Raw genomic sequence first — 72,089 nt, 5'->3', positions numbered from 1 at the left:
GGGTGCAGCATGCTGTGTGCCAAAAAGAAGCCAGGAGCCATGGACTACACTATTAATTAGAAGGGGAAATTATTATTCAGCAAGCAGGTAATATTACTCATATCTTTGACCGCTAGGCCTGATTGTGGTGAATAACAGAGGGAAGTTCAGGCCGACTTTAACACAAAGGAGTATGATTGTTCAAAACTGACGTACACAAACAGGTGACGTTACTTTACAAAGCTTTAAACCAGAGGCGGTGATTTGCCTATTCCGTTGATACTGAAAGACCTGTCATCTTGTTTTGCAGTTGACTGATCTACATGATCACAGTAGTGTGCACATTTTTTCTTGATTAAATTTCTTCACCGAGGTGATAGTACCGTTGCATTCACTTAGATTTGGTTTTAAAGATAAGAAATAATACTACTGCTGCCAAAAACGGAGTAGCACAATCATTAAAGATGCCCTTCAGGCACTTTTAATTTGTGCAAAATAACAGTATGTTATTAACTAGAAAAACTGACAACGACTGTTAATTGTTTGACTGGCTGAAGTAAAGAAAAAAAAAAAATATTAAGGTTGATATGTTTTGACACTCATTTGGATCACTGCATCTTTTTATGTGATATACTAACCATCAATATGAGTGCAATTTTAGAGCTTAAGCACTGGCTTCACCTTCAGGTGGTGCTTAAAAACTGGTGTGCCCATAATGTGACATCCATTATGATCACCACATGCTTGAGTGGATTTAAGTATGCAGCTATTGTTGCTACATGTTTTATTTTCCATCGTGTTACACGCATACAATGCTGAGACGTGACAAACATCCTGAAATATCACCTGTCATGGTAGGTTGAAGGTGAGCTGAACAATGCCATTATTATCCACACTTGAAAGGCCTCATGTGTGTCTGCACATGCTGACACTACAAGTGCAAATTACTCCTCTGTAGTAAGTGTCATGTTGGCAAACATGTCTTATACTGAAAAGTTCCTTTTATCACTCACAAAATGGTGCCTTGACACCTTTGATTGTATCGCAAACAAACTGGGGGATGAGTCAGACACGTCTGTTCTAGAGAGCTGAAATGTGACAGTGCTTTTCCCATGCACTGCAGGGCTAATGAAAGATATGATGTAACAGTGACTGGATAACCTCTAATCTAGTCGGAGGGGATCTTATTATAATGCATTGCTCCTCTCACCTTTGAAAAACAGTTCCGGGCAGACTTAATTAATCGCTGTATATACGGAAACATACATACATACATACATTAAGGCCGTTCAAAGTGTCTTCGGCTGTTTGTCAGGCAAGAGGTTTATTTTTACAGACATGGTTTTTCACACCTTCAATCTCATTTGTGATATTCATGCTGTTACCTGCAAAGTTTTATGACTGACCCGCAAAGCAGGCAACTGACCCAAGGTCCCAGTGTCTTGTGGTGGTGTGTTTCAAATGCAGATGACTTCAGTCATGTTCAACACTCAATTACATCAACGAAAATGACAAGGGCTTTAAGCTAGGCTCTGAATATTCGCCCTGTTCTATGGAGGACTAAACACTAATTTATTACTGAACAGTAGTTTGGCAAGCCGAAAAACTGTTAACATGCTACTGTTTAGTTTTTGTCCATCTACAAGCCTGAGCCTTGTAGACTTTGTGATGACCCTAAACAAGATGTACCATATGAATCCATCTCAGCATATATTATGTCACTTCTCTGATCATGCAACTCTTCATACATTTCTATATATCTTACATCGTAATGGTTGGTATTAGGGATGCACCGATTAATCGGCCAGTGATCGGAATCGGCCTATTTTCACGTGATCATGAGATCATCATCACATGTAGCAAAGTGTAGGGCCGGGCGGTATACCGGTTCACACTGAATACTGTTTTTTTTCCGTTATGATATGAATTTTTAATATACGGCCGTACCGGTGTATTTGATTACACAACATCCGCGCACCCGCAGCGCTGTGGCGGTGCTGCTTTGCGAGTGAGCGCTCTGCATGTAAACGTTGCATTAATGTTTATATATTTGTTTCAATCACTGAACGAAGCCTGTCATATTTGGGACAAGAGTCAGGACCTTCAATCACTTGCACAAAACTTTTGATCAGCACTCAGCATTTGTTTGTTTGTCATTTAAACCTGTGTGCGCAGAGAGCGTGAGGCATTGTTGGCACGGGGCGGGAGAGAGAGAGAGACACACACACACACACAGAGAGAGAGAGAGGTCATTTACTTATTTGTGTGTAGGTTTCTATGTTGTGAAATATGTTTAAACTTAAATAAACTACACATACAGGTAGTGATTCGTTTTTGTATTTTTAGTTGGATATTGGATGTGAACAACATGGTTCCATAACACTGCACTTTTAAGATGTGTGTGAATATTCCACAGCATTATTTAGTTCTATTTTATAGTGGTAATCTGTTCAAAAAGTCACTCTTTAAGTTATTATGTTCCATGGTAGCATGTTCAAATGTATCATGACAATTGTTTTTGTATTTTTATATATACTTCTATTTTATAGTGATTCGTTTTGTATTTTTAGTTGGATATTGGATGTGAACTGATTGTATTTCTATGTTAAAATGTTCTATTAAAGAGACAAGATGCAAAAATATATATCTTTCTGTATGCTGAAAAGTGGTTTAAAAAATTGAAATCGGAATCGGCTAAAATCGGTATCGGCAGGTCAAACTTCTTGAAAAATCGGAAATCGGAATCGGCCCCAAAAAATGGCAATCTGTGCATCCCTAGTTGGTATGAAACAAGCCTACTTAAAGCTCCAGTGCGTAACTTCTGTTGCGAGAAGCACTGCTAGCACCGCTAGCTTCCTCATCTTAAGCCATAACTGTCAGCCTGGAGCTCTCTTTGATAGTGCATGAACATGTCTTGTGCTGAAGTGTTAAGGGCAAGAGGGAGTCGGTGACTGATGTGGGGGAGAAGCAACGCCCCCCAACTGTCAGGTAGTGATTGATGTTCAAAGAATGGTCCAAAAACCCATGACTAGCTTGCCTCGCAGCCACGTTCCCCCTTCATGAAAGTGATATTTAGAGAGATATTAAAACACCTATATTTGAAGGTCCCTTGATATTACAATTTCAATTACGGTCCAACCTGTTTATATTGTGACATTTGTAAAAATAAAAAAATTATTACAAATTTGGTCATGATTCGTTGACTTGTTCAACATATTTGCAAGTTCCAAGATAAAGATAATTATAAGGAAAACCAACAGTGTAGCACACATAGGGCCTGATTTACTAAGATTCCAAATAGCGAGCGCTAAATTGCTTGCGCGAGCAGAAAGACTGCGCCCGCTACTGGATTACGTTTTGCAGGTGAACTACTAAGATTGCGGCCGCAATTGACTACAGGCGCAGAAGTGGTTAAGACCGCCCTATTTAAATGAGGGTTTTGCGCGAGTCAAGCGTTGTCCACATGGAGAAAGAGCAGACTCAACGGAAGCGCAGAATTAAGTTTGAAGCCACTGAACAGAAAGTGACGTTCAGCGATGAGCTGATAACTGAGATCGAGGGATATGACGTCCTTGTTCCCCGGGTCCATAGGACCTTTTTATATTATTATTATTTTAATCCTGCGTTGGTATTTTGGACAGCTTCATCATTACCTGACGTATCAAACAAAGAAAACTATGGACAATGGATGTTGCTGTAAAAAAAAAAAAAGAAGGTGCTGCGCTCTCCTCCTGACTCACCTGCAGCTCACTGACAGCTGACAAGGAGCGAGTTCTGCTGTTTCTATCAAGATTACACATAGGTCTAATTTCAATGGATGAGTCACTTTTTTGTCAATAAGTAAATAAATAAATAAAGCGGATCATCAAAACAGCTTTTTAGTCCCAGTCCATCCCTGGTTTCATCTGTGTTCATTCAGTCAGGCTGAGTTTCCATTACGCGTGCCAACAGCCTTTGATCTGACGTCAGAGGCGACGGGACAATCGATATAGATGATATATCTATAGCTGATTCAGATAGTTACATTAAATAGTGATTGTTGTGATTATTTATTGCATTTAAATGTGTCTGGAACTGGAAGGGTCAGAGTTAGGGTAACCTGCCTGTGAGGTTTTGGTGACGTGTGCGCACTGTGCCACCTGCGCTTCGCCGTGCACCGAGAGTAGACCAGGTTAGAGCTGGACCCGTTAAGGTAAAGTGGGGTTCCCCGTTCCTCCGGTCTTAACCGGGGAACATAGGTACGACCCCTCCTTGGACCTCAAACTGCAGACCAAGGTAAGCCCATACCAGTACAAACACGCATTTCTCCTCTGAATATCTATGTTTAATTTATTCAGATATACCAAATAAGAAATGAATGTGCGTCATCTGTGAACGCGTAGTTGAACATGCTCTGGAAAAGCGTAATTTCCTGATTTACAAATATATATAACTATAAATAACCGCAGCCATGTGCGCGCCGCGCACCGCTGTGCCAGTTAAGACCTGCCTTTCAAACGTGCTAAATATAGACGCAAAAATAAACACCGCAATCAGTTTCAGGTTTGATAAATCACTTTGCGCGTGCTAAAATAACATATTTACATTTTCTCCTCCCATCACATGCAAAATAGCGTGTAAACGCCCCATATTGCATATGCATTAAGGCAAGAACGCTAAATGGGTTGCGAGTGCTATTTTGCCCGTCTGAGGGACGCACTCCTCGTTGCGCCCTGTTAGTAGATCAGCATCAACGCTAATCTGCGTGTGCAATCCAGTTTGCACACGTTTTTGCACGCGCAAAGCTTTAGTAAATCAGGCCCATAGTGTAAATTATGTTAACATTTAATGGTCGCCTCGATGATAAGTTGTGTTTTTATTTCATGTACACCTGGCCTTTTTTAAAAATTTGACCTTCATGAAAAAAAAAAAAAAGTCTTCTGCTACAGTAGGTGGTCGGGGTTGTGGAAAAAATGTGTTATGGATAAATGAAATGCCTCTGTCAACAATGCTATTTTTACATGGGTGGTCATTTCGATTAAAATGTCATTGCCACTGTTCATTTTCTTTGATGTTTCCGTTGAACTTTACACACTTGACTTGTTCAGTCCATAAAATAAGAATTATCCTCAATGGCTTCACAAGACCTCCCTGTGCATCTACATATGACTGCACAAACAAGCAGACCCCAGAATATAAATGCACATTCACATTGTCTGCTCATCTGTGATAGAATAGGATGTTGCAATTAGTTTAATGGGAATTGTGTGCATGTCTACAAAGGATTTAGCGTACAATACAATTATTTTCCAAAAATTGAGCAAAGCCATGTCACTACCCACTGGGTCAAAAAAGGTTTACCTGATATCACATAATGCTGAACAACATAGAGCTTATCAGAAGAAAACATATCTACTTTCTGAGATCATCATATGTTAAAAAAAAAGTTTTGTCCAATTTGCAGGCTTCAAATGATTACATGCAAATTCTGTGCCTGTTGCTGAACACAATTCAAAGTGCATTAATTTACCCCAGGCACACCACTGTGAAAGAAAACAAATTAAAAACAGGACTGCATCCAATGACGGAATAAATGGAAAGGCACTTAAGAGAGGATGATGAGAATGCTTGTGCATCCTTTGATCGGGAGGCAGGGAGAAATGGCTCTGACAGATATGGGCTGAGGAGTCTTGTTAAGATTGACACAGGTAAGTGGTAAAACGCAAGTAGGGGTGCCATGTCAATTAAGGTACATAGAGGACCGCTGTCTGTCTGCGAAAAGCTCATTAACACCAAGGTCAGTTTCATCAGGCCTCCAAGCTGTCGTTATTCTCATATTACCAGCAGGGCCTGAAATAAAAAGACATTTTGGGGATGCATTTGCAAGCCTCAGGATCATATTAAGACCCTGAGTACCAGATGCAAATAGAGACGGTGCATGGGCAGACACAAAACAGTCATTGAGCTACTAACACACATGCACACACACACACACAAAATATAAACCCATTCAGTCACATATTATGCAATACTAGCGATTTAGCTTGTTTCTCCATAAAACATTTTAAAATTGCAGTGGAGGTAGCAGATGCTTGATAAAATGAAAACTATGAATGTCAAATGAATTTTATCAGGTATTCCCACACAAGACTAATTAGAGCCGCATGTAGCAACACAGGTGTCTTTGCAAGATACAGACCGACGCAGTTTTCTTTTTTTTTCATCCAGTGTTTTAAAACGGTGTATGGTGGAAGAGCTTTAGAGCACTGCTGGCAAATTGAAGTCGCGAAGCAGCAAAGAGCAATTGTGCTTTAAGAACAACCTCAAAGCTGAGGTCAGCTCTGCGAAATATCATTGCCTTTTCTCAGGCACGTTAAAGATAGCAGGAAATGCCGGTGTGCACAGCACTCCACCTGGCAAACGTGGCATCAAAATAGCATGTTCACAACAGAATGGAAGATTGCTATCGGATTTATCGAATGACCATACTCATGACTAATTATGAGACCATGTACAACCCTTTTGAAATCCTCATTTCACTGCATCTAGCAACGTTGTAGAGGTAACATTTTGCGTTTTGTCATATTTTATACAATGACAATATGTTTATTTCTCTATATTCTAATTTACCTAATTCCCATATTGCATTTTTTTGTTTTTGGACTGTGGGAGGAAACTGGAGAACCTGGAGAAAACCCACACATACATGGGGAGAACATAGCAGAAAGGCCCTTGTTCCAACCGGGTTGTGAACCCGAGTCTTCTTGCTGAACCAGCTGACTTGCTCAATAAAAAATAAATCAGTTGCCTATTCTATGCCAGGGTTGGACTTCTCTCCATAGATCAAATCACTGTCATAGCTATAAGGCAATCCTTAGCTTATTGCCTTGATACTTAGGCACCGGCATTATTTTGAAAAAGTGGTGGAAATTATGACCTACACTCTCAGGACTTTTATTAACTGTCCCAAAGGTCCAGAATGACTTGGGGGAAACCAGGATTTGAACTTTGGTGCTTCATCAACTAAGAACAACTTAGCAAAGCAGTTGACTCTTAAAGAGCTGGTCTCAAAATGTTTTCTAACTAAATTTGAATAAATTTGAAAGTGAATCATTCTGTCCCGATTCATTGCCAAATGGATGCAGTTTATGGTTTACCATTTTATCATTCTGAATGTTTCTTTTGGGTGAATATTATGATAGATTTTGTCTTTGTAAATGTTATTTGTCATTTTGTTTGTAACCCTTTTGTAAAAGTTTTGTCATCTCATTGAGGCTTTCCTGGTAAAATAAAAGTTATACTAATATACATAATAGTTAAGAACCTAAAAGGCTGGTTCCCAGCAAGAATACATTTTATGTCATCAGTGGGTGTATCAGTGCAAGCTTGATAAGGAAGGAGGACATCATGCTGGTATAAATGGTGGAGTGAATCATGGTTGGGCTCAAAGCTCAACATGATCTGCCATGATGCTACTGTCGTGTTTACTTCTGCTCACAGTGTCCACTGTTTGTGTGAACGTGAGCTGGTTTGGTGAGAACCAAGATTTCAAATGGAACTTCAGCCAGAACACGAACAGTGCCAGTGCTTTCTGGTGTAAATAGGTTATAATGGACACTTAAATCCATTGAAAAAGACCCAATTGTGCAACTATCCAAGATGTCAAGCGCAATCTCAACCAGAGTTTAACCTTCTGCCTTTAACCTCCACTTCAAGCATGTGGGGAATAAATAGTTAATTGCCTGAGTGAGCCTGAATTGTTTGTGCACAAGCAGGCAGAGCCCCATTATCACTGATTGTGGGTACTTTCAGCAGCCAGTGTTTCCTTATATCTTCTGACACCAGGCCCTTTCCTGTCTTTCCCATGTTATTGCAAAGTGCTGATGGGAAATATATAACAGGCCGACAGAGTAACTGCCACCTCTGTGCCCTAAGCCTAGCTCTCAACTCAACTGTCAAGATCTAAAAGACAAAAAGCCTCTTGTTACTCCACCTAGGTGCGTGGCTACAGCTCAATTTGTCTTCAGGAGACAGGCTTCCAAGGGGTGAGAGTCACCTGACTCTATCCCTTTGCTCTCTTTGTCTCTGTATTGTCACTCAGATCCCTCCTCCTGTTAGCTCTGCCTTTTTTCTCTCTATGGATATTTCCAAACAGTTAGTGCCTGCAGGCAGCCACTGCACTTGTTTATCCCCTTCTTTCTCAATAACAGAATGTGGACGACATATTCAAATTCTTGCTGACAGCACAGCCAAGTCCACTCTCCTCCAGATTCTATCAAGCACTAAACTCTGTGCCAGTCTTATTTTAAACCAAAAGTATACATACTGTGATTGGCAGGTGGTACACAATAATTTATGCCAAAACAATGCCGTTTGGATTATTTAAAAACACAAAATTGGCCACATTCATATTTTGAGGCACACCGTTCCAGTCCGACAATTCACATTCATCAGTACAAGCGTCTTGAGTCTGACTTTCATATGAACTCAACTACTTTCTCAACCAGTGCACATGCACACATTATATTGTGAGTCATTGATAACAGCAAACATCATTTGTGAGACATTCTGACTAATGTTTCTTTGGTCATAGGTCTTATGCCACTATCTGATTTGTTTTATTTCTTAATCATTTCATTGGAATACATCCAGAAAATACCAGAAAATATGTATGCAATTTTAATATAATGCGTGACCCACCCTTATTCTTGGACAATATTTTTACCCTGGTTCTCTTAAAGTGGACCTAGAAGTTCCAATTAACGCTGTTTTTTAGTGTGTATCTGCGTCATTACCTTGTTTAAGAAGCCCTGAAGTTTCGAAACAAACAGTTCAGCCACTGCTGAGAACGCTGTGTTTTATTGTAATCTCGGGCTCAGCGAGATCCTCCTGCTCCAGGCACTAGTCCGGACACATCCGGTTGCATACATTGAACCGCAGAAGAAGAATAACGTCCGTTGTGGAGGTGTTTCACGAGCGACAGTGTCTTCTGACTCTGGGTCTGACTCCGGGTCAAAGTCATAAAAGGGACTGCGGTGGGGAGTCGTGACAAAGCTATTTTTAAACATTGTTAAAACAATGTTTTGATAGTGAGTAGCAGTGTATCCACTGTTCCAGAGGGGGGAGCTGCGCTTCTGAGAGCGGGTGTGCTGATTATGTCGATTCCGCGTATTGGCCAATCACAAGACAGTTGGGAAGGCTCTACGCTGGCTGGCCAATCACAACACAGTCTGTCTTCTCGGGCGAGATTTCTGTCTGACTTGAGCTTCAATAAGGACAGATTGCACAAATTTATTTGAAAAATATCCAGCTAGTGTAAACGTAGCCTAAGTGAGGAGAGATTCCGATCGGCTCATTTACAGCAACTAGGAGGTTTCTGACCATAAAAACAAGTTAATGTATGTAAGTAGACCTCCATAACTAACATATATGTGCAACAGGACCACTCTATGTGAGCTTTAAAACTGGAGTGGAACCCTAATTCGTGTTACTGGCAATATCTGTTTGTCTTCTGTTTCTTGGCAAAAAATATCAGCTGAGAAAAAGTTGTAATACACCAGGTTTATTCAAGACATGCATTACATACACATGTATTAGTTTCACTTAGACAGCTTGCTTTTATTTACCAACTTTCAACCAACTTTTTTTGTTGGAAAGGCATTCTGTCAACACAGAGACGGCGTTTTAGGACCTGAAATGGCCTTGCACTTCTGTTTAGACAGCGAATACACTACTTTAGGAGAAGTCTCTCTTGCGCCGTCATTTATTTTCTTGTGTTTGGAGATTGTTTGACACTGTTACCAACTACTGTCAATGAAAATCAACTAAAGTCAGCCTGAAAAGACACTAGAACATGTCCTGTCTTTTGAGATTTCACACAGGGGTGAAAAAAGTGTTGAATAAAAGTAAATAAAAGAGAAGAAAACAAACTTTACTTGACAAAAACAAAACATATCAGTGATTGTTCCACATACACTGCACTGTGACTGTACATCCACAGCTCATTGTTGCCTGTGACTGTTTATGTGCCTGAACGTGTGTGTGCGCGTGTGTGTCTGTGTCTGACTCTCCGCCCACAGAAAATACAGTTAGATGGATCTCACTGTGTGGCACAATTGTGCATCCTCATAAAAGTATTTAGGTTTATGACAGAAAGCCAGTAGATTTATTGCTAGTCACTTTTTTTAAAAAGAAAAAAAAAATAACCTGAGGAAGAACAGACATGATTTTTTTTCGTTCCCCTGGCTGTGTTTTGAGTTGCTTCAGGGTTGATGGAGATATTTCCTGAAACGATGCTGTCTTTATGGAGAACTTTTTGAAAACGGCAAAGAAAAAGATTGTTTACATTTCGTGCCGTTTCCAAACAGATACAAATCTGTTTAGAAAATCAGATCTGACCATTTCATCTGTGTCCACACAGTCCTAAAAGAACAGCAATGTATCCACTGACACACTGAGTGAATGCAATACCACTACTGAATGTAACACTGGAAGCAGACATATACATGTTAGCATGTATAAAAAAAAACGAAATAGCAGTTAAAATAGCAGTAACCTGAATAAACTATAACTGTGTACTGTATCACTGCAAGTTTGCAAAATGGTAATTAAGCTCAAAAGCTGCACATGACTACATTTCTCAGTATAATGTGTTGCCTTGTGACATTCCCATGCTGCACACAAATACTACATATTTTGTCAAGACAGATGGCAACAGCAGCATTGTGCTGTTAAAGCAACAGGGCTGCAAACAGGTTATATATAGGAATATGTAAAGCTTCTTCAGTCAGGTCTGTTAGTATTGCTTGACAGACAGATTAAGTATGCAATATAGAAATAGAAGCATAAAATGTCATAAAAAAAAGAAAAAGGTCAACAATGTAATTTTTGCTCTGGGAGTATAATGAGACGACACAGTGCCAGCTTACCTGCACTGATGTTTTGGTCTTACAGTGACAGTTCTTTTAATTCACTTATTTGTCAGACTGGAAAACCTTTGCTGAGTTCAGCTGCAGAAGGCTTCGGCAACAAGATCAATAAGGTTCCTCTGGGAAGAAGAAGAAGACTGTACAGAAGCGTGGCAGTTCAGAAATATAGTTGATATACATAGCAAAGCAGCACTGCGGAGCACCCATCTACCCCTGAACCAAGCATCGCCTTAATACATGATTCCTTTACTACATGACTACTTTGCATTGTAAATTAGTACGTAGGCAACAAAGGTGAAGTTGCATAGACTGGCAGTCACATGAATTCATTTTTTACGATTTGCCCTCATCAGAATAAGAAAAACCTCATTTATTCCAGAGGCTAAAGGAATGAGAAGACTGCTGCACCGAGCCAGTTCTCTGTTCAGTCCTCTGCTGAGGTGCTGGAAGCTTTGGCAAAAACATGAATCTCTGCAATGGGTTCACATTCACTTTGAATGTTAAAAAAAATGTGTATCATTCAAGTGTATCCATTTCCTGTCCCTTAAGTTCATTTTACTTTTGGACCTAAAGAGAAACTACTAAACAGAGCGTTCTGAACAGGTCTGTTTAGGCTGCTGTGGTGCTTCATCCTTATGGTACTTTGACAAAAGCATGTCACAGACATGTTCATTAGGACACCAGGGAACTTGGTTAACTTAGAAATAGGAGAAATAGGAGAAATAGGATATAATATGACTGCTTTAACCACATACAACCACAAACTTGTTCCATATGTGAACATGAATGCATGAGAAAATCACATTAAATCACCTTTCCGAAGTAATACGTTGTCTTCATGGTAATCTTGACATTGTAATGTTGGGATAAAACATAAGTGGTGAGGTTAAAAATATGAAACCCTGTTTCCTGAAAACCCGTTTTTCATATTGTACAGCATGATCCAATTAGCTAATAAGGTGAAGTGCATATGAAGGACTTAATAAAGCTAAGCTGTAGTTGTTGCAAAGACATGGCTCACACACGTGACTTGAGATCTCAGCCCATTGATAATTAGATAATTAGATGCAGTGAGGTTACTGCATTTCCAATTATACATTCAAAAATGCATCCTTTAACTTCTATTGTACACAATATAAAGCCTCCAAACTTGATGGAGTGTTACTGTATCATTCACTCACTTCATTTCATTTCTAATGATTACATTACTTTTGTTGCCCTTCCACCCTTTCTCCAATCTTACCCCAGAGGCTCTGGACTGAATGCCATTCTTCCTCTAAATGGAACGCTGATTGTTTTTCATGTTTATTCAAAACCCACGGGTCAGCAGCCTCACATAATCTGCTGTTTCTTCCAAGGACAATTTGGGAGATATCATGAATAAAAATGATCTTATATTATCACAGTGAAAGGACCCATGGCAACTATGAATACCATTAGAGCCTGATCATAGGCCGTTAGTGTCACATTTATATGGCCAGAGCAACAGCACAGAGCCTGCATGAGTGACTCTGGAGGCTGGCTGTTTACATTGTTTTGTCACTGGTTCTTCACATATTTTCTCATCTACAAGTACAGTACTTCAGTGGGCTTTTTAGGGAATAATGGAGTTTTCATCCATGGAGCCATTGTTATGTATATTAATATTAAACATTTCTCACCTGTGGTTTATCTCAGATTGATGGTATCTTAACAGGAATACAAGAAAGTCATTGTGTCTTTGGAAGCATCTCTACTGTGAAGCACGCTGCACGGAGTAGTCACAGTCACCCTTTAATACCCTTGACCTAGATGGCAAAACTTCCAGGGGAGTAGAGAATTAACACTGAGCGAAAAATACAATTATGTGCAGAAAAAAAACATGTTGAGTATCAAATATAGTATGTTCCTTGAACTGTGGGGTAAAAGGATGACTGTTCTCATAATATTAACATAAAACAGTGTAAGGACTACATTCCAAGGGGTATGTTCTACCTGCAGTCACCTACGGGAAGGACAGGTTACCACAAAAGCTGTAAGGACCATACAAATTACTATTGTGTCACAGTGCCTCAGTCTTAAGCTGCCGAATAACAGCATCCCATTTGAGTTTTAACAGTGACCACAGTTTCATTCTGTTCATATGGTATGAAATTAATGGCGATGTCAATGCCAACCTATCTGAACATCCTTATCATGATAAAATTCACGTTTATTTTTCCTCTTTTCCTTTAATTATTCCTGCTTGAACCAAGATCGGCGTTTTATGACTTACAGTATATTCTCGTCTCTTGACTTTCAGGCCTCGCTTTTAATGAACTAAAACGCAGACCACAAAGCACAGCCAACAATGTCGAGGCAATTGGTTTGGGATGAAAGAGACTCCATTATCATACATTACGTGTGGGTGTGTTAGGGGTTGAAACATTCATGGCCATTCACATCAATTCCTTTCACCCCCATAAAAAACAAGGGTATCCCACAGTAATGTACTGGCAGCCAAGTAATGGAGTAGAAAACACGAGAAAGCTTTCCCCAGAGAAAGCTGATTGTCTTGCCATGGAGAAAAATTACAATTTCAGATTCAAAATGTATTGCAGCACTAACATGACAGCAAATGCCTATTTTAAAGTTGAATCAATGACTCCAGATGTATTTATAGTCCAGCCATTATATTTCCCACACTGAATAAAAAGGGAGTTGTGTACGTGTGAAGAAACATGAATACATACTGTATTTGCTTGATATGTGATGCCACCTTTATTTATTCAACTTTACAATTAACCTTTGAGGGGTCCAATATCACACAACATAATTGTTCGTCATTTAGTAATTTAGACTGACAGTACATTTAGATAAATCATTTCATTGTAACAGGTGCCAAACTAAGATGTCCATTATAATTTCCTCCTTAGTCATGAGATATGCTTGCATTCCATTACATATGTGTATCTGCATAATGGCTGCCTTCCAATGTTTAGTGTGTGTCTTTATAATGTAAAGGAAAAACAAAAAAGAAATTAAGAAATATTAAAAAAAGGAATTCAAAATTCAGTATGCACATCAATGGTGCAGGCAGTGTAGAGGCAGTACGGCAGGGAATGTTTTTTTTTTTTACGAAAAAGTTTTTTTTACCTGCATCTGCGTGATGTGTAATTGCCACTTCACAGTGAAAAATGCACCTTAATGTTAAAACAGCTGGTGAGAGAGCTGTAACCTTTTTCAGATGTTGTTGCAGAAACCAACAAAAGTGAATTGGAGAGACTCGGGACAGAGCTGGTGGCATAGTTTGCCTACCACTCATGAGACTGTCAGCTAAGTATTGTTTTTGGTGGCTCTGCGTGTCTGTCTATCTGTGCTTCCGCACTTGCATTTGCCACTATGACCAACATAGGGTGCCGGGAGGCTTGTTACGTGAATGGGGTGAATTCTGCCATCTCTGATTGCCTTGTTAGTATACCGAGACTGGTAAGCACAAGATAAAACAGGAGGATTTGTTCCCACTGTGTCCAACCAAAGATTGTTTTAGTGCGTTTAGTAAAGCAAGCTGATCAAATGGTATAATTTGCATAAATTCTCATTTTGACAGATAAGGAAATACAGTAATTAAGGATCATCTTCAGTGTCAAGAGCCCCAAGCCATATGGCTTAACCCTAAGAGAAGAGAAGCCCAAAACCCAGGTTGTTTGTCTGGTCAAACGGCCTCTATCCATTATTTAGTAATTAGCTGAAGGTAATTGCTTTCTGACACCTAGGATTACACTGTCTTTGTAACACATTTGCTCTCTTAATTATAGAAGTTTACAGGATAAGCCTTGTACTCGATGTAGATTATCTTTTTTTTCTTTCTTATTTTCTTTACCCTACTACTCCCTAGTTTATGAACATGTTTTTTCCATCCTTCTTGCTTTTGATTTTTCATGGGGCTGGAGCAGCTTAGCCACTGGAGCAATGTGAGTCAGATCAATACAAATGATAACCATGATAGCCTCTGATCTCTCAGCTTTTATTAAGTATTTAACACGTTTTATTCAGTTAAATTAAGCCATTCACTTAAGAGTAAACAGGGGAACGTCTGGATATGTTTTTCATCCGACACTTTGGATCTGCTCATCTTTTCACTTAAACAGTGTATCTGCACTCTTAGGCCTTGAAGCCTTGGATCTCATATATGTAGACCAAAGGGTACTCACCCATGCTTCAGGCCAAGCAGAGGCAGCTGATTATCAGAGTAGCCTTGGGAGAAAAACTAGGGAATTACAGAAACAGGAGGCCCATGAGCTGTTTTTTTTTTTTCAGGTTAGTTGAACAACCCATCATACCCTCAAGGGATATGTGAATACACATTATGCATGTTTATGTGTATGTGCATGCAGATCTGTGTTTTTGAGATTTTCCCATAATAGTATGAATTTGCTTGTGTGATTGAAGGGTCAGGAGTGGAAGAAGGGCACTAATTTTTTTGATGTTGCTTTGACATATCATTTGCCATGTTTTGCATGGTTTTCCATGCTGGTCTTCAGTCTTGCATTTAGCAAAGGACCAATTTCTTCGTTTTTGACTTAATCACATGAAGAGTGTGGGCAGAACCCAGTAAGTTGGTGAGTTAGTCTGTGCACTTGCAAGACTAGAGTAAATAGCAGTGTTCCAATAATGTTGACACTCAATCTGATTGGAGAAATCTTCAAGTTTGACTGAGTTGACATTGTACGCAATGGCAGAAGGAACATAAGCTCAACCCCCATATTTGCGCCATTGTGAGCTGATTTGGCACTGGGATTAGCAACACTATACCATCAAATTGCAGCTCTTGAGTAAGAAATTGAACACAGCAGGGTGACCAGGCTGGATGAATCACATTATTTAGACAGCTTGATGGGAGATTTTAAGAAAATTAAACCTGCATACAATTCTTCTGCAACTTATAAAAGATTAAGAAAAACTGAACTGTAATGGTGTTTTCAGATGCACGTTTAGACATTACTGCTTCTTAGTCTCCCTCTGGTGTCAGGGAGGTTTTTCTGTAGCTGTATGTATGTATATGGCTGCATCAAACCACATCACTGAGGCATTTGCTTTAAGATAATTATATTTAAATCATATTTGAAAAAGGTATTCAGAGTCAGTATAGCACCATCATGAGACTGAGCCTCTTGAGAGGAGAGCTTAGGGTCAGGTAGTGTGTAAATTCTGCTGAAGCCTATTTGGATTTTAATTGCTGTGTCCCATTTATTAATGGTATATAGCATGCGCCCCTTATGAGTTGTTAATATACCTTTTTTGGAATTGGTGTACAAATCAACCACATTGTTTAAGCAGTTCAGCCTCAAAAGTAATTTATTTGCATACCAGTTATATTCAGTAGTGGGGAGCAACCATATATGTTAGCTCTTAATTAGCTTGTATTTCTGTGACCTCTATAGTGCTTCCAAAGTGCTCCCACTGAAAATTCACACATACTGATACATGATCTTGGTTTTTTTTCACATTATGTTCAAATGTCTCCACTACTGGCTGTGGTATTCCTAATCTTCTACCAGATCAAGATCATGTGTGCACCACAGTGTTGTGATAAGACGTACAGTCTGGATAGTGTGCATGGAAATCTACTGAGTGAGTTTGATAGCCAGCCTGGTTCAATCTGCCAGGGGGAGGGAGATTGGTTGTGCTGATGCCACTTTGGGATTTTGATCTGCCACCTGTGAAGGAGCCTTTGCAAAGGTTTGCATGTGTTGGAGAAATATCTGGGACTGTGCAAGGGAGAGCGAGCATGAGCAAATTGACCTCTTTCTTCTCTGCCTAACACTGATGTTGTATGGAGGCCAATGCAGTGCTGAAATACCCTCTGGAGCAAACAAGAGTGTCAAGGATATTGCCCTTTTCTTTGTCAAACATATTGGCCCAGTTGAGCCACCACATGTTTCCTTTAGGTCAATGGTTTTCTTCTGTTTCAGCCAGCTCTCATGGTCTCTTTACAACAGCAGGAGGCCAAACATTTTTTTTTGCTGCATGTTTCCCTATGTTACGCCTGTGGGGAGAGAAGGTGCAGCGCTTCTCGTTTCACCCTTAAGGCAGCATGACAGGAGGGGGAAAAACGTCTTCGTCTTCATCCTGTGGGTAGAACTGTTTTCCTGCTGGACAGAGCAGGCTATTGCTTGGAGCCAAAGCACAACTGTGGCCACAGAAAGCCAATGAGAACAAGATGACTCAGCATAAGGCTAAATCCAGTGCTTTAAGTGGTACCGACCCTTCTTGATTTTACTATTTGGAGTAACCGCATTTCTCACAAGATGCTCATGAATACTCCGTTTAGGTTATTTGCCCAATTCAATATTATGGCCCAGAGTAATCATTTCTCAGAGTGCAATACATGATGTTCACGTTCTGAGTCTAATGTTTGGAGGAAGTCTCTACCAATATTAGAGACAGGGAAATGTGTACGTGTGCGAGGAGTGGGAGAGTGAGCATCAGTGAACACATCACAGCTGAACAGAAATATCACTGTGAGTCACAGAGGAGACACAGGTGATGTGCTGTTCTGACAACACAGCGTGAGTTTTTAGGGCCATACCTAAAAAACTGAGCTGCCTTGGCGGAGGTCTGCGCTCTTCGAGTGTTTTTCTAGTTTTATGTGCGATTCACAGATTTTTTTCTCATTTATATAAACTGATTTATTTTTTGGTCAATTTGAAAACTTGGATTCATGGTGCAAATAATATTTAAATAAATATATAAATAAATAAATATATTATATTTATCCTATATTAGTTTAGTGGTGCCATTTAATTTTCTAAGCTTTGTCCTAGACTGTGGTTTATACCTGAATCTCTTCATAACTTAATTAAACTTCCTTTTAAAATGGTGATTATAGTCCTCAAAATTTAGCTAGTTTTGAGGATGTAGATATTTATCTCCGCCAAGGAGGTTATGTTTTCGCTGGAGTTTTTTTGTCTGTCTGTCTGTCTGTCTCTTAGGAACATAACTCGAAAGTTGCGGAAGGATTTGGATGAAATTTTCAGGAAATATCCGCAATGGGACCAGGAAAAAGTGATTATCCGTGGATGCTTTCACTATTTTGTGGGGTCTGCACTCTCTGAGTGCTTTTCGAGTTTTTTATTTGCCTCAAAGTGTTTTACAGTGTGCATAGTGACACCCTCCATCCTTGGAAGCATGTTACATAGAGTGCATGCCACTGCTTCCCATATTAACACACTTTTATAAAACAAAGATGAGCGCTTGTTCTTTACGAGCTTGGCAAGTTAGAAACTATACACAATAATCCCTGTTGGACAAATTACAATAACTTTTGTATCCATTCATCAGGACTGTGAAGATGATTTGCTGAGCAGAAATCTGATGGCAAGAATCATGCTGCTCTCCTTTAACACGCTTGACATTCAAAGCAACCATGTACATTAACGCAGACACACAGACAAGGTCTAGTTGTAGACCTCAACCAAGCTACACTGTCTGGAGAGTCTTCTTTGAAGACAATTATACCTGCCATTTTGTCATCTTTTGATATTCTTGCTTTCATAGACGTGTGATGCAATTGTCAGAAATCATAGCCAGGTGAAAGATACATGCTACGGTCGCAGAGGTTATGTAATGCATTTGATTTTTTGCTGCACAACATTTGTGCACATTGACCTGGTTAGCAAGCCAGCTAATTTTACGTTAGAGAAAGAACAACTGGTGACAAGTTGACACCTACACCTCCAAAATCTTTGGCTATAGGCCAACAGCAACAGAGGACACAATAACCTGCTCCACTTGGTAGGACAACATCGACCTTTCCTATCTCAGAGGATATACACAAAAAGTGAGGTGTGTTGTCCAGAGCAAGTTGAGCAACTCTGAACAGCTTTAACAATTCAAGAGCAACATAGAAGTAGATATCACCAAATCTGGATAAGGTTTTATGGCAGAGAGTCTGAGTTAACTACCAGGCTAAAAAAGGACACAACATAATGCCTAAACGATTATAAAAGAAGGAGTCTCGCTTGAGTCAGCAAGCCATTATGTTCAATGAGAAAATTGGGCTAAAAGCACAAGTACCCATTTTATAGGTGATTGCTGATGGAATACCAGATATTACCACCAAGGAACAGCTCTAATGCAATGTACAGTATATCCAGAGAGTGTGTTTCCAGAGAAACTGGAAGTGTAGATTTTTTTGCATCAGCCACAGCAATAACAGCAGATATTATATAAGATATCTGTGTGTGGGTTTTGATACACTTGCAGAGGTTACCATAACCATCAAAGAGAATGGCATAGTATCAATCCCTACTTGGAACTATATGCAGTAGACCTCTGGTCCTCTGGAACCGCAGAAGAAGAAGAAGACCGTACGTTGTGGAAGTGTTTTACTTCCACAACGACTCCGGGCAATTTTTTCATCCATTAACAATGTCAATACAATGTGTTGATAATGAGTAGCAGTGCATCCACCGTTCCAGAGAGGGAGCTGCGCTTCTGAGAGCTGATGTGTTAATTATGTCACTTGTCTAATCACAACACAGTTCCGTCTTATGTGGGTGAGATTTCAGTCTGAAACGAGAGCTTAAGGCTATGTTTACACTAGCACGGGTATTTTTAAAAGCCGAGACTTTCCCCTGCGTGTGCCTTTCATTTACACACAAATGGAAATTTCGCTTCTGAAAACGATTCTTTCTAAAAACGCCGGAGAAAGTGGAGATTTAGGAAAACTCAGGTTTCGCGTTTGCATGTTAACAGAGAAAAACGGAGGCAATCTATGCTCCAAAAATGTGACCTTTTTACATTTGGTTATGATCATTTTTACGTTTGCGTTTTGCAAATACAGCTCCTATTTTACGTAGAGGAGCAGAGACACCATAGGGCTCGGATGTCAGCAATTTCAGAACTTCCTGTCATGAACCAGACCACGTCACCGTCAGCATCGCCAGTTTTGGGTCCGACCAGGGCGGACTGCTGTCTGGTGGGAGAATTTTGAGAATGAGGTTATTGTCCTGGAAGAGTGGCGTGATAATTTTAGGATGTCGCGATCATCGCTGCTGTCACTTGAATAGTTACATCCATACATACATACAGGGTGAGAGGTCAGTGGTTGTTGTTGTTGACGATGAGGATGCCGATTGGTTTTTATGGCTTTCTCCTTCCTACACTGCCGCCCACAGGCTTGGCGTAGTTATGATGGCTCTCGACAGCATATTTATGCGGGTTAATATAAATGGAAACTTTTTTTGAAAATGATGATGTGTGCACAAAGTTATTTGAAAAATATCCAGCTAGTGTAAACGTAGCCTAAGCGAGGAGAGATTCCAATCGGCTGGTTTGCAGCAACTCGGAGGTTTTTGACGATAAAAACAAATTAATGTATGCAAATAGACCACTCTATGGTAGCTTTAAGACTTTCAGGACTTGTAGTGGCGTGCACAGGTGGTAATTATCGCCCCTGCCTTCTAAATGCACACCACTGGTAACAAGACTTTTAAAAGGCCTTGCTATGCACACAGTGCACGCAAACCCAACGTACAACATGCGCATGATGCCAATGGCAATGTCAATCAACGCGCAGCCTGCATGCAGCCTAGAGCATGTTTGGTGCACGTGGACAGCGCATGCGCAAACTGAACTTCTGACCCACCGATAGGTGGAATGTAAGCCCCGCACACAGACAGACGTGTCCAAGGGAATTGTAGCACTGTTCACTTCCTTGGTAGGAATCTGTCCTATTCCTTGCATTTGCACTTGTACCGCCACCCAGTGGTGAATTTGGGATACTACAGGACCCTGATGTGTGAGTATACCAGGGTCCGCGGTATGCGACACAAACTTTGGCGCAAGCGGCATGTGCGCAAAAGTATACTAGGGTGTTAAGTTTGCCTTTTTCCCCTGCACAGGTCTTTTTCTTTTATTTGAGGCTGTCCATATATTGTCTGCTTTCAGACAAGTGTCAAGGAAAAAAGAAAGTACAATCAACCACATACATTATTAGCCACTTTCTCATATAACCCGATTTCCCACCACAAATTATTGTGTTGGCAATGTGTGGGGAAAACAATCCTATTTGTAACATTGGTGGTCATGTTATCAAAATAAAATAAGTGTTGATTGTGTCTGTTCAGGTTTCAGTGATGGGATTTTTATTGTATTCAATTTGATCATGCATATTTTTACAATTCATTTCTGTTTTCATGTTCATGCTGTTCGCCCAACTTTTCTGCTGAACTGAGAACTTCATCCAGTGGAGAGATAATACATACTGAAAAATAAATAAATTTGCAGTGAGGAGTGTTATACAATGCCTGTGATGTCCACATTTTCTTTCTGATACAGCACCTTATAGTTTATCCAGTTAAAGCTTTATGAATCACCAACCATTACATTCTGTTTCCTCAGTAGCTGTTTAGAAGGCTATGCAACGTGATTGTTCTGCTCAAATTTAACTTGTAAACCTTGTCTCAGTTTGATTGTGCCAATGTATTTATGCAGGTACCTGCAAACTACAATCAAGGTCTCTACAAAGGGTGTAGATAACCAAGTTATTGCCCATCACCTGTTCAAAGTGTTCAATTTCTCCATAAACAAAGCTGAAAGGTCAGGGTCCTCAGTTTGGGAAACGAAATGACTGTGATGATTAAAGAACGGTCAGGAGGAAAATGAGCAATTTGGTTTTTATAAAGGTGGCAGTGGGAATAAAACTCCCAACAGCTACCCACTGATTCTATCAAAATGATATATGGACCCTAGGACCATAATCAAATAGTGAAACAGGAATCACTAGACAGGGAAAACAAAATAAACCCTCAATAGAAATAAACACAAATTTCAACTCGTAACATAAAACAAAACCCCACAGAAAGTCAAGGTGTTGACTCACCTGAGACACAGAACCATATGAGCAGCCAGGGTGATTAGTCTCAGCTGTAGCAGAACAACACAGGTGCAGCCGATTTGCAGGGAAAACGTGTGACCTAGATTCTGGAGCTCTGTCAATTACACATGACAAATAAGTATAACAATGACAACTTTTGCTGATCAAATGCTTTCAGCAGCACTTTTTTTTTTAACACGTTTGACCTTTCATTTCTTTCAGTCACTGAAGGAAAGTCAAACAATCATCTATAACAATATAAAATAATAGGAAGTTGGAATATGTGGTTGGTGTGAGCCACTAAATTAGCAGAGTTGCAGACAGAGTTATTTTTCAATTGCTCCACAAACTTGGGTTTGATGATGTACCACTATATAGCATGTTACTGCTTTATTGCCTGACATATACATTGTTGTCAAGCACAGTCAAACATGAAGCAAGATGTAGCTTGAAAGAAAGATAAAACAATCAGGTTTTTTTTTGGATGTACATATTTAGGTTTCCAATACTTTCAGTAACACAATGTTCAGCAGATATTCTTTTTTTTTTTGGCCTTTCTGGTGCCTGTCCGACACGATAATAGTTAAATCTTCTATGGCCCTCATCTGAAGCTCAACACATAGAAAAAAAAAGAACCATAACTCAAATTGCTTTTCCTCCCATGGTCTTTTAGTACTTTCCATCCCATCTGGTGGGCTGTTTTCTCCGATGCACGTTTGCATCGGTATGAGGCAGGTGTGACATGAAATCACCAAATACATATTCCATCATCGCAAACAAATGTATAATAATTGAAAAAATGCTGGCTAAAGATCCAGACTGAAGCATTTACTCATACTATTTTCTGTCATGACACAGTTGCTCTCTTTTTTGGCTATGCTGAAATAGATAAACAGGATGAAATCAGATCACAGTGGCCTTGATGTCTAACTCAGAGACTTAGTGGAAGGAACCAAGGGGCAGTATGGGGGGGGGGGGGGGGGTTGCACTGACAGCTTGTACCCTTGCAGGCCAAATCCCGAAACCTGTTGTCCTTCCAAGTTGGGGAGCAGTCTCAGCTGATAGACACTGTGTTGTGTTTGCCCACATATTCTGGCACACAGATTCTTGTTCCTTTGTAATCGTCCTTACATTAGCATTTTATATTTCATACCCCATCCTTTAAATAAATGATTGCACTGTTCTTTCTGTGTTTTGTCATTTTGCCGTTGTTGTGCATGAGCCATATTCCCATATCCTTTGAGGGAGAAGCTTTCCAAGTCTTCATTCCAACTATCCATCTGTGCTGGAGATAGAGGAAGTGGATGGTTACTGACTGTACTCTGCTCTAGTGGCTGTTTGATTTATCACATTAGACTAAATAAAAACAGACTAATTGCAGAAAAAAAAGTATCTTTCCTCCGGAGAGATGTGTGAATGCAAAACAAGCTCAGTCTTAAGGGGTTATAATTAATCTGTGTATTTGAGGAAGTAAAAACAAAACATGTTAGAATATATTTTACTTGACTTAAACCTGATCACTAAGTAATCGCTACATCGTGCAATTATATTTCCTTTTTAATATTCTGCCCACATTGTGTGGAAGCCTTGTCCAAAACCCCTGAACCTGTCCTCTAGTGATTTTTAGCCCTGTGTCTACAGAATTATTTTTGTAAACGCAATAAATTCAACAAAGAAAATTTTTTTTTTCCACAACAGCCATTTTGATATTAGAATTGTGGGAAAAGCACAGGTGTTAATGACAACACAAACAATGGTTTTGTTAATTAGAGCCAGCATTCACCATGACACTGACATCGCCACATGGAAGTTAGCAATCACTACAGTTGTGCATTTCCACCAATGTAATGTCAAAATATCTGCTCTGAAGTAAAAGAAGACTAATAGATAATCAGTTAGCATAGGCATATGTGTGTTAACAAAAAGATCGGATGTTGATGCCAGTAATACTAACTTTAGCTACATTGGCAAACCTTTTTCACTGTAACCGTTTTGATATTACAATTGTGGGAAAATCACAGATGTTAACAATAACACAAACAATGGCTATGCTAATTTGAGCCAACACGCACCATGAAACTGAGGAAGCTGCATGGAATTCAGCAATCACCACACCCGTGCTTTTGCTCCAAACTTAATGTAAAAATGTCTGCCAAGAAAAAGAATGATAAATTATGATGTCACACTGTGATAATGACTGGTTTGTAGGTTTTCTGATTTAGATAGAAATCTAATAAGAAAGTCATTAACAGTATCTGTAGTCCTTCATTTTTGTTACATTGATTTTTTTTTATGGCCATTTGAGCATTTGATAACTTGGAATGAAACAAAATGTGTTTGTATGTAAATTTATAATGTAAATGGTATTTTCTTACATCAGGCCGGTTCTCTTCACCTAGCTCAAATTGGAAATATGATTTCAAATTGTGTAAAGGTACGCAGACAGAGAGCATTAACCATTACCAGGAAACTGGATGAAGTGTACAATGTAGCACAAAAACACTGCATTCTGGATAGTCTCTCATTACGTTTTAATGATGTAGCTTCAGAGAGGGCTTTAAAACCTGTCTGTCTCTTTGGGGCTACATGGTAATTGAGAAGTGGTTTCAATCTCATGCATGGAAGCCAATAGGGATATTTCTGAATATAACCCCATTTTTAATGAGTTTGTTCATTAAAAGTTTAACAATTTCCTGAGAAAATGTAGCTATGCGTTTCATGGAATGCAGGCAAATCATATAATGGAAAAGCTTAAGGTGTAAAATTGAATGATATTCCCTTAACCTTTAGCCTGTTTTGTGACAAAGTTTTTGTTTTCATTATCGTCCAGCTTCATCTACACAACCATCCTGGCATCAGGCCTTACGTTGGTCAACTTGTATCAACTGTCTTTTTTCTGTTTTCTAGACAAACAAATGTGGTGGTGATTATTTGTTATCCTGGATAATTGTTCACTATATTTAATGCAATTATATAAATTAAAATATGATAAATAGTATGTGTAAAAGCTACAAGGGTCATTTTGTACTTTAGAACACATTATTCATCACATTAAACAAAAACAGTTTTGTGCAATGTTCTTGTAAATGGTCAACTAATCTATACAAGTGAGACCCTGAGCATGTTCTGCTTTTTTTTGCTATCAAGTTACACAGAAAGGGATTGTGGTACATGGACATTCAAACTATGAAAATAATAAAGGTTAGAGCTACTTTAATGTGTTTTTCTCAATATCTCTCTCATTCGCCTCCTTTCCTAACAATCATCCCTTCATAGTGTCACTTGTATTGCACCTGGGGCCTGCCCACTCTTGGCTTTCAATTATCTATTGGTAATTGCATTTTAGTATTCCATTGAGTTTGAGTCTCTGTCCATTGGATCAAATAAATCCAATATTCGCCAACTTTAAGTGGTTTAGGTCCATCTTTAAGAGCAGTAAAGCACAGGATATGTGGTGTTCTCTTGGAAACAGACATATGACGACAACGCTCACCTTTCCTTGTCTGTAGTTGTCTTTCAAACACTGCAACAAAAGTATGGGGATTGGCACATGTATAGCCCCACCTACGTGGCCTGCTTCCTGACACACATTTCACCTCAACACTGCTGCTGGTGGGCCCACGTAGAGGCTCAATGTAATCTTTGATCTGTGCCCAACCAGATCTCATGGATCAACTATCATCTCTGGAGAACCTGTAGAACATTATCTCAGTGATGGACTGATCTACCTTAAGTATCTGAAAGACCAGTATTGCAGGTTGCTGGATCAATACATCACATGTTCCATGATCCAGCAGAATATAATATCATTTGGTACACGTGTATATTCTTGCTTGCTTTTATTTTGTGAAAAAAAAAACAAGATTTCTTTGCAGGTGATCTCAACCTTGGATGCAGGGGAATTTCAAACGTGTGAGCAGCTGCCTCTTGAGTACCTTCAAAAATAGTTCCTTTGGGCAGGTCCAACTTAGAGAAGGCTGTACAGACCCAAATCATACTGAGGGGATTATACATCTCTCTGGCCTGGAAATGCCTTGCGATCCCCCAGAGGCAGCATGAAGAGTGGCATCTGGACTATTTTGTTTGACCTACTGCCACTGCCAACTCACCCTGGATAAGTGGCAGAAAATGGAAATATGGATGTTCACAAGTTTATCTTACTTTATGGATAATAATATCCATAAAAGGGGGCATCTCTCTGGCTCTCGCCCAGAACAGTGTTGATGAGCATGGTCTAAAAAGTCTAGTTTAGTTGAATTTCTATTTTGTATTTGTCCCTCTATCTGTTTTTCTGGTTTACTCATGGGAATTTAAAATATTGACTTTTCTGATGCATTCTTCCCATTATTATTTTTTTAATTCTGCTCTTTGATGTTAGGATTTTATCAGTAATTTGTTTGCTGGGTTTCTCTGCCTTTCTTTCTTTCTTTCTTGTGTGTGTTCTGGCCTTTGTGTGCGAGAATTGAATGTTCATGTTCTGTATTGACGTGTGCAGGGGGTCTTTGTGTTGTGAAAGACTTTGTTATTTGTATGAAAAGTGCTAAACAAATATGTCTGGTGCTAAGTGATGGAGTGGTACGTATAATCATCTTACTGATCCTCCTAAGACAGCCAAGAAATCAATATTTTACCTCCTGAGATACGCTGCAGCACAGAAGCACTGGCTATTGAGTACTTATTTTATAACTTAATTATTCTCTTGCTGCTTTTATTCTGCATTCATATTTTCATATGTTACCTGCAGAACAACTACTGAAGTGAGTTAATGATGTTGGACACCCCTCCTCCCCCCACTGCCACTTTTTTATTTTTTTTCTCGCATCACTCCATGAGCGCATTTGGTCCCTTTCACTCCAGGTCTCTCTATCTCACACAGCTAATGTGACATTTATGTGTAATTACTCTTACATATTTTAATGGAAAATGATATCCCTTAAGGTCTCCCTGTCATTTGCATGGGCAGCTCTGATGATAATCAGGTCCTGGAAAAAAAAAACATTCTCAATGACATGGGCTGTCATCCCAAATTAGCAGGCACAAAATCCTTATCAGGCAATTGACCTTCTAGAACGCTGCTCAAAGTTGGGCAGCATGAGGAAAGTGGGTGTTTTTTTTTTTTTTTCCTGCATAGATATTTGCATCAAATCATATGTTAATCTGCATTATGGTATATTTAATATTTGTTAAGGCTAATGATTGTGGTGTTGCTACATTCTGTATGACACTGTACAAAGAACATGGCCCAAAACAGAATATTAGTGCACACCATAGCGGTGTGCCTCCTGTCTGTGTTCAAGCTTTTAACTCTAACATGTTTGTCATATCTATCAACACTGAGGCTTACAACTTATTCAAGGGCTCTTTATTGGTCCCGTTTTCTCCAGTAACAATATGCAGAAGCCAATCTCTTTGTTGACACGATGGCCTATGAATATTCTATGAGAACAAGTGGGTTTGCTCAGATTGCTCATTCCATAAAGCTATTCCTGTGAGAGTTGCCATCTTATGAAAACCTCCCGTGAGCTACAGTTGTTAGTGATTAGTAATCACCCATGTGCAATGATATGATTAAAACATATAACAGCATCAGAGCAAAGGATGTTGTACAGTGCGGTTCGGTCAGACAAGTGAGGATTGTGAAATTCATTCATACACTGGTCAGTCACAACATTCAGATCTGTTGACACACACACATTAACAGTGGATAACCTACCTTGTAGGGTCCATTCATTTTCTACCGCTTTATCCTCCACAGGAAGGTCACAGGGGGGTAAGTGTCCAAAATTTACCTAATCCCCATGGTGCATGTCTTTGGACTGTGGGAGGAAGCCGAGAGAACCTGGAGAAAACCCACGCACACAATGGGAGAACATGCAAACTCCATGTAGAAAAGGCCCTTGTTCCAACCAGGGCTCAAACCTGGGTCTTCTTGTTGTAAAGGCAAGAGTGCTAACCACTACAACATACCTGGAAATTATTCCTGAACCTAATAGAAAGCCATTTTAAAGATGGTGTGATGTGAGATGTCCAGCAGTACCCCCTGACAATAGCCTTGCAGCAGTGTTTGTGTAGATGGTCCAGAAAAGGCTTGATTTAGGCAAGTAAGAAATTAATTTCAATATTTGAATTAACCAGGATGCTTTAGAAGCTTGAACAATCTTCATTAGGTTTCCGTGTGACACAATGGTCTTCATTTTTGAAATGTTTCTTAAATTAATACAGCAAAAAGGAGTAGTAATTCACTCTTACACTCATTACACGTAATGAGAGTCGGATATTAAAAACATGTCATCACTTGTTTTCACGATTAAAAGAAACATAGTCACACAGCTGTGATGGGAGATGTATTTACATTTGTAAATAATGACTTGCAAAAAAAACAAATTAGAGAAGATACGGAACTCTTAAGTGCAGATTTGTGTGTGTGTGTGTCTGTTAATGCTGTTTGATTATGTATACAGTGCTGTGAAAATGAATGTTGTGATGTTCCAGCGATAGTACTTAAAGGTATAATTCCAATGCTGGTGTTCGCTCAGTGAGTTACAGACTTGACTGCATTCATGGCCACATCCATTTGATTTATCCTTTTACATCCGTAACTCGGTGCTATCTTTTCGCTCTTATCTTCAATCGCTCTTTCTCCATATCAGGGGAGCTCTTTCCTGGGAATGATATTAGATGAGTAAGGTGGTCTAGTGTGGCAGATTGGGAGTAAAATGTGAGACAAAGCAATTGCATTTCATATTGAATTGGGAATAAGGGACAACATGGAATCCCCCTGCACCCCTCTCATCGGTTAGACTTCCTACAGAGGCCGATGAGTTTCCAGAGGAAAGTGAAAGGTCTTATCAGACTGATAACCCTCAAGTTATGGAGTCAGCCTCTGAACTCTGACATTTGTTTTGCTGGGAAAACCTTTTGGTTATCATTACGATTTACGATGTACAATCAACAAATGTGGTGTATGTAATGACATATTCTTGAACTGTGATTTGGCAAATGGCCTATATGTGTCTTTAGGGTTTTGTTCTGGCAAATTACTATCAATGAAGGGCTGTAAAGGGGATGCTGTATCTATCATTATCACTATTAAAGATTTACAGGCAATGGGCCAGACTTGGTCATGTAATGATTGTTGTTTAAAGTTAGTCTTGCAAAGGCATTTTATGTATGTAATGCAGCAAAATAGATTTTATTTTTTCAGTAGTTATCAATGAAACTCATTATGAATCTAAATAAGGCAATGTTAAATGATTTGTGTAATTGCAGATTACGCCTTTAAAAAACAAAAAACAAAAAAAACCCTGCATTTGAAACGGAACAATTTAGGTTGGAGGGCAAAAAGCCCTGTGCCTATACAGTATATATATATATATATGTATACATATATACATATATATATATATATATATATATATATATATATGGATATACTGTGTGTGTGTGTGTGTGTGTGTGTGTGTGTGTCTATCTTACTTCCTAAAGCTAAAATCATACAAGCTATACAACATAAACACCAGTGTGTGTAAGCAATCCAGTATCATGCCAAGGCGTGTAATACGCCTGCTGGTCACCAGGGCGTTGCATTTCAGTGTGACACTTTTTCTCACCGGTGTCTGGGGGACACGCTGACATGAACATGACCTACACACACATATATATATATATATAGAGAGATAGGTAGATACACACATATCTATATATATACATCATACTAAATTCTCATTATGCATTAATGTTCATTGACTTAGATCATCCAATTCACTTTTTATTTCATTTTGGTGAATCAAATTGTTTAATTGATTTTTGTTATTTTATTTAATAAATTGTTAATTTTATTCACTTAAAGGAATGGTGTCTTTTGTACATGCATTTTGTGACAAACAGGGGTTGAGATGGTCAATTCGGATATCACATTATAATAGTGAATTACAGTGATTATTTAGACAGATTTTAGAGGCATAGATTGATATTTAATTTTTTTCCTTGATTTCTGGGTGGTTGATTTCCAATCAATCAAATCAAATCAGGGACACTATTGTTGATCCCCAACAGTAAAATAAGTGGTTCACTTATCTTTCTGAAGCAATGCAAAATAAAATTCCTTTCTTGTCCATCCTTGGCTGACACTAAAAGCATTTTTCTACCTACTAGTCAGTAAAATAACAACAACTGTATCGAACATGACCATAGAGATATGAAATGTATATCTATACTATATGCATCAAAGGCAGATGTTGGCTCTTTCAGTGATTAAGAACATTAAGGGAGGGCAGAATTACACCTCTGAGTGCACAGCCTGTGGGAAATGATTGGCCTCTATGTGTTCTCGTAGGGCATGGTACCTCACAATAGTATAGACAAGGCTTTAATTTAGACACCCTTCCTAATCTGTCCTCCCTTTCTGTCTAGCTGTCTCACTAACCTATCTATTCTCTCTTGTCCCTCCTCCTAGGGACAGCAACACAGCAAGTATAATACAGACTGTTTTGGATGCCATTGTTTTTATTTTTTTGGTTCTTTGGTCCTTCTGATTGCGGATCATGCTAATGTCCCGTCTGTTTCAGTGACTGCACATCACCAGGAGTGAACCTTCCCGTTAAACATGAATTGCTTGTGATTTAGTCCTCCTACTCATCTCCTCTGTTCTGTTGCTTCCTGATATCTGATGCAATCCAGTTGTATTTCCTGCATACCGTCCGTGTGCCTCCTTTTACTCAGGATCACATCTGGCAGTAGTTTTGAGAGAGTCAAAGAGTGATGGAAAAAATGAAAGCTCTGATCTCTTTGGTGCAGGAGCTGCCGTTACATTGGTAATATTCCTCACATGTGCTTCACTGTGCGGAGCAAATAATGTAAAGACTCTGGCCCATGGTGTAGGCTTTCTAGTTCTCCCCACTCGCTCTGAGATAGAGTGTGTGCATTTGCTTCATTTTTGAGTGGTCCCTCAGGAAAGAAAGAAGCTGTGAGAGCCAGGGCTGAAATCAGTGTCACGGTAACAATTTTACACCTGTGTCAGATGACTGGGAGCAAACCATGTCACCCCACTGGGAGGCCTGTAGCAAACACGATTGAATTATGGTACTTAACACCCAGTTCACCCTATTTTTTAACCACATGATATCTCATCGGAAGCAGGCTTATATTTGTTATTTATTTAAATATTTCAGATAGCATAAGGTTATTCTATTAACTTGCATTAAGCATTTCTGCATCTAACTTGATAAGATGGCATGCTTTTAATTGAACTTGTTTTGGTTATCAAACCGGGTAACCCAGTGAGGTCAAATAAGGACTACTTAAAGCTACAGTGTGTAACTTCTGTCACTAAAACAGCGCTAGTGTCTCAAGACTTACCACGCTACAGGAGGAGCATGCAGAGCTTTCTGAAAAGATTACTCTTTTCAACATAGTTTCATTATCCACCTCCCTCACTCATGTTGCTGCCTCTTGCTTTACTATCATAGCTGTTATGGCTCCACCTTCCCTCAATCAGGCATGATGTAAAATCCATCCATCAATCTGTCACTACAGACAGAAAAACAAAACATTTCTATATTGAAGAACAAAGAGTTGTGTGGAGCTGATGGGCTTAATCAGCACTGTGTGAAATCATTTGATAATAGTTTGAATACTTTGAACAGAGCTTTAAACACATCGTGAGATGTGCATAACGTGTGTCAAAGGGGGATGAAACTAGACTGAATTATCTAAATAAACCCTTATTATGTCATCCGTATTATGAACTACAAGGTACCTAGTGTAGCAAGAACAAACATAGTCCCATTTTGATTCCCACTGATTAAAAAAGTATCAGTCTCAAAAGTTTTTGAATGTAATAAATGACATATTCACAAAAGACATTCACAATTAAATGAACAGTGAAGTCGAGATAATGAGCACTGATTTAACCACACAGGTTTTGTCATGATATCAATACACAAATGACACTAAACAATTCCTCTTTAAATGCATAACAACATTTATTAAATATCACCTGTACAATCAATGCTTCTCAATATTGTTAAGATTTGATTATTCAACGACAACAAACTAAAGGACACAGTCAATTATGTAAGCTGTGGTCCGGGGGCACAAATGGTGGATGGTAGCAACCCACAAATGGGATTACGTTATACACAATTTCCGAGAACTGCATACCTTGAAGTGTCCAACCTGGTTAACACGTTTTGTCAACCTAAGCTAAGCTTGCATGTTTTACTCCAAGGGGTAGATGATGGGCATGATATTGTATGTTTGTGTGTGAGAGCATGTAGGGACACTCTCTCTGCAAGTTCTAAAGCAGAAATGTGTCAAAGCCCAACATCTATTGGAATCAGCTTTATAAAACATTTGAAATACAGGCCAGCCACAACTTCAATCTGATGTTACTCAGTAAACCGAGCGCCATATGCCAAAAATATAACCACAAAAATATCCCTGAACCAAATGGTTATACGGTAGATTTTTAACACACATCTTGGTGGAGCGACTCTCTGACATTTGACTGAAATGGTATAGGGGAAAAGAAAAGTGATTGTTGGATGTCAGCCTTGCAGAATAAGATTTAGTGGAGGACATCGCAAGGGTGTTGAAACCAGTGATGACGAACAAGACATCGACTATAGTAACAGTCAGTGTTACACTGGCTGAGCACACAGAGAGCTATGAGCATCAGTGAATCCTGTTGAAGACAGCAAAACAGGAAATGTTACACTGAAAAATATGTTTGACAGATGTGCTTGAGCACAGTTGACTAAACTGGAAAAATGTGAGTCTGTCAACACTGACACATTTCTGGGTGAGGTGGTCTAGTAAGAATAAGGAGGTAATGCTTTAGTGTACAGCTCACAATACAGCATGTAGTTATAATGTAATCTTTAGTGTTCTGAGAACTGTCTCAGCAGAACCTTGCACCACTGGGCCTCTAACATACCCACAACAAAAGAGGGAGAGTGTAACACTGAAAACCTGTGGCTACCTAAACTGGGCCCTCATCAAAACCTTTTGAAGACATCAGACAAGGGAGAAAATTGCAATAGATGGACAACATTATTATCCCATATTGCTAGAGATTCCGAGAAACTGAGAAGGGTTTTTAACAACCACCACATAACTGTACTCATCAATCCCTGCAACACTCCACAGCAGAAACGTGCTCATCCAAAAGACAAAACTCCAAGGCATAAAGGGTGCAATGTGGTTTATGCAGTGCAATGTAACTAGTATCCTGACGTTTACATTGGGCAAACCAAACAACCACTGCATAAACACATGGCACAGCACAGAATAGCCGGCTCGTCTGTAAAATAATTGGCGTCCACCTACATTTGAATGAAAAGGGACACTCTTTGATTATGATAATGTTCACATTCTGGCCTGGGAAGACAATTGATGATTTGAATTGAGTGGCGGAAGCCATCAGTGACGTGCGATGAGCTCTAGGGTAGGGTAGGCAGGCAGTCACAGACCCAAGACGTACACACACTAAATTAGTATTTCATACGTTGCAGACAGTGCACCATTGCAATTTGAGAATATCAAGATTGTAGTACTGTACTAAAACATAAACTTAAACTGTGTGTGTATGTGTGAGTGCGTGTGCGTTGCGTGTTAAAGAGAGGGAGTACACCTGAACCTGGATCAGAGGGGTAAATGACCTACAATATTTTACTTAACAACCCTCTAGATGGGTTTCTAGCCTACAGAAGGCAAATGCCTGGATTTTTCCACCAATAGTTAAGAACTGAATTCCAGTTGCCAATAGCTAGTTACTGAAGATTAGTGTTGGTGGTGTAATAGCGCAGTGTGCACAAGTTCATACTGTGTGTGGGGAATGGGAAATACTGAATACTTACTGAATAAGGGGCAAATACTGGCACATGCATTGTCCATAGTATTATTGCAGGGTTTATATGGTCTACTGGGAAATAATCTGGTCATTCGTTGAGTGAGCAAGTATAGTTTCTGAAGGATGGGTGTGATATGGTGACAAGAGCTGGTGTAGGTGAAGAGACAAGCAATGACGTTTTTACGTTTAATGTTGTATAGAAAGCATGGATAAGGGTTTCAGATTGTGCAGGCAGTTTGGGTAATGTGACTGATGTGATCAAATGAGAGGTTGTGTATGTGTGGGGAGAGAGATTGTAGTTAGTTGTCTGTTGTGACAGAGAAGTCGAATTGGATGGGTGGGTGATTTTAGGACAAATTAGTATTTCTGATTTTATCGCAGTTGAGATGTAGGTTTTTTTTTTGCATCCATTGTTAAATCTTTGTGAAGCAGAGTGTAGTGGGTTGCAGTTGTGATTGCTTTGAGGAAAATGTAGATCTGAACGTTGTCAGCGTAGCAGTGGAAGCAGAGACTGTGACGACTTATGTTTCCAAGGGGGAGCATGTAAAGGATGAAGAGGAGAGGACCAGGCATCGAACCCTGGGGGACACCTTCAGACACCTTCAGTGTTTGAGGGCACTTTCATGCTTTAATTGTTTTTGCCTCACTCGAGGTTTTTTTTTTTTTATGTATTTATTTTTTTAAATACTAGCAAATACCAGTAAAAGGTCATCTTTCCTGTATAACTCTAGGTAACAACTACAGGCCTGTAGGCATACAAGCACTGTATTACTTTGCAAATACATTTATGTTGGAAACGTCTATTAATGTTAGACTCTAATTTATGTTGTATGGTGCACTGTGTCTTCAGAGTCCAACAATAAATGGTACACTGTCACCTGAACCTTAACTGTACCAAAGAGGAGGCACAAATATACAATCCAGATATTCCAAGTACCCCAAAATAATAAAGGGACAGTGGCCTTTACCTGATGGCATGAGTAATTTGAAAATTAACTTAAAGAGATGCATTCCTAAAAATATCTTAACATATGTTCATACAAATATTATACTGTATTGTCAGTTGTGTTTGGACATTGGACAATGCGGGTTTCAAAATAAGGTATACTCCTAACATATATATATATATATATATATATATATATTATGCAATGTTTCAGCAAACATCTCTATCAATCTGTGTTGGAACAGTGGATCAAGTGGGGCGCCATGAAATGATGTGCTTTTGTATCAGTTATTGACAATTGACTACAGTTAATAATTATCTCAATGATTCATAAACCACAATGCCACTTCAATGGTTTACATTAATGGGTATGGAGCCAAGTTCTTGCCCGCATGGCTGCTGTTTCCCTGTTGAGGCAACTTTATGTCAGTAACAAAGACCCATTTCATGTTCTTTTGGTATGATGCAAGTCTCAAAATACTGGTGTTGTGAAGTGTGGCTCCGGTGCCAGGGTTGGATAACTCCATACTGAAGGAGATTATTCATGGCCAGAGAGAGTGGAGAGAGGCTCCCTCCACTTGGGACAAGATTCCCCACAAGGACATGGGCAAGAGAGGCAATGTAGGGAACCTGGCTTTTGTGCTCTTTGACCATGGATGTATAATATGAACTGGATAGAGCTCCGCCCCCTCTGCCTTGAAGACAATTTTTGCATGGTGGCCACTGCGGGTACTGCAACAAAAAGTCCAAAAAGCAATTTTCCCATTGACCGCAATAGTAAAAGAGACGCGTGTAAAAGTGTCCACAGGACACCTCGAGACATGGACACAGGCTTTTATAAATCTTTATATTATGTATTTTTAGTTCATGGAGTTTCATGTTTGAAAAACATTCCTAAAGGTCATAAAAAGCCCAGACAAATCAGAGTGACGTCACAGCTGTGTACGAGCACAGCCAAGCGCGGTCATGTGGCGTCTCGGGAACGGCGCTGCTGTCAGTGAACCGTATGATATGAAAACTTCATGAGAAATGTGAATAAATGAAGTCAATCAGGGGGTTTCGTTTACATTTTTTAAATATTATGACAAAGCAGATTTTATTTGTTTATTCGGCGCTCATTAACATTTATTTTAAAACGTATTATTGATGTATTAACGAGCTGCTTTGTGGATTCATTGAGAGGAGACATCGTGACACTGATGACGGTGTGGACTGTGGAACTGTGACGGTGTGATGCACTGAGATCTGCGGTCACTTCACCACTGATTCCCGGGGAGGCTGTTTGTTTTATCGTCACTATAGATTCATAAAGTTACTGTTAAATGTGATGAACACGCAAATTATAGTTGAATATAAACGTGTTGAGTGAAAGAATCGGGAGTTATAAAACTACTTTAACACGTTATTATTCGTAATAATAATTATACAATTATATATGGGAAATCAGACAAAAACAACATGATTCCTGTAACACATATAAAGTAATAGTCACGGTCCTAACCCAAATAAACCATTTTTATTGATCGTTTTAATCTTTAACTACGTCATTGTACTTTTCAGCTTATTATATTCACTTCGATATCGTTGGTTTTGCATTTATTTACAAATCCATGGTTAAAAGCCGAAGTTAACGTGACGGCGGTATTCATGAAATCCACTAGCACACGTCATTAGCATACTCCCATCATGCCTTTCGCTGTTCATGTACGCGCCGAGCAAGTCGATAACGCGGACAGCTAGTTCACATAGCCGAGAGGAATTGAGCAGCTGGGTAAGCAGCTTCATAGGAATGAACGGCAGCGAAGGGGCGGTGCTCTATCCAGTTCATATTATACATCCATGTCTTTGACATGTGAATGTCATGTAAAACAGTGACCATCCATATGGTTTTAACACCTAAGTGTGAAAGATGGATGATCTTGGGAGACTGAGTTTAATGGCCATGTGGTCTCCATCCAAAATGAATGCTGACTTGATTATGAATGAGCTGAGAAGTAGTTTTTGGACAGAAAAAAACATCTTCAGTTACAGCACCTATGACAGTTTTGATAAAAGATCAGAGAAAGTATGTCAAACACTTTTTCTGACAAATGTCAAAAGGTGTTGGAAATATACAGACACTCCTGTGAGCTGCTCTGGATCTGGCTGCTTCATACAGGGACAATTTTCACTGCAGGTGGAGAGCAGTGTCCTGTTACAGGAAGATGATAGTGGGGGTGACCGACCTGTCGCCCTCGCTTTCTCCTCTAACTTTTAAATCCAGCTGCTCCATTATTCTGTCAGACAGCACTAACATTACTGTGAGCTCTTTAGCACTTTAATGTATTAATATGATGTATCTATGTCACAGCTTGTTTTATAGACCTATAACAATTTGCATTTAGGTGGTGTTTGCAAAACAAAACAAATAATAATACTACATCTGAACTTGAGGAAAGAGACATATATAATATATAAGTTATAGTAACTACCCTTCTATTAAGGCATATTAAAGCTGTATTGTGTAACTTTTAAATGTAAATGCATGCCTGTTACCAGTGACGTGCGGTCAGGGTCGTCTCATCGCCGTGTATGGGACTGTTTGCGCATGCGCTGTCAGTTTCACATATAGTTAAAATGTACGTCAAAAAGCACAATGCTACGCTGCCTATTGACGTGACTGTACTATCCTTGTGCTGCATTTACGTTCTCATTGCTTTCGTGAATTGTCAACACACCGTCACGCCCTCTCGCTGTTTTGCGTCCAGCACTTTAGCGAGAGGTGTTATGATGGCTCTACAAGAGAGGCCTAAACATTTCTTAAGGCTGGCATTTGATGATATTTAACTGAAATGTCTTATTCAAACAACCAATGATTTATAAAGGAAAATCATGGGAATTTACAGGGGTATCCAAACTTTTGCATACCACTGTATGACTACACGAGGACAACAAAATGATAACAGAATTAGCCATTTATTCAAATGCACCTTTAACTAGTAAAGCATACAGCTGCAAACAGGCTTGAGTATGACAGAAAACACAAAGAACTGCCCACGAAAGGTTTAGAAACTTAATTTTACAGGTCATTTTGCAGTTTCTGATAGTATTCGTTGATAGAGTCCATTTTACACATAATGAATGCAGAATACAAATGTTGCATTATTACAAGTTACCTGCAGTTCCACACTACAGCTTTAAAATGACTGGCAATGTGCAGATACTGAAGAAAATAATGTTGCTTGACCATCTCAACATAATCTATTTAAACCATGATGATGGGCTATCTGTGGCAGAAATGTGTCTAGAAATGTACTGAATGGCTCTATTTTGTCAACATGTATCTCACCAATTCACTTTAGTTGAAAGAATCAGACATTGGGAAGAATTGTGTGAACTCCATTGCATCCAGAGGCTTATACTACTCAATTTCTCCATCTCAAAAATATTGAATGACTTTTCATGTAACCTTCTTTCAATCACACCCCTCCTGTTGCTGTTCCTCTCGCCCTTGCCTCTCAGAGCGCTTGTTGACCTTATTATAAATATTTTGACCTTTCTACCAGCTGGCAACTCCAGTTGTGGACAAGGGCATATTACAGGTAAGTGATCAGTTGAACAGAATAGCTGACAAGGGCTAAGATGGACAAGATGGTGGGCGGTAGGATGCTGAAGGTAGGGCTCAGGCTGAGAAGGCTCCAGAATGTCAAATATGACGGTAGCAGTGAGGAGGCTAGAAAATGAGAAATACAGAAGAGTCAAGGCACCGTGGCAGGCTGTTCACTGCCCAGATGACCCCTCTCTCCCAGCAGAAAGATGTGCCTGCCAGCAACTCGGTCCATCATCTTGACTGCAACAGCTGAGCAACATCTGTTCATTAGACTTGACAGATGAAAGAGGCCTGTAAAGATGGGAATGAGGAGAGAGTGAATCCCACATAATATGTCTCATATAATTGTAAGGAGCTCATCATCAGAGACGGAATTGTGAGTGGTAATCGAGGCATTTGCTTCATTCGACACGCTTCTTTCAACTATATTGTGCTCTGCTGAAGGTCTTTCTCTCCATTACATTGTTTTGTTGCTTTTTTGCCTTCCACCTCTGAAATGTCACAGCAAAATGGGCATAAAGAACTGACATGGATGAGAAGTGATAAATAATGCAGTGCATGCCTCCTTCACATACACTGGTGTGTTTGTGGGGGACAAGAGATTGTGGAGGGCAGGCATCTGAGGGACAAAGTCGTGAGAAATTCCTAAGGGGCGCATGACTCGTACATATAAACACATAAGCACATTTCTGCATACAACTTATTTTACAATGTTTAACACGACCCTGCATGTACAGCCTTTGAATAAAAAACACTACTGCTCAAATAACTTTGATGGAATCAGAAAAAATGTGCCAAGAACCTCACACATTACAATTCATAACTTGGTGCCCTCTTTATTTCCATACATAAACATTCCTGAAGATGCATGTAAGGGCATGCTTCTGAATACATTTTGCAGGAGTGGCCATGAATGGAACAAATATTAGGTCACACCATCTTGACTATGACGAATGATGTGGCTGAGAAAAGAAACAACCTCGCTTGGTAACCAAGGCCACACACAGGTTGAAGTGTGTTTTATTCGGTTTATAGCTTTAATTTTATGTCTGGTGTTTGCATCTGAGGAGATATAATTCCCCTCTGGTTATGCTGCATGAGCTTATGGTTTTTAATGTCTGGGAGATGCTTGAGATGATGACCCAGTGTTGCATCCCAACATCATGATTTTCTCACCAATGCACATTGTAGAGATATACACACACATGAAGACGGGTTACATAAGGAGCACATGGTACATTCAAGCATAAATATGTTTCCACTTGCAATTGTTTTTTTTTCCCCCTAGTTCAACCACAAACACGTGAAATGTCATGTCCTTTCCTTTCATGAAGAGTCACCTGCCTTTCTTTAAACCTTAGAAGTGGCTAAGAAGTTTATGCAAAGCTCTGCTGACAGATGACGTTTGACTGCTATTAGTACCGACCCGATCACCAACATCATTTCATTTTGTCATCTGCAAAACTGTGGGACACACCAAGGAATGCACCTGTCACCATAGCTTCTCCTTGCTGTCTTTACTTGTACTCCCATGCTTCGCATATTGGAAATGCCACAGCCCCTTGTCTTTAAGTAAAAAATCAATTTTCTCCTCGAGTAGTTTGCTTTTCATCTGTCTACTCTACATGACACTAAGTAAGCCTCTCCTTTTTAAAGATTAGATAGTTATTTCAGGGCTTTGAACATTTTGTACTTTGGTTAAGAGTCCTTTCTTGCACAAGCAGTGTTGCAGGGTGCTTTGCGCAGTGGTGACATTTTCTTGATTTAAAAAGAAGGGATGCATGGTTGTCATGGTCAAGGATTTAATGACGGAAATCTTCAAAGTTCACATAACTGTTTTGATGCTTGGATACAATGTGTACTGTATTGGCACTGCCACTACAGAGTAAGTTTAAAAAGAAGGAAAAAGGAAAAAGTGCTTTCAGGATATTTTTGCTGATGCACAGGTAATTCACACACCCGTGGAATTGGCAGCATCACTGCTTTTGGACTGAGAGTCATCAGTCTTAATCACATAGATAAAATATAAAAATAAATCTTGGTAGAAAGTGCTAAAAATCGGAAATCTCCAAGGGTCAAGGAAAAAGTACCATATGACAAGATCATTGACCAGAGTGGAAAATATGGACAGTTGCAACATGCTGAGGCCAGAAAAAGTTGCCATGGTAGAAACATAAGAAACCTCTTGTTGAAGTTGCGTGAGTGAAGCCGAAATATAAACATTTGGTAAGGGAGACATTTGGAAAGGCAGTGGAAGATGGCCTAGATGATTCAGGTTAAGAAGCAAACCTGTCTGCATTTCAAATGGATTAAAGGACATGGTTCAATCGATGTCAGACGAGACAAAAGCTAACATCATCTCAGGATAATTTCAGAAAATGAAACATGACTTTTGAGGAACTGCTAAACTCAATAGATGTATAAAAGCTTTCTGGGCAAGACGCAGTGCTGTATTCAGAGTTTGACTTTAAGCATCCAAAAACCACCCACTCAAAGCACACAGTGTAATAATCGTATCACAAATCCGATATGTGTATCCTGCTCTAAAGACCTCATTATTATTAAATACTGCAGCAATTATGTATAGACAATAGTAAATAAGGTGTCAGAAGGGCTGAAAGAGGAGAAAATTCAATATCAGATTTGAAAGCAGCTCAATTAGAGCAGCTTTTTTTAAAATCTCAAAATATATTTTAATTGGCATGTTAACAACATTTGAATTAGTGCATGATTGTTGCAATTTCTTTATACGTAAATACATATATATATACATATATATATATATATGCATGTGTGCGTGTTTGGGAAAAGAAAACTGCGCTCAACTTTCTCGTCATGGAATTATATCCAGCATATGGTGGATACGCTAGAAAAAAATATAATTGTTTTATTGCAACAGTATGTGTTGTCAAATCGTCACTGTCCAAAACTGATTTACATGCTGGCCTTCGTTTGTGTGCATTTGTGCTGCCAGACAAACTTGCGGCCAAGTTTAAAGAAAATAAGCTCTTTCTTCTTTGAAGACTGACTTTCTCTGTGTGTTGCAAATCCATTCTTACTGAAAGCTCCCTCATTTCTTTCCCCTTTACTGTGCAATATTCCTCATCCTCTTTTCATTCATGTACAACGTTTACCTGTTTGAAAACCCTCTACATATTTGCAAAATCTGACCTCCATTGTGTCTCTCGCAGAACGCCCCAAGGCTCTGCCCCAAAATCAGAGAAACAAAGCAGCCGAGACAGCAGAGGAGGTGGAGGGATGAGGGAAATCACAGATTATGCACTGTAATTTGTTTCCATAGGAGGCACTGTTGTTCCTGAATTGAGGTGTAGCCACTATCACCCAGTAGCATTCCAGCTCCACTGAGTAAGGAGATAACCTTAATATTAGGAGTATACAAGCAAAAATTAAGTGAATTTGAAACACATTATTCCTGACAGGTGTAACCTCTTTTCGTTGCACTTAAGAGCACAAACATGTTCACCATCCATACATCAATCTTCAGGGGAAACTAAAGAAGGCGAGAACTAAATGAATATATATAATTTTTGTGATAACGGTTTGACCCATTCCCCCTTAAGATTCATTGTGGAGGATATAGCCAAGCAATAATAAATAAAAAAAAAATAAAATAAAAATTGATGAACATGTATACACATATTGTGTGGATGCATGCATAAGTTTTACATAATTTTCGATGTCACCCAGGATGTCTTTGTAGCATAAAAATCAAATGTGGAGTGTTTACTGTGAAGGTCACATTGGGAAAAGGTGTTACACTCTGGGGCTTCACACACATGCAGAGAGCAGGAAACTTCAGAATCGTTTTTCTGGTCTGTGGCCTGACAGAGAGGGAGATGGAGAGAAAAAAAAATAGGACTCTGCCCCTGTGTCAATGTGCTTTTTGTCCTTTACAACGTTTGTTCCATCAAAGAGTCACAGACCTTTTGTTATTACTATCTGTGAGCATGAGCGATAGCCACTCATCCTGCCTGGACTAGCACCAGTGCAGTTCTAGCAATGTCCCAATTTATGTCATTTGTAATAACACAAAGTCACGAAGAGGTTAAATGTTTAGCTCGAGCAAAAGGGGGAAATGGGCAGATCTGGTTGTAGTTCTGAAGGGGCAGGGGATGTGTCGTCTTCCGAGGCAAGATGCCAGCTGGAACATGGCTCACAATTAAAGCCGTCTATCCATTTCACATTAGCTGGGCTTGGTTTCTGCTCCGAGCCGGGAATGAGCCTTGAACAGCTGGTTCATGAGGTGAGACATTTTTCAGGACACTGATAACACCTCATAATGGCTGGTTGGATTGTACAAGAAGCTTGGCATACAATTAGAAGCATTTAGAGAGATTTGCAACTTGTTATATGGAAATAATTAGGACCTCATCGAAAACAAAGTGGTCACACAGGACACAATCTGCCAAGCCTCATCAAGTTGAAACATCCCTATGTTTATGCTACCATGAAAAGTGTGTTAAACTGGTGGCTCTTTTTTTCGAGTCTGCAGGATAATGCTTGGAAACTGGAAAAAAAAAGTGTAGGTCGTAGAAGGACCAGTTTTTTTGTTTGGCAATGGACCATGTTTTTTGTAAATGTGGGGTTTTATTTCACATTAATCTATGCATAAACCATGTATACCATCATTATTGTATTTCTGCTTTACTCCACAATGAATGTAGCGTGAAAAAGTACAAACCAATAAAAACTGGGTCACAAAAGGAATACAAAACTAGTCAAGATGCTGCAAGAAATAGAACTAAGAAAAAATACATGAATCACTTCAAAGGTCTCAAGAATTTGCGGAAAGATGAGTGCATGAAGTGTTGCGTTTTTAATCTAAGAAACTAGTTCAAGTTTTCAAAACTGACAACTATGTCCAAAGATCTGGCAGCATTACATTTAATATCAGATGGGTTGAAAGGGGATACACTTTCAGGCCTTTGTTTGCCTTCTAGTGATCCACTGAAGAGATGGCTTGGTCCATTGCCTGCTGTCATCCTCTCAACACACCTTACTGTCACAGCCACATGATCCTACTGGCACGCCACTTCCTCACATCTGTTTGTTCTTTCTCTTGGGCCAGACAACATCAATGTTGGCTTTGCCAATTTAACATAACACAAGGGGAGAGGAACTGTGGCATTTCATATCAGCTGGCACATGCAAAAGACACTGGCAATAATATCAGATTTTCAGAATAGGCTAATTTATGCAAAGGATACATCTGTTACTTCTGTTTTATTTTTTTATTTTTATTTTTTTCCATAATCTGATTACATTTTCCATTACTGCACAAAATAACAAGGGTGTGAGTGTGAAGTGTTATTGAATCCTTTCAGGATGACTTTCATAGAGTTTAGTTAAGAAAAAAATGTGTGTGCAAAGCAATGCAAAAAGCACATGGGTAAAGATGATGATATACATCATCACATTGTGCAGTGAATTCCTCCACTGTTTGAACTCCAAACTGTAATGTAGACAAGTCTGAACTGCAAGTTCATAGCTTCAGGACACCAAGAGAGAACAATGACTTAATGAATGACAGAGACAGAGACGGAGTGAGGTATACCAACAGAACGCCCACTTTTGATCATCTTGAAGATACATGTGGTGCATGATAGGAAACCAACTTTTCAAAAATGTACTTTGGTCACCATAAACCTGATGGGCTGGAGACCTTTCAAGTGGATATTATTCAAAGCTGGAGCTGGCTCAAGCATGTTGCACAACTTAAATAATAAGCAAAATAGACAATGGAATGAAGATCACAATTATTTTTATGATTTAGAAATGGGCCCCACGTTTGGTGTAGTGGTTAGCACTCTTGCCTTTGCAGCAAGAAAACCCTGGTTAGAGACCTGGTCGGAACAAGGGTCTTTCTGGATGGAGTGTGCATGCTTGGGTTTTCTCTGGTTTCCTCCCACAGTCCAAAAAACATGCAATATGGGCATTAGGTAAATTGGATACTCTAAATTGAATGTAGGTGTGAATGGGAGAGTGAATGGTTGCTTGGCTCTATGTGGCCTTGTGATGGACTGGCAAACTGTCCAGGGTGTACCCCACCTATCGCCCTTAAAAATAATTCTGCTAACTGTGGGCAGCTAGTTGTCAACTATTAGTAATGCTCTCTCAGCATGGCGGTGCATTTATATAACACTCCCACACTTTTGTCTTGCTACACCAATGCTGCCTCACACTGATTCCACTGGCAAAGCTCTGATGCCACCCCAGTCTAAACCTTTTTAGACCAGAGTTTGGCATGCTCAAAAGTTTAAAAAATGTTTTTTCAATGTCTTCCTTGAACTTGGCCAAGTCTAACCACATTTCCATTTGTTGCACTGAATGGTTTGATTATGGTGAGCATTTTCCTGACTCAACAATTTCTGTGATTCGGTTTATTTGTATGAAATTGAATGAGTCTTTTTGAAACGCTACAAAATGGAAAATATCTTTTTATTTTTCCCCTCATTTTTTTTTTTCTTAACAATAAAACTGAAGAGTTAATTTGTGGGTGCTCGGAAACAGTCAGTGGGGTAGGTGGAAAGCACTTAAAAACATGATTGCACTGGGATAAGGTTTTCATCTTAGTAAATTGCCCAATAAAACTGAGTGAGCTTGGTCCAGTGTTTGAAGTTATTTTTTTTTTTTTCAGCAACGAGGTGCAATTGTGGTTGAAGAACACTGACAAACTTGGAACGAAAAAATACAAGCATCTTCAGATTGTGGTAGTTTATTGTCAGTGTTTTTTGATGTAATTGATTTTAATAACTGTGATTCAACAGGTATGGTTTGATAATGGTTAGTCCCAGAGTGCCCCCTTTGTCCCATGGTGACGTTAGGAGGACACGAGGAGGCTCAAGAGTTTGCGCAACAACCCCCCTAACTTTCACTTCTTTGACTGCAAAATATAACGTCATTATAGCGAGCCTGCTCCTCATAGTTAGGAGGAAATATTTCCTCCTAAATTAATTTAATGTTCATCTACTTATTGTGTTTTCTGAGTTGGTTCTTGTACTTGTTTATTTCCTTACTGCTAATTAACAAACATGCATATAATAATGTGAACTGGCTCATAATCAAGTATGAATGCATTTTCAACAGAGATATTCATTACATAAAAAGCATTTTCCTAATTATGCCAAGTCTTAATTAAAGACTGAATTAGGCCTTTTATTAAAGAGTCTATTTGCTTTAATTACACACTTTGTATTTGCTTTTGATTAATAAATCCTACCCTAATTCTCATGAAGGTAAACAAAAAACAAACCCATCCTGTCCTTGGTGAAAGTTACATATTAAACTATTGAGCTTTGTGTGCATATTCAAATAATTTGCGGCTAAAATCTGTAATATACTCCATGACTCCACAAAACCTAATTAGTCTCACAATATTTTCAAGTTGTGCAACATGTGGCAACCAACCACATCTTCCAGGCTCAGGAAAGTTTGTCCTTCTGTCAGCTTGTTTATTTGTATCGAAACCTCTTCTACTTTTTTTGTTTTCATGATAGAGGGTTTTTGATCCACCAGCCTCTCTCTCTGTTGTTGATATAATTGATGAGGAAGAGATTTATTTATTTATTTATTTTCCTGAGATGTGTAAGAAAGTGAGGTTGATCACTTGCAGTAGGTTGAAGCAATCAAGAGAGCAATAAGGCAAATTAGTTGTGGTCTGTTGAACCAACCAATCACACTACGTGGCAAAATATGAGACATAAGAGGAAACAAAAAATTAAAAAACACTTTCTTTCTGTCCATTTTTTTCGTTCGACACATTTAAAAGTGTTTGAGAGACTATATATCAGGCTTAAAGCTCTTAGGGTTTGTGAAAGACCCTGGAAAACGTATATGAATGGTGGTTCAGTCTATGACTCTGGCTGGAATTGTTCCTGACTCACACATAAGGAGATGAATCGGTGGGTTAATGTGCTCCTGACCAGCTGCAACAAACTATTTGGTTGTGTTTCTGTTGCCCAGGTCTTTTCCTGCAATATCCCAAAATATTGAGTATTTCACTGTGCCACCTGCACCTCCTTCAGTCAGGCTGATTGGTGCTCTTTAAACACTAGAAATGCCTCTTTAATGGCTGATTTTACTGCCACATTGCATGGGCCGGTATTTCTGTTGTGTGGTTAATATTCTGCTGACAGCGTTCAAGACTGACTAATGCATTCCCGAGACAGCCAAGAAATGTCTTCACTATAATTTGGGGGACTTCTGGATAAGATATGCAGGCCAATTCAGCCACATTACTAAAACTTGGAGTAGGGTATGTACGTGCTTTGTATCAACAACTAGGAAGAAACATGTGGCAACCCTGTGCACCTCATGTGGATACAGTATAGGTTCCCATGCATCATCCACAAAACGTGATTGACTTTCACTTGATTGAATATAATAATGGACTAATATTAATGGGAATAATGTAGTTACACCAACATCTATGAGGGATGGTTATATTTAACCTCGGCTGAAGCTGAAGTTCCCACATTTCGAGGAGAGAATTAGCCATCAGTCCACATTGATGGCTAATGTGGACTGATGGCTAATTGTTGAGACATTTATGATAGGGGAAGCAATGACTTTTAGTTTTGGTAACATCAGGCATTTTTAACATTTTTAGCATTTCTAGCAGAAATTCAAAAAGTACATATCTTTAGCCTAATGGCATCGGGCCCTAAGTCATATATGAATTTTTTTTAGTTTTCGGAAAACAAGAAAAAACACAATTTTAGCAAGCACATTGGTAAAGTTAGACAGATATCACAATTATCAAAAAAATTACTTAAGCAATAGGCTAACGATATGTACTAAACTCAAACTGACCGACCGGAAAACGAGAAGAAAAGTGAAATACAATATGGTGTCAACATGGGGGCTTTTATTCTGAAAATGGAAGCTCTCACTAGTAGTTTCAAATGTAAATTATGTGGTGCCTGTACTGTATAATTACGAATAAAGGTCTTGTAAATTAATTGTGTATCATTGTTTGACTTCTTGTCCTGTTCGTGCTGAATTCTGCTGTGATGAAGCGTTCTACTCCGTCATCCAGAAAAAATTGAACACTTGTGTATTCTTTATGGACGCGACGGACTGACGGATCACAAACTGAGTCGGGGGAAGCTGATACATTGACTAGAGTGGATGCGTATCCATCACGTTGTGTCTCTGCAAGTGATGCACTGGCATTCAGTGGAATCCTGGGTTAAAGCTGTCTGATCAGCTCCTTTGGCAACCAAAGTGTTGTATGGGCTGCATTATTGGGTGGTGGTTGGCACAACAGGCCAAAACCAAGAGAATTTGTGAGCTGTAAATTTCTTTTTTTTTCAGTGTGCATGTTCTCCCTGTGTATGCGTGGGTTTTCTCCGGGTTCTCCGGCTTCCTCCCACAGTCCAAAAACATGCGATATGGGGATTAGGTGAATTGGTCACTCTAAAGTGACCATAGGTGTGAGAGTGTGAGTGAATGGTTGTTTGTCTCTATATGTGGCCCTGCGATGGACTGGCGAACTGTCCAGGGTGTACCCCCGCCAATCGCCCAATGTCAGCTGAGATAGGCACAGCACCCCCCGCGACCCTCTGGTGGAGGATAAAGCGGTAGATAATGGATGGATGGACGGATATTTCTTTTTTTTTTAAATTACTGTATGGAGTGTGCATGTTCTCCCTGTGTATGCGTTGGTTTTCTCTGGGTTCTCCAGCTTCTCTCCACAGTTCAAAAACATGCAACATGGGGATTAGGTAAATTGGACAATCTAAATTGACCGTAGGTGTGAGACTGAATGGACTGGCGATCTTACCACATTCGTTGATAACTGAGAGGCTGATGGAATGACACTCACAGGTGGAGTCTAGCATTGATAAAATATATGTTAATCAGTCCTTAGCAATAGTTAGAATTCCAGGAGTTGGCAGTTGTTTAAAAAACAAAACAAAAAAACACACACAATTAATTTACAAGTACTTTTTCTTATTCATTTTGTTATACCTCAGAGACATCCACATTTTAATCATCATCACCATGATTGTAATTATGATTTGCGTAATAATCCTAAAGACATTAAACAAGCTGCTCCTAATTCATACTGACAAAGAGTGTGAGTGCATTCACTAACTGTACGCTGATGATTCAAATTGCTTTCCAACCCCAAATGCTTACTCAAGTCCCAAATGAGTTTGGCACGGAGAAGTGAAAGACCTTTTTTACCCTGGCTATTAAAATTCATATGCAAAAGAAGTATACTATTTTCTGCCATGTCTTGTAGACAGCACACACTGTATTTATATACAGTACTTACATACTTATATCCAGTACTTATATACTTGCTTTTTTTTTTTTTTTTTGATGTTGGTTTTATATCTACGTCTCTTTCCTATGCTTTTTAATGTTTTATGTAAAACACATTGAATAACCTTGTTGTTGAAAGGTGCTATACAAATAAACTTGCCTTGCCTTATATGTCGGGCCTGTGTGTAACACTGGTGCTGGTATCAGTACCTGGTCACTTTTGCTCCACACCTCAGGTGAGCCTGCAGAGCTTTCTGAACAATTTTCTTTCAACAGAGATGTTGATATCTCACTGCTTTACTTGTGTTTCAGAGAACTGGGGATAATTATTTGACTTAAACGTTGCTGTCATCGTACTTAACTACCCCAGCTGTCGTTTCCGTTTCAGCCTCCTCTCCATCAGTTGTGATGTAAACTGCATCAGTCTGTCACCCGACATTAAAAAAAAAACACTGCTATACTGAGAAACACAGTCACATGACACTGATTGACTTGATCATATCATTTTGTGACCTCATTTGACAATGGTTTGAATATGTTACATTCAAACCATTGTCAAATGAGGTCACATTTCTGTAACACAAGTTACTGTGTTACTTTTAAAGATTAACACATATTATGTGTTAATCTTTAAAAGTAACAGTAAATCAATGACTTATAATGTGACCAACTGACTTACTCAACAGTGAAAAAGTAACAATGAAAACATCCACGTTTGATTTATTGTTCGGGTTATATTTTTGTGGGACATGGAGTCAAATACTGCCGACAGTAGACTTTTAATAGCGTGCAGACCAAATGCTGAGGAATCCTGCCGACAAAGTTTTAAGTGCCTTTTCATTAGCCATCTCATTGAGGGAAACACCAAAAATAATACAATTATCTTTCTCATTTGCTGCAAAGTTTAGATTTTAACCGGGGGAAACATGCTTCTGGCTTTACACTGAATTTGGTTCAAATCAATCCGCAACTGCTGAAGATTATGGGGAATTGGAGGAGGCGTGTATTCATGCATGAAATGTGATGTTTGGGACTTTGTACCCTGATATTTTTAGGTCTCCATCTGCAGTTGTTTAGTAGCTTTGATTATATGTTAGTATTTGGTGTTGGCAACAATGGCACGCAAAATAAAGAAAGTTCCGTAGACCAAACAGCAGTTTGATGTTTTTTACAAATTTACCATGTTAAAAATCTTTCTTGAATTCAGTAAGATAATTGAAATACTTTGACAATACTTTTTACTCTCCTCATGCCAGAAAATCTGTAAATATATTAAGTGCATTATTGGTCCTATACACAACAACATTACAGAGAGTAATGAAAACTATTTTCTCTGAGCAATGTTTTCAAATATGCAATCACCCCCACTGTCATGAAGCAGGAGAAGTGAGGTCTGCATCCAGAGCTTTTGGGATGCTGAGGAAACATCGCACCAAACGAAATGTGGCAGTGCACACAGATGTTGATTTATGGTGCCCCCTTGTGCCCCTTGCACCTCTATCTGTCTTCACCATCAGGTTGCTTTCGTTGAGTGTGTACTATATGAAGTGCCATCCACCCATGCAGTCTCTTTCATTGAGTCAAGAGCATACAGTATGTGTAGCAGTTATAGATATCAGATAGGTGAGGCTAAAATAATTGTGTGTCCTCAAACTAGGATTGAATAGCCATCAACCTACCACCTGTTTGTGCCAGACACATATTATAAATAAAGAAAACCATATTCTGTGTCGAGGGCAGCAAATAATTGACTGGTGTTGTAACAGGCCACACAGACACGTGGCAGGCTGCCTGAATTTACAATCTCTGTCAAACCTTTGTGTGTTTCTTTTTTAAAAATATTTTCTTGCAATTTTAGCTAATTAGGAAAGAACCACACACAAGTGGACAGTCCCAAGTGGTTTAAACTGTATGTGATGTTGCATGCATAATGTGAAGCAGACCAACAAACATTACATTAAGACACACATAGAAAAAAATGAGGAGGAACTCATTTAAAACTCAACAGAGGAGGTGGTGGATGATTAAATCCAGAAGAATGCAATATTTCAGTTGTACCACACTACCCGCTGACTTACCTGATAATATTAGATATGAGGATCCATAAAATGCAGGAGCACTGAAGGGACGGGTGAAAACTAACATTACGCCTACAAATGCAGCATCGGAAACACTTGAAGTAATTAATTAATTAAAAAACGTGTATATGTAACTTTTAAATAAAAACACACATCTGTTACAACTAAACCTCTAAGTTCACACAACGGCGATTAGGCCTTATAGTGCCTCTCAGACGCACAACTCTCATGTGGTTCTCAGTAGAGCTGTTGGATGTCATGTTGCCTGCGACATTACTGCAATGCACACAGGAAGTTATTTGTTTTCAGACGGGGGCAACAGAAACAATGTGCTAGTAAAGTGAGATGGCTGCAAACAGGTTGAGGTATGACTGGAAACACAAAGACCTTCCAACAAAAAGCTCAATCTGCTCAAAAACCCCGTTATTCACCTGTTGAAACAGCAGGTTGATAAGACCCCATTTTCACACGAAGGATGTGGCACAATGATGTTACATTGTTTCAGTTTAGAAAGATCAGAGGCAAAACATAACAAAAACAACACAAACTAAATAAAAATCACAAAATGTTGTAAACTGCAGCTTTAAGACTGTTTGTACAAACCCACAGTGGTGATAAGTGTAGCCAAGATACTTGGCAAAGCATTTCAAATGGTCCATCAATAAAATTATCCCACTGTTTTGTAAAATATACAATTAAAATTCTATGCACACCATACAGACACATTCCAAGCCATACTGTGCAAATGAATAGTAGAGTGTTGCTCCAGTTGCTGCTGTAAAGCTAACAAGCAGAGAGAAGATGACGGTTTGCCAGAGCTGGCACACCAACCACTGACAGTGATGCTCTCAGCTCTCTTGCTATTATGGCAAATGCAACCCACCTGTCAAGCAGAAACAGAGCAATGTCCACATCCATCTTCATGCCCTTCAACTCTCTAAAGCATCACCTCCATATCTGGACTGACCAGTGTGACTTCCAGGACAAATCCCAGTGCACTTCTGCATTAGTGGACAGGTGGGCCTTCAAATGGACAATCGCATCAGTGGACCGTCAAACCATCCATAAAGGTTTTAACGTCCCTGTCGGTCACATCACTGGGCCTCTCTGCATGCCTGACACCATACCCTCCAGCAATTCTGTCAAGGCCCGGTGTGTAGTGATGTGTGCCTCCATTAAAACCACTTTCTTTGTTTCCTACTCACAGGGCCAAGGCAAACACCAGATTTTTATCTATATATTTTTGGGAAATCTGAGGAGATACAGCATTTGACAAAAAAAAAAAAGAGTGCTTTAAGGATTTATGTATTGGGATTGGATTTGCTGACTATAACAACTGTACATGCTGAGCTCAGCCAGAACTTGTCACCATTACTTGGAATATAGGACCGAAAGATGTATTTTTCTGGAACTTCCTGTACATTTTTTTAACCACACATATTGTCTCTTTTTCCCCCCACATATTGAGACTAAATTTTGGCCAGCGAGTAGCTGTTTTTCTTGTCCTCTACTCATATTTCACAAACTAATTGACTTCTTTGGTGTTCTGTACACAGACAGATACATGGTGCTGTTCAGTTGAAGTCATTGCAATACCCAAAAGCAGCCAAGCTCTACGTGCATTTTTGTTATATTGCTACTCTGTGTAATTTATATTTCACCCTAGCTTCTCCTGCAACTGGTTATTTAAAATTAAACTCAAAATTATGGGTGCAGTGTTGTGGAAGCTAAAATGGTATTTGGACATGTTTGCTTTGATAAGAGATGAATTCCCCACATTTCCCAGCAAGTTGTTTACCAGAGCATATGTACGAGATGCATGTTCCAACTAAATTGCAATTCAAGTCACTGACTGACTGTCAGGACTGGTCCCACCCTTTAAGCAATAAACGTCACACCTAATCGTCCTTCACAATGGTGATTCTGTCAAGGGAGATTACAGGGAAGAGCAGTTTATTGCTATTTTTACTGCAATAATGGTGTGAATCTGTGAGTTCTGTAAGGTTTTAGATTAGCAGTAGTGGGAGGACTGTAGTGGCACCAATGTAAAATATCACCTCCACTGCCAAACATATCAGCATCGGCCCTCCTCCTCTCTGTGCAATCCACTTTTGCTCTGAGCAAAGGCTTGGCACCCAAGCCATGCATGGTGGAATATCAAAGCCATAAAATGAATACCCTTGGTGGTGTTTTATAGTACAATACCTTGATGTTTTAATACTTAAGTGCATTGAGGGAATTTTACAATGCTTAAACCAAAATGTCATTTGTGTTCAGGTTAACTCCCTTTATCATCTCTGTATCTCTTGTTGAATAGAAATTAGGACACAACACTGACGTCCATTCATTGGGACAATCTACTCTTATCACTAATATTAACCAGAACATCTTAATGCATGTCCTTAAAGCTCACATAGAGTGGTCCTGTTGCACATATATGTTAGTTATGGAGGTCTACTTACATACATTAACTTGTTTTTATGGTCAAAAACCTTCTAGTTGCTGTAAACGAGCCGATTTCTGACGGTGTTTCCCAGCCACGATATTTCAGACCCAACTCTCACCCCAGCTTCCCAACTGTCTTGTGATTGGCCAGTACCCGGAAGTGACATATTCAGCACATCCGCTCTCAGAAGCATAGCTCCCCCCTCTGGAACAGTGGATGCACTGCTGCTCATTATCAAAACATTGTTTTAACAATGTTTAAAAATAGTTTCGTCACGACTCCCCGACGCAGTCCCTTTTATGACTTTGACCCAGAGTCAGACCCAGAGTCAGAAGACACTGTCGCTCGTGAAACACCTCCACAACGGACGTTATTCTTCTTCTGCGGTTCAATGTACGCAACCGGATGTGCCCGGACTAGTGCCCGGAGCAGGACGATCTGCTGTTCCGGAGAACCGTTGTTGACGTAACCGGTCCGGGTTTTTTCAGAGATCTCGCTGAGCCCGAGATTACAATAAAACACAGTGTTCTCAGCAATGGCTGAACTGTTTCTTTTGAACCTTCAGGGCTTCTTAAACAAGGTAATGATGCAGATACACACTAAAAAACAGCGTTAATTGGAACTTCCAGTCTAGGTCCTAGCCACAAGTCAATTCAATTAATTTTTATCCATAACCAGCAACACAAACCACAAAAGTCCAAGCACGATGAAATCAATTAAACAGCAACTATAAGTCGATCACAGCTTTTTGGATTTTCATTGTGAAAGTAATTTTGTTGCTGGTCTATTGACTTTTGTCTGGATGGGTAGTTAGTGACAATGAAGGACAGCCAAATTATTTGACACGCCACTTGTGGTTTATTGTGTTTTCACAGTGATTGAATTGAATTTAATGAATCCCAACAAAAAGAAAATCTTCTGCTCGTGTATTTTTCTGAACGCAAAGTTAGTTTTTCAACAAGAAATGACTCTCCTGAGAAATAATTCCGAATTAATTGTCCCTTTGGTATAACCAAATAAATGTTATGATTGCAATGTATTTGTTTATTGGGTTATATTTAATTGTTGTTATATTTAAATGTTGTACATGTACATCGAACACCTTGTGTTGAATTGTTTTTCTAATGTTTGTGAACACTGTTCTACTTTAAACTGCTACTTTAGAGCAATACAATCTGACCTTGTGTTTTTCTTTACAGTCAGTTGTGATCATTAACCAACATGTACAGTGAATGTGTTCACCGTTTTCCCAAATCTCTTCACTCTCCTGTGAAGCAGCGTGGCCTACGTGTGCCCTCCCAGCAGGCGGGCATGTGTCCTGTCTCTGTTATCTCTGTAGTTATTCATGGCAGCAGGTGCTTTCTCTGACATTTGTGGGGCAGGCCTCCAGCCTTTGTCTTCCAAGTCCTGGGGGGAGAGCAGCAACCATGACTTCTCTGCACCTGATCCCCTGCATGGCATATGCATTGGACCATTACTCTCTCAGCCTCCCCCTAATGTCACCTAACCAGTGCAGGACGCCGATTATGTAAACTGGAGGCTGGGGCGATTAGCATGCAGAGAAGCACAGGAAGCCCCGCGTTTTGATATGAAAAAGAACAAAAAAACAACTTCCTGGAACAAAGTTCAACATCAGGGTGTTAGATTAATGTAATCTCTGCTTTGATGCTTATGCCCAGTTTTCCTTGGAGACAAACCGGGCAGTTAAGAAAGAAGGGGCTGTAATGAAATAAGCAGTGAAATAACACAAATGGCTCTAAAGGCTTCAACTGACAATCACATTTTCTTGTCTTTTCTTTTTGAATTAGCTTTTACTGACTGTAACCACTATTCCAATGTTTAACAATCCTGGCTGAAGTAGTAAGAACGTTTACCAAGTTGTTGCCAGTTAAATCCTGTGATGATAAAACCAATCAAGTGGGCAATATTTAAACTGCATAAGGTGTGGTCGTGTCAATTTTGCTCTCATGCTTTATCATAAAACAACACATAAAAACTAAATGCTTCTATGTACAGTATTTTCATTGTTAGGATTTATATGGACTAATATAATTTATTGACTGTGATGTTGTTATAATGCTGGTATTATGCCAAACTGATGGTCAGTTTGAAAGAAGTCATCAAAAATCTACTTTCATCACAGTGTGCTTGCTACTTCAATAACACATGCAGTAAAGGTTAGTTGTGCTACAACAAGTTGTGCTTTGATGTTACTTAACTTTCTTATTTACATATCCAGCAGTTTCTGGCCACCTGGTGGATATAAGTCCAATAGTGACTCCATTTAAGATTAGTCTTTGGTCTCTTGAGAAATACATGGGGCTGTTTAGCTGCTAAATGCTCCACTTTGATCACCAGCTAGTTGCCATAAATGTTTGTGTTTAAGGCTTAGTGCAGAGTCGGTACAATAAGCTTTGAGAGCTTTTTTTTTTTGCTGAAATCAGCTATGTGCTGCAGCCAAATAAGATGCTTCGAGTGCAGTTGGTGAAGTTTACCTGTAAAGTTGTAAACCAGACGGCTGAACAATGAACATTAATCTCAATATACGGAGAAGCTTAAAGGTACAATATGTAGTATTTATGGGTTTATATAACCCAAAATCCACTTTTTTATACATATTATGTGCTCCTGCATTGTCTAGTCGCTGTATAATAGTATTTGTTTCATTTTCGTAGTGTTTCAAAAAGTCATGTTAAATAACATGACCACGGGCCGCGGTTGCATAGCCACTGTTAGCAGCGAGGCGCCATGTTTCTACCGGAGCCTGTGAGGACAAACGCGAGAGAACAAAACAAGCGTCTCTTTACTTGTAGCGGAAGTCCCGCCTCCTCTCGCTCCGCTTCGTCTGCTACGGCCGCGGTAGCTCGCCCTCTCCCTCGTCTCACGAACCTCATCTGCTGACTCGGAGAAAGACGACGAGGACGACATTTGACCAGCTGAGGATACCGTAGCGCTCAGGGAAGGGAGGGGGTGAGCAGAGCAGCAGGTCTTTGTTGTAAATTTCAGCCTCTCCTCTAGATGGCACTATAAACTACTTATTTCCCCTTTAATAAAAACATGAGGTGATTTTTTTTTTTTTTTAAAGGTGATTTGTAAATATGATATATTTTTTGATATAGGTGATTGTATATAAAATATGCAACAACAACAACCTTAAACATTTGAAATGTTACTACCAATTTAACCCTTTAGCACTTAACCCTCAAAATGTTCGTCTGGATTTTTTTTTTTGTTATTTTGACCATAACCATGAAAGTTAAACCATACAATTATCCTATGAGTAAGTGCTTTTGGCCATTTTTCCAGAATAACTTTCAAAATCTGGCAGTTATTGAACAGTATAAAACATATTTAAAGTACTTTTGTTTGAGTTTTTTGTCTCAACGACCAAAAACAGGGCAACACATGGAAACTACAGGCATTTTTCCAACTCTCTCCTCTCTGGTGACAAAGATACTGACTTCCTGCAACAGCGCGAGTGAAATTTCCATAATAACCACATGTCAGTTTTGACGGGCAACTTCTCAGTTGCCCGTCACGACTGAGAAGTTGCTAGAATGCGCTAGAATTTTTCCGATAGCTCAAACCAGCGTGTAATGCAAAGTGCACTTGTGCAAACGTGTCATCTGCGATACGCTCGGTGTTAAAGTGTTAAAACAATGGTTGTCCCCAAACTTTTCGAAACACATGAATATGCCTGATGGAACAACAGATCAACATACCAAATAAACCGAAATACTTGTTTCACTGCAATGTGCAGTCATTATATTAGAATATGTTTCCTTGATCATCGTCTCTTTAAAAATCAAATCTGCAAATCAGGAAAAAAATATAAAAAGGAACAGTTGATTTATATTAATGCATACTATCGAATCTAACAATGTGTGGGATACTGATATCTAGCTGAGCCCAAAAATCTTGTACTGCTACAATTCTAATGCCAGTAAGAATATTATGGATGGTAGAGATTATTTACCATGTGCGAAAAAAATGGAAAAGGGGGCATACAATGAAGAGCCCACCCCTCTCGCAGCTTAACTCAGCACAGATAAGGGTTATCATTTTGTAAAAAAAGAAGCTATGCCACATTTCATCCCTATTATTCTCTATATCAATCTCGACTCAGCTGATCCAGGATCTCAGCATTCCTTACTGTTTCAACTCCTCTGCTTGTTCCCCCCCAGTCTCTCTTTCTCTCTCCATGCCAGCTCCTCTGACACTCTGCATTACTCTAGCAGCAACGGACACTGCTGTTGGACCACTTCTCAGTGCCGGACGTCCTCCAAGGGGAGAGTCGGTGTGTCACAGCAGATTAATGCCTTGCTTGCTGACTGATCAACTCCCACTGGTGCGGGCATACTGTGGCGTGGCCCAGATAGGGAGTTGATGCCATCCAAACTCATTGCCACTCAGGTGGTCTGGTCCAGGAAACTGTGATCTATACACAGTGTCACAATGGAGAGGCGGAGTGTTGTAGACGAGACTGCGAGCGGGAGAGTGAGCAGAGGGTAATCAAGCTAAGTGGCTCTTTATGAAGAAAGAAAACTGTGAGGTCACTGCTTGTGTAATTTAACGGCAAACACAATAGAATCATTGTGTTTTATGTGTGGGAGATATTTGTTTAAATAAATATGCTATTGTATCGTCTCCTAGAAAAAAAGAAAACAAGTTGCTAAATTAAAGGAAATCTTGGATGTGTATATTCCATACCACAGTTTAGGGCCAAAATGTCATGACAACCTGATGTGTTTAAATATTGAACAGCGTTTTAGTGTTATGAGGACATAGTTTGTTGAGTCAAACGCGTCTTTTGTTAAAATGCTATAAGATAAAACCATAAGATTTTTTCCTAACACTGAGCAGGTACTTTTTCTGCAAACCTATCCACAGGTTACTCACTGCACTTGAACCTAACCATATCCATAATTGGAAAACTATTATCATCATCCACATTTCCTCCAAATGTCAAAAAGCGCATCAAAACTATATAAAGTTATTTGTATGCAGTGTGTCTGAGAATGGGCGTGTCTGTGAGCACTGGCAGCGCATTTATCCCATCAAACAGCTGAACAAGCAGGTGGTCTGGTCCAGACCACCTGCTTGTTCAGCTGGTGGTCTTTCAGTCTTACTAAAAAACACCTTTTTAGTAAGACTGAAAGGTGTTTTCAGTCTTACTAAAAAAGGGCCCTGGGGTACCCCTGAGCAAGGCACCCAATGCCCGATTGTTCCCCAGGCACGGATTCTGCCCACTGATCCTGTGCAGTTTGTGTGTTCACTAATAAGCATGGGTAAAGTATTGAGGGACAGATGCATATTAAGAAATGAATACAACTTTCACCAATGATCTCATTAACACTATGGCAGTAACAACCTGTTATGCTCTGTCTCTTGACATAATATAATATATATGTGTATATATATTTCATTTCTATTATTATATACAAACAACAAATAAATTTGCATGGATCAATGTGAAATTGCCATCTCAGTAGACACAGCTGCTTCAGGTCCCTGAAGATTCTTATAAAGTAGTGAAATTGAAAACAGGAACATTTGCCGATCTAAAAAGCTGCTGCAATAATACAATAATAGGAGGACACCTATAATCATCCCTCAGCTCGAGATGATGATGTCTTTTCAAACTCAATCACATATTACCAGGGCAATTTCTTCCCTTTTCTATCACACTTCATCAGGTAGGTCTTGGCTGCATACTCTATCCTCCTCATTAGTGATCACTTCATCACTCACTAATAATGGCCTATCAACACTGTCTCGACGACCAAAGTGACAGCAAGGGTGAATGAAATATTAACTTATGGTGTTAACTCAGGGTCATGTTTTAACAATCCCGTGTTAGATCAGATTAAGTCAAATAAATCCAGCACAAAACTCTAAAGCAGTCAAAGTAGTTTGTGCTAAAACTTATAATTTCCTTATTTTCATTCACAGAGGCATCAAAACATTGTATTTATATTATAGTTCATGCAAACCATGTCAATTCTGAGCATAGAATAATGATGCAAATTATGATTTAAGGTATTTTGTACACAAAAACAGTGGGGTGATAATGAAAAAACAAACACAAAAAAAAAAAAAGGATTTAAGCAGAACCCGAGGCAGGCATCTTGTTTTGTGTGTCACACCATTACCATAAATGGATGCTGACTGCCTGCAGTCAGGACCAATACACTATCTATAAGGGCTCATTTCACCTAAATTTACTTTGCTGCTGGTGTGACGGACGGTCGCTAGTCTTACCAGCCTAAATCAGTTCACGTTGACATACCTCTTCAGGCATGCCTGCCATCGCCAGAGGTACATGTAGTGAACGCCACCTACTCACCCCCCTCCCGTGTCCTCTCCCATTACCCTCACAGATGCCATGGTAAATGGTTGGCTTGAGGTTACAGACATGGGTCTGCTGTTTTGTATTCATGTCAGGATAGTGGAGTATCAGGAGTATTCGTTCAATACAACTGCCATGTGAGAAACATCCCTAGGCTGGTGTAATGATGATTATAAGATGAGGTGACAACGATAGTCTATCTCACTCTCAGACACACACACGTATGCATGTAATAAATGACCACATCTGTCAAGAAAGCACTTATGCAAGATTGGCATAGAGAAAAATAATTACTTAAATATGAATAGGTGTGTAGATTTTTTCTCAACAATATGTCAGTCTTGTGTGTATGCTATTGCATTTTTTTCTTAATGGCCACAACAAATGTCATTTAGACCAAAGGTTCTTGTTTTCCTCAGCCAATGAACCCCTAGAAAATAAATTTGATTTTTTTTTTTTCCTTCATTTTCTCCTGCTTATTCTCTCCAGGGTCGCAGGAGGAGGAGGACAGGTCACCTGCCTGTCACAGGGCCAACATGCAGAAAAGAATGACCATTCACATTCACATTCTCACCTACAGTCAATTTAGAGTCCCCAATTTACCAAACCCCAAATGTCTTTGGAATGTGGGAGGAAGCCAGAAACTGTCCCAGGGAGAACCTACACATACATGAGGAGAACATGTGCCGGAGAGGCCCCTGGTCAAACTGGGAAACAAACTGGAGACCTTTTTATTCCGTGAGGCCTAGAGTTTCAAAATGTAATTTTTATTTTTCATTGGGCTTAATGATAAATGCAGCATTTCATCCATTTAACAATGGAACAGCATGTTGTGCTTTCCAATAGTAAGGCATGAATAGGGTTAAGTGTATAGGTCCAAGTACCACATGTAGTCCAAGTACCACATGTAGTCCAAGGCCACATGTAAGTCCATGATTAACTTTTGTGTGCATGGATGAATTTTTATCTATCAGATACACAATGGACTCAATGCAATTCCTTTAATACCAGTAGTATACTCTATTCTCTGCAGAATATTATGATATATATATATATATATATATTTTTTTTTTTTTTTTAACTGCTAAAGCATGTCTTGAATAATGGTGTACTAGACCTTTTCACATGCATGTCATTATAGTGTTACTAAAACAACACATTTAATGGTGGCCTATGACATTTGCACATTACGATACATTTTAATTTGATAAAGTATAATAAAATGTGACACCATCGTGCCTTGTTTTGTTTTTCTCTGACTAAGCCATTATCTCTCTCAACTGAATTCACAGCAGAAAGGCCTGGGTGCTCAATAATGCAAATGAGTCCTGGAATCCATGGCCATTATGGCTGCTGGTACCTGCACAGACGGGGAGGACCCAGCCCCAGACTCACCAGACAGACTGATGCAGTGAAGTAGCTTTTAATAAGAGCAAACAGGCTTACAGGCAGATGGGTGGATAGTCAGACAGGCAAGCTGACGGAAATAGATAACAGGATGCAAGATGCACGTATAGCTGGTACACAAGGAAACACAAGGTAGCCAGGAGCAGATACACTGGCAGTATCATCAAAGCCAAACTGACAAGGAGCTGTGACAGAGGTAGGTGTGAGTATTGGCTTGTGCCATGAGGGATCTTGGTTCAGGTGTGAGTGGGCAAGGATACATAAGTGATTGAGTGTGGAAAATTGGTGAGCAGATGGAAATGGTAAAAGAAAGTCATGGAGCAGAGGGAGAATAGAGGGTCTTGGGAGAAAGACACACACCAAACTGAAATAAACATGCTGTCCCAAATGAATGGCACAGGAAACACTGAGCCCGTTATTAATTACTGTTGGAAATTTTAGCAGTGGCAGCACTGAGGTTCAGGGACCCACTGCAGTATAAGATATGATTGTATCAGACTATTTCTGCCAGTATTGTGTCAAGCCAATACCAACATTTATAGGCATCTGTACAGTCTTAATATGAACCATCATTAAATGGCAGCCACGCAAAGAAACAGGATCCAGGCACTTTGGAGTGAAAATCTGAAAGATTTGTTTATAAATGACCGAGAATGTCCTGAAATAGCTAACTGTTTTGAATGGATTTCATATAAAAATATAAATGAAACAAACAATATATGCAGAGAATTGCTGACTTGGCATGTCCAACTCATAGCTACAACGTCAGAGGATTCAAGTTTGTAGCTATGTTAGGAAGACGGTGTTACCTGGTATAGCATTGTAGATTATGAGTCCAATCAAATTCACTGTGCATGTAAAGTTGTGGTTTTGGTCTTTGGGTCCATTAAACCTTTATGTGAACTATATTCTATAATGGAGAACAAACAATACGACACAAAGCTGTTGACAGAATTGCTGTTGTAAAGCAAACAAGCAGAAAAGCACAATGTACATACTAAAACCAGGTTGTGGTGCAGTTACCTGCAAAGAGCCTGAGTATGTGATAGCATCATGCCCGTCCCGCAAAACACCAGAATTAACAGTTTAGAGTGCCAGATTTCTCAGTCATCGGCCACTTTTGACATACATCCTCAGTCATCCAGTTGTGTATAGATAGCACGGAGTTTTCCTTCCATCCATCTTCTACCGCTTTATCCCCCAATTCCGCCAATCTCAATTGACATAGGGTAATAGGCGGGGTACACCCTGGACAGGTCGCCAGTCCATACCAGGGCCACATATAGAGATAAACAACCATTGACTATCACACTCATGGTCAGTTTACCTAATCTTTTTCACACATGCTTCAGATTGTGGCCAAATGTGTCCTCAAACACCTGAATGTGTTCAGATCTGAGGTTGCATTCAGGATGAATCGTATACATTTATACCTATGTGATCAGATCACTCAGAATAGATGTTTGAAACCTATGTCCTTTACATCTCCGATGACATTCTGGGGCAGTCTTATGCTGAGACTCTGACTGTACTCTTTAAGCTGGAAAAACCCTTTAGCTGGTTCACAAGGTCAACTTCTTTATTTGCTTGCACATTAATTGTTTAATAATAAAACCATTAGGTTTATTGCATGTCTGTAACATTGAGCACGTTATTCCTTTGCACTCTGAAGTACATTGGTTATACAAGAGGAAAGGTCTGGATTTGTGTAATAATAATTACATTGTGAAATGTTAATGTGTGTTTTACACTGTTCTATTATGCTGCTATTCTTGTATTGCGGAAACAGTGTCATAAGCACAAATCTTAGTAAAGAGTTGAACCCTATATGCTGCATCCAGATCATCATTGCTTCTCATTAGCTGAAACGGGCACACTCTGGAGCAGCATAGTGAATCATATTCACTGAGTAGGAAGTGTATATTTAAAGTGGCAATACATTATTTATAGTTGTATGGGAGGTGGAAACGATACCAACACAATATCACAACCTTTTGTGTCTTCCAATACCAATACCAGTTCAATATTGTTTACATCTTTTAATCAATAAAGATGTTAAAGTCATGTTTTGGGTGAAGCGTATACCACCTAACTACAGTATATTAGCTAGCCATCCATCCATCTTCTACCACTTTATCTGCCACATGAGGGTCGCTGGGGGAGCTGTGCCAATCTCAGCTGACATAGGGCGAGAGGCGGGGTACACCCTGGACAGGTTGCCTGTCCATTGCAGGGCCACATATAGAGACAAACAACCATTCACCTCTCCTCTGTCCCCCATTTTTTCTTTCACCCCAATCGGTCGAGGCAGTCTGGTTCTGTCAGAGATTTATTCCTGTTAAAAGGGTGGGGTTTTTTTCTCCACTGATGCCAAGTGCTTGCCCATTGTGTGAACTGTCAGGTTTCTCTGCTCTCCATGATGTTGTCCATGTGCAGTGCCTTGATATCATGTATGTTATGAGTTGGTGCCATACCAATTGAATTGAATCCAATTCACTCTCACACTCATGGTCAATTTACATCAAATAAGAAATAAATACCCCAAATACTTTACACAAACACCCACATACACATAATACACCTACACAAACGCACTTACTACTATAATTGCATTATAGTCAACCCAAACAGGGAGTTGTCTACTATTTGAGCTCACCGTGTACTCCATTATGAAGACGAGGACCTGCACCTCCACCTGCTCCTCCAGGTGTGGGAGATGACTCCAAAGATGCTTTCTTGATGGCATGCCAGAAGGAGAGGGCACTCCATACAGCTGCATACTTTACAGTCACATAAAGGCTGTTCATTACCATCCATCGTCGTATATTATGTCACGATTTTGAAAGTATACTTGGTGTTATGAATCCCTTGTTAGGGAGAGAGATGTGTAATCAACACAAAAAAAGTGTTTATCACTGAACATGAGTCAACATCGGTGAGGCATGACACGCCAATAAAAGTAAATCAAACATGTAGTGATGTAGCCGAGTGTTTTATGTATAGCTTATTAAAATATTGGTAAGCAGTCACAGTATCTGCAATGGTCATCACTACAGCAATAGACTTAATGTATCTTACCTGGCTATGGAAAACAACATTATCACCTGCCACTTTTATGCAGATAAGCCTATAAAAATTCTGCATACAACCCCCTCTTGATTTAGCACCACAACCACAGTGCTACAACTCCTGTATGAGATCATTTCCTTTTTTTTTTAAACTGAGTGATAAACCTGTTAATCAAATTTGTGGCACAGGTCAGATCTGTGTGAACAGCCTCTGGAAGTTTCAAGTCAGGGAAAAATAACAGTCTGTTGTATCTGACATCTAATTGTTTTTTTTTTGAGATACATATATATAATGCAGGGAGCAACTGACTTTAACATATGCTCTGTCTGGCCACCATTTAACTCCGTTCTGTTGAGCACTCCCCGACCTTTGTGTCCTTTTGGTTCAAATAATCAGAACAAAATTATCTCCAGACCCACAACACCACAGCTTTTATAAAACATCGTGGCCACACTGAGGTCAGAAAATCAATTCATGAATTAATTGTCGAGCATGTCTTTCTGATCAATTTTTCACTATATCCAAAGGGATAGAATATTGAAGACAGCATGTCTATTCAAATCTGCCAGCAGCAAAATGGCAGAGAGGTTTTAACCCGTCGCTCAGCTATGGAGTAAATCTAACACAAATATGCCCTGGGTGGCATTGCTGTAAAATATACTCACCAGCCATTAAAAGGCTTTTTATTAGGTACACAGGACAGGACACCAAAGAGTGTCAGAGGTGGCACCTAGTGTGGTCGTCTGCTGCTGAAGATTACCTGCTTCAAGGTTTGTGTTGGGCATTCAGGCATGGTTTTCTGCAGAGCATTGTTTTTAAAGAGTGGTTATGAATTACTCATGCATGTTACCATTAACTAACTTTCACTCGGGAAGCTGTCACTCCCTGGATACTTTCTCTTTTTCAGACTATTCTCTGTAAACTCTATAGTGTGCAAACATCTCAGGAGATTAACAGTTTGTGTAGCACTCAGACCAGCCTGTCTGGCACCGTCATCCATGCTATGTTCTAAGTCACCTATATATTCTTCAATCTCCCCTATTGAGATGCTCAGTCATTTTGACCATGACATAGATTGAGCTTCTGCCATGTGATTGGCTGATTAGACAGTTGCAACTAAAGTGGAGTGTATTTATTGTAAAGTTGCCTGCAAAGTGTGCCTATTACAAATCACAAATTGCTTATGTTTTATTCATTAGTCGAATTATTATATGTCATTATACTTGACACTGATTTCTGGACCTACTTATTTCAAATGTGTTTTATTAGGTGTGTTGTCTCTAATATTGTCCTCCCTCTTTTTTGACAAAATATTTGTTTCTTGTTTAAACACAGTTGTGCCATTTCGATCTTCCAAGTCTTTAATACATTCTAATATTGTAGATGTACACCAACCAGCCACAAACAAAACGTATAATTATTGTGATTTCTTTGATGGAAGAAGTATGACGTACACCAATCTATTCCAATTCCAATCTATGGTTTGGCCCCAGGATCCAAGTGGGAAAGCTGACAAACACTTCCATTTCTCAGTTTGAGTAAAGCCATTAACATTGTGTGACCTACTTTAGAGACATAAGGGAGACGTAGACCATGGAAATTCCAAATCATCTGTGTTTTTGTTAATCTCTTTTCCCTGTCATGTTACAAAACAACTTTTGCTCATCAAACTTAAGGTCAAAAGTTCACTTTGCATTTGGCTGTGCTCATAGTCACCACAGGGCACCAGCTCTGAAACAAACCACAAACTCCCTCTCATCATCTGTGATTCACACAGCTGGGTAGAAGTATGGTACACTCCCCCTCCCCCCCAACACATTACCCTTCCTCTGCTCTGACCTTCAACCCTCCTCTGTGTGTATCACTGTTCACTTGTCTACTTCTCTGACCCTCGCAATCACCTCACACTGCTCATCTCTCCATTCGCACTCTGAACCGTTGGTGATGGCAGCCGATTGACATCAATGACTCTCTACAGAATAGAAAGGTTAATCAAAACCAACTGTTCCCTGCCCATTCCTCAGTACCATCTGCTGTACAGTGCCAGTCAAACAACGACAGACACAGTAGTAATCAGAACAAAATATGGCAGTGAGAATATCAATGTCTACAGTAACAGAATCATCATGCATAAGTTTTTCAAATGGAGACCTGCTTTTTAAGGATAAAAACACCACCCCATTCACAATATAATTTAGAGTGAGGAGAGCAATTTTGTGCATAACCACTCTGATTATTTACTTAAATAAGTAGATCACCTCTTTTCCAAAGATATCTGAATTAACTGAATTCAAAGATATCCTCCTTTTAAAGGTGAAGTAAGTAGTTTATAGTGCCATCTAGAGGAGAGGCTGACATTTACAAGAAAGAACTGCTGCTCTGCTCACCCCCTCCCTTCCCTGAGCGCTACGGTATCCGCAGCTGGTCAAATGTCGTCCTCGTTGTCTTTCTCTGTGTCAGCAGATGAGGTTCGTGAGGTGAGGGAGAGGGCGAGCTACAATATAAATAGTGACGTGCAGTCAGGGAAGGCAGGGTAGACCGTGCCTACCCTAGGCTGTCAGGGAAAATTTGAGGTTGAGTTAATGTAAGGATTTGTTATTTTTAAAATTATTTTTAATTTTTTAATTTCAGATTTAACAACAGTTTTGAATGTGTCCGCATTTGGTGATTTTCATAGTCTAATAAAAGCAACTCAACAGTGCTGTTTTCTGGTCAGGTCGCCATTACGTTCTATTACAGAGCAAAGGCACAGACCTCCTCTGCCTTTCTGTCTCATCGGCGCGAATGTGACAGTTAGTTAGTCAGTTTCCCGTATAGTTAAAATGTACGTAAAAAAGTAGATCACTACGCTGCCTATTGAAGTAACTGTACTATGTTTGTGCTGCATTTACGTTCGCGTTGCTTTCGTGAATTGTCAACACACCGCCACGCCCTCTCGCTGTTTTTTACGTCCAGCAATTTAGCGGGAGGTGTAATGATGGCTCTACAAGAGAGGCTTAAACAGTTCTTAAGGCTGGCATTTGATGAAAAACAGAAGCTTTTATTAGAGGGTGACCCACGCCTGAGCTACCGGACCTTCTCCAAAGGGAGGGACAGAAAATTACACGTACATTTCAAAAGGAGTGGTATAAGAAAAAGGAAAAAGCAACCGTAAACTCTGTAGACTCTGTAAACTGAAGGCCAAGTCAGGAGACTTTTCTTGTTATTTTGTTTGTTGTTTGTTTTATTGTTGTTTTCTGTTATTTCAAATGCATTCACACAAAACTTAAAGGTTCCTCTGAAAAGGAATGTTCTAAAAGTTTTCCACGTCTACTGAATAAAAGTCCATTACAACCCCTATTCTAACACTAAACGAGTAATGCCATTTATCAGGTCATATGAGACAACCACATTCATTTTTGCCACCATTTTGTAACCTGGAAGTTGCAATTTGAATGCATGTGATGTGAGCTTAATTCCGTTCATTTATGCTTTACTCTTGTGACACATTGGCTCTGTGGTGATGCAAAACTCTGCACATTGCTGATAACCTTGAAGAAAGACATGGTGGAAACCACATCACAACCAGGATCCTCTATTATATTCCATGTCAGTTTGACAGGCAAAGTCATTTACTGATTGTGTCTCAAGCCATTAATTCTGATTTTGAGTAATTATTTCAGCTTTTAAAGCAGTTAAAAAAAAAAAAGGTTTCTCGATTTGTGACAAAAAAGAAAGTGGAGTGGAATGTGAGTGATATGGTAGCCGTAGTTGTGATGCTTCTTAAACATTCCTGACAAGGCAGGTATAAAATACGTAAACAAATTGATCACAAACGTATCTAAATATGGAGACTGGAGGGGACTTTATACACTCCTTCACTTTCCCTCTGTTTTTAAATCTACTGGGATTCTCTGCTTTGATCTTTGTAAAATTCACACACAGGCCCTCTTGACAGTTTGTGCAAAAGCAAAGTGATGTGGTGAGTGCAGGATTAAATTGAGAATATGGACATCAAGGACAGAAGAGGCAGATGCAGCCAGAGGCATCCTGTCTGAATATGGGTATGGCTTTGCAAGTGGCCCTGACATAAACAACAATAATACCAATAGATGAAATGATAGTGAACCCTTGTAAATTGTGACCCACAGTAGATCACAGCTGTGGACAGGTTGTCGGACAATTGTTTTGTTTTAATTGCATTGAGAATATTACTGTACATGTTTCGTGTGTCATTTATTTGGACCAGCAGAGGGCACACATCAACCAAAGCACGAATGTAATTAGCAGAAGAAGAAGAAGGCACACTGAAACAAATGTGAGTTGAGTTGAGTGAGCTGCATCCTTGCCTGGGCACAGCCCCACATTGGACAGAGGACAGTGAAGCTACAGCCATAATGTTGTTGCTTGTGGATCACTGATTTTCAAATGCATCGAACGGTGGGAAACTGTCAACTACCTTAACTCACGGAATGCAAATGCACCAGGTTGGCCAGATAATTTGTGTATTTTATGAGAGAGTGATCTCCAGTCTGACTTAGCCACAGTACATCACAAATGGCCCTAGGTTCACGTTATAAAATGTTAATGAACCAAGTTGTCATTATGATCATGTCATTGTTTAGTCTCAATGTATTTAATTGAATTGTTGGATCTGGCATTTAAAGCTTAGTGTGAAACTTGTATTTATTATGTTATTAATTGATGTTATTATTCTGCCACTCCTTGCGCTTGAACAGAAACAATGCCACATTAGTTCCATTATTGTTCCCTCTCAGGAGGTGTCTAGCAATACTATCAGACCTGACTGAGGGAGTGTTTGTGTGCATACAGCAGAGGTGCAGGGGTGGATGGGGGCAAGAAGGGTTTATCACATCAAACTGTTGAATGACTGGGTTTTTTGAGCAGTTCAATTCAAGTGGGGTTCTTCCCATGTGCACATGGGTTTTCTCTGGGTCATCCGGTTTCCTTCCACAGTCCAAACACATGCAGAGGTTAATTGGTTAATTGACCTTATGTGTGAATGTGAGAGTGAATGGTTGTTCATCACGGTCTGTTGGTCCTGCAATGGACTGGTGACCTGTCCATTTTTTTTTCCCTATGTCAGTTGGGTTTGTCGACAACTCCCTGCAACCCTCATGTGGAGGATAAAGCAGTAGGCGAAGGAATTAATTATTTAGTTAATTCAAGTGTAAAACGTTTTGTGGAAGATTCTTTGTCTTTTATGTCATACTCTAACCTGTTTGTAATTGTTTCACACTTTAAGCACAATGTTGCTGTTTCCTCCATCTGTCCTGACATAAAACCAATCACTTCCTGTGTGCCGTGTGGGTCTGTCAGCAGGTGATAAATCTAAACACCACTATACAAAACAGTCTTGTGGAGGTGATGGGCTTTATCAGCATTGTGTGTGCTTCTTTGAACAACGGCTTGACATTTATTTATATTTTCAAGTTAGACAATATAGCTTCAAAACATCGTAAAATATGCATTTTACTTTGAATCCTGTTGCTTTGTTTTTTTCATGAAGTGATGAATGGTGGCAACTTGTATTTGTGAAACTCACGTCTGCTCTTCAAAATGTTAAATGTGCTTTGCAGCTGTTGTCTGGCACATACTGTAAACTGACACATGTGATTGGTTACAGCTGATCGATCATTTCAAAGTGGGGCTTTCAGATGCATAGTGAAATTATTCAGCCGCTTTTCAAATGGTGCTTCCCTGCTTGGGTTGCTTGCTGTGCTTACTTGGATGGTTAAAGTCAACCAATGCACGAACCATCCCGATCATATACAGCAGTTATAATTGGAACAACTTGTTCTGCTTCTAAATGCACCCGTTTTCCATGAAAACAACCGAAGTACATATCCACCAAGAATAGCATACTCCTTCAATAAAGGACGCATCAAAATGACATGTTCTGTCAAATCAGTTGGGTGGCTTTTGTCAGTTACCGAGGCGTACAGTATAAACGGAAAAATCCATTGAGCATGCTGTGTCACAGAATGCCGGAATGATCACCATTGAAAAGCATCATTGCATGCTTATTCTGCCATGCCTCCACATTGTTTCTTATTATTTTCTTTGTTATTGCCGGAGGATTAAGCGATGCCATATACCTCATACCAAGGCCTTTCTCCAAACAAACCATTCACAAACAGAAAAAGCAATCAGGCATATGCAGTAAGCATATAAAGGGAACTGAATGCACGACCATAGAAAGTGAAAATATGTTTTAAGACACAACTGTGCTTGTTAGTGATCCAGTCCATGAATATTCATTTACCCAATTTTCCTACTGTGTGTTTTATGCATTTTTCATATTGTGTTTGCGTTTTGCAAACACAATGGGGAAACTACACCTCTCCACACCTTTTATTTCAGTGCCATGCTTTTGTTCACACTGCATAGTCATGTCCCCAACCACTAATAGCACAAACAATCTCTTTAACAGTCATGAGGTTTAAATACAGCAGTGCAGTGCTGTGGTTTTCAATAGTTCATGAGATGACACACCACTTCTATGATCTCTGAAGTCCAGTTGCGAGTGCAATGAATTAGAATGTTTTGCAGACTCATTGTCGAACTCACTCATGCGTCACTGAGAACTCTGATGATTCCCACAGAATACATTTAAGTAAGAGGTGAATCAACTGTAGCTGCATTTTTTCCCCCATCTCATTTCCCAGCCATCCTTTTAGACCAAAGGTTTTTCTATTGTGATTTGAATAATAATGTTGTTATTATTGGTGATAAAAGCTCACTTTCCAATGTCTGTTTAACCCTGAAACAGAAATATTTATAACTGAAGTCCAGCCTCTTTCTCTGCAGCTGGCAGCCAACGGACACATGACAATTTGATGTGAAAGGATGGGTGCATGCCTTCTGTTATCTGTAGGTAAAGTTGACATAATAACAAATACATGAGGTCAAGTGCAAGTGTTGAAAATTCATGAGATACCCATCCTGCTATCACAACATTTAATGTTTCCTCTTCTCATCCATCCAGGGGCATCATGCCCAAGGGCTTGTGAGTTGAGCTGACTGTTGTTAAGCACAGTGGTCATTTGACAGTCCCCCCCATATACTCAGATAACAGCTCTGCCATCAGACCTTTAAACATTCCATCCTCACACTCTCCAAGTGTCCTGTTGGCTTTAATTCGTTGTCTCTCTTTGGTTTATCACACTCAGTTCATTTAATCAATGTGTCTTGCTTTTTCAGGGCAACGTCTTTTTCTTTTTCTTTTTTCCTTTTCCGTTTTGTCACCTGCGATCAATTACAATTCACTGACACAGAAGGTGATGGAAAAAAAAGACATACGTGTGACGGAAAAGAAGCCATGTGGCACCAGCGACACATTCCAACTATACTTGCTTTGTTGTTGTAGACGGGTGCTATGTGCACAACAAATCAGGAAATTGTTGCAGTGACAATCGCTGTCTTTAATACAGCCAGGAATACATGTAATACCGACTGCTCAACGGCTGCCTGCTGAGTGGCATTTTGATTTCCATCCTGTTTTCTTGATGTTCCATTATGAGTTGCAATCGATGGTTTGGATGTTATCAATAGACTACCTATTATAGAGAATAAGCTTGGTTATTTGCTGTAAGATTACTTAAATGTGTGCAATATAGCCCTTTTCTATAAAACTGAGGCTCTATATACAATTATAATACATGCAGTATGTATGTGCAGGTGCAAACCCAGCAGGAGTGCAAATGCAAGTGTAATGCCAGTTTTATTCAGTCCATTTTCTGCTCTTGCACATGCTTTTCTTTATTGGATCCAAGCTGCTCTCCAAGCTGGGACTGTTGTGAGTCCTCAGAAATACAAACACACAGAGACCCACACAGACTGCACACCTATATATACAACATTGAATTGAATTTAAATAAGCAACACTTTGCTTTAAGTTTTTAATGCTACTGCATGTTTAATTCAACTTAATTCTCTGCAATGAGTGTCTAAGCTACCATATGGCCTGACATAAACCTCATATATCCTACAAATTGTATAATTCATGATTTTTTTTTTTCTCCATGAAATTTTGCGTAATTTCAAGGATTACTTGATTCCAAATAATTGAGCATGGGTCAAACAGCATAGGTGGCACGACCTCAGACACAGTTCTGATGGACTCAAAATGCACGACTCTGGATGGCGATCACACTTGACATACCCTTTTTAGACATGGAACAAGACGAACTGAGAAAGACAAAGGGAGGGGAGGACTTTTTATACATGAGGGGAGTGAAAACAGGTGAAACCAATCAGTGGCGGGGCAAACATTTCCAAAAGCGGGAAAACACCACAAAGGGAGGAAGTCAGGGTGAAACAGCCCTTGTTTTAG

Source organism: Microchirus variegatus, assembly GCF_963457635.1.
Source record: "Microchirus variegatus genome assembly, chromosome: 8".
Taxonomy (NCBI): Eukaryota; Metazoa; Chordata; class Actinopteri; order Pleuronectiformes; family Soleidae; genus Microchirus; species Microchirus variegatus.
This window is presented reverse-complemented; position numbering follows the sequence as displayed.